The sequence below is a fragment of the Pezoporus occidentalis genome, unplaced genomic scaffold, assembly GCF_034315485.1.
Source record: "Pezoporus occidentalis ecotype Australia unplaced genomic scaffold, CSIRO_AGI_Poc_V1 ctg24, whole genome shotgun sequence".
NCBI lineage: Eukaryota > Metazoa > Chordata > Aves > Psittaciformes > Psittacidae > Pezoporus > Pezoporus occidentalis.
In genome coordinates, this window is record NW_026914285.1 from 594,582 (window position 1) to 648,428 (window position 53,847).

General features: G+C 39.3%; 1 long non-coding RNA gene across 1 annotated transcript; it reads right to left on the reverse strand.

Annotated features, from left to right (window-relative positions):
• Positions 1 to 897: 897 nt before the first annotated feature.
• On the reverse strand, positions 898 to 43,755 carry LOC134165483 (uncharacterized). The gene is made up of 4 exons (XR_009965553.1): positions 43,493 to 43,755; positions 13,771 to 13,880; positions 8,442 to 8,606; positions 898 to 1,008 (listed from the first exon to the last, which is right to left on the reverse strand). It is a non-coding gene; the product is annotated as an uncharacterized LOC134165483 (long non-coding RNA).
• Between the last annotated feature and the right edge of the window lie 10,092 nt (positions 43,756 to 53,847).

The following is a 53,847-nucleotide window of genomic DNA, read 5'->3' on the forward strand; positions in this document are numbered from 1 at the left end:
ACTGATTAAAATGTTAGATGCTTCACTTGCTCTGCATTAGTAATTTCCATTTTCTCTGCCTCTTTGATTTGTGAAGAATGAATGTGTATGCACACATGAACTCAAGACCTGAAAAAATGATGAAGGTAAAAAAAATAAAGGCACATTGTGGGTTCAGGACATCTATAATAAACCTGAGCTTCATCAGCATTTCTAAGTTTTTTAACCAAGAAATATTGATTCATGTTTATTATATTTTATGGCACTTTACAACAATTTATAACACTTACATTAAGGAATAGATGGGCTGGGATAAAAGCCAATATGGGTATGAAAAAGATGAAGTGCTGTCAGGAATAGCAACTTTCAAGTGTCAGGTACAGCCCTTGTTTTTACACTTTATCTCACCTCTTTAATATATGATGGAAGGGTTCCATGATAAATTTTAACATACAAATTCTAGGAAAAGATATCATGTAGAATGGCCACGTGAAGAACATCTTAGCAATTGTTTCAATATAAAGCTAAATGTAAAATGCTGTCAAGGCATCTGTAACTAAAGAAGGAAGCCATAATAATTATTGAGCAGAACCACTACTGAAAATGTTCAAGAAAAATGAGCTTAGGTTTCAAAGATGAACTAACCACTTTTTTTCTTTTGTTTTCTACCAAAGCTGATCATCTTAGAAATCGAGAGAAATCAGTTAGAAAACCAGTTTTGTGCACAAGGTCCTTGTTGCTATGTTACCATAGATATTTGTACAAGAGAGAATCTCCCAGTGTGAGCCAAAATCTGTTCATGTAAATATTCATAAGCAGGTAAAAGAAAGAAGTAACTAGAAATATATGGAGTCTACACCACATGTTTCCTTTGCTCTGAGCATTTACCTTGTCCAGCTGCTCTAGGATCAGCAGTCAGGCACATTCAGTTTTGAGCTAAATGATGAGGATTTTTTCCTCTACAGTTCCAGCTGGTGGGCATGGTGCAGGTTCTCAGCAGTTCTGGAAGTGCTGAAGGATCCTGTGAGACTGAAATACATATTGGGGCTGCTTTGTGAGTCTGCCTATGGCACAGTGAATTGAAGAAATTGCAAGGTATAGGCAGTGCTTTAAAAATGGATGTAGTACATCACTGTCTAATTTCATGTGCTTCTGCTATCTCCCATTCTTAATGGGGAATGAAGTCTGTGAGAGAGGCACTGTGGTAATCCCCAGGTAATTAGACAGCAAAGAAATATATTTGCTGTTGCAGTTTGGAATAGTAGGTTGGTTACTGCAGATGTTAGAAAAAACTTACAAATGATGAGAGCCCCAATCTGTAGCATATGAATGATGTCTGTTCCTCATTGCTAAATTCATTCTTTGACATTCCTTGATTTTCTCTCTCTAAGGACATTGGATTTTGCCTTTGAGCTTTGCCCATCTATTTGTCCCTTTTCTGTTGGCCACGTTGTGCCCTCTTGTCACCCTTGCACACCTTCCTGGAGGTCCACAGAGAAAAAGATATGAATGTCAGGCATTTTGCAATTTGGAAAATGCTAAACAAACTGAAGCCTCATAGATTTGTTACCCTATGAAGACAGCCTATGCTTTAAGTATGTAAATGTGCAACAAAATGATAAAGAAACTGTGTACATTTGGCTCACTTGATTCATTAGTTTGGTGGCATATATTCTGGGATCATGCTGTATTTTCAGTATCTTCAGACATGAAATGACAGTGTGAGCAGCATCTAAATACCAGCCTATAAATTCTAGCTCATATGCTTGAGTGTATTCCAAAAGCTGGCTTTAAAATTATTATTGCAGTGCAAGTTTGGGTTCTAGTCTTACAGCCTGATCATAGTACTCAGGAGTCTTGCATCTGCACGGTTGTATCCTTTTTTCTGTCACAGCAGTTCAGGGGTCCACCTACACGGAGCAGAATGTAAGACTAGGGCCCGAATTTATGCACCATCTGCCCTTGGGCATGCATGCCAACTTTTATAAAAATCAATCACTGTATCTCTCTGAAGAGCACCCACATGAAAAAATCCCCCATGTAAGGCTGGAACTTACAATGAAGCATTCTTTATTTTTTAAATTGTCTGATACTGGATATGTTTTTTTTTCTTGTACTAATATTCAACATGACATTATTTTGGGTGGAAGATGGCAACTCAGCCTGAGGCATGACAAAATAGCCTGAAACACACCACCTGCCGTGCCCCGTTGCTTTAATATTGTACTCTTTAATAAGAAAATGACCCCAAGTGCTTGGATGACAACTCCAAAATGGACAATAAATATCCTGTACATAAGGAAAAGCTGAAAGCTAAAGTACACTGCATAATATTGATATGGTGCAGAAGGGAATAGGAATACATTCAATTTGCCTAAGTATCTAGTAGTGACAGCCACTAACATTTGTTTAGGAAAAACACCAAGTGGATGTCTGTTTGTTAATAAATGAATGAAAAGAAATATGGGTTGCTGTGCAAATGGACATTAGAGGAGCACAGATCTTGGTTTGATGTATAAGACACAGAAAGAACCCAATCCTGGGCACTGCTAAGTGATTCTTGCAAAATGCTGAGCCCCTGCTAATTTCAGTAGGAGTTAAGCAAACTCAGCACCTGGCAAGGATGAGTCTATCTATATTTAAATATGGCACGAACACTCATCCAAGTGGATTCACTTATGATAAACTGATGCAGCCTAGAAATTACATGTTTGGTTAAATTGGGGTAATCACAAAGAGGGAGACGCTCAAATAAGCAGTCATAATTGGTACAACAGTGTCTGTTTCCTCCTTCTGATCTCGGGTCCTCCCTGAGGATTCTCTCCTAGCCTGCATCAATGAAGAGAAAGCATGTTGCATTTTTTGCAGCTTTTGACACCAAGATGACCTTTCCCTAGTTTGCTCATGAACTCCTGCTGACATTAAGCCTGCCTTTTACTGTACAGGATCCTTTATCCACCAGACATTCATAAACAATATTGAATAATATTCCTGACCAACTATTAGAATGCACACAAAAAAAAGTTATGCTGTTATGACAAATGACCGAATAGTTCATAGGGAATAATTTATTGGACAAACAGGAGCTTTTATTTTGGTGATCTAAGCACTTTTCAAAAAATGCATTCCTCGCTTGAAATCATGCATTCATTTGCTGCAAATATGTACTGGTTGTTAGATTGTTCTCAAGACATCTGTCATGAGTATGTGGCATTTAAACCTGCTGGACAGAAGGGCCAGAGGTCTGTGTTTTGCTTCCCAAGTGCATATGTATTACTTTTGAATCTAGCTCAATACGTAAAAGTAGGTTCAGTACACTGTTCCTTCATACTTTCTGATTTTTTGCAAAAACATTAACAGTAGCAATTCTAGGTCTTGCTAAGCTGTTAGGGAACTTGTTTCCTACAACATTCAGGGCAATTAAATGCAGAAAGAGCACAGATGTAGTCAAGACAGATGGAACATTTATCTTTTTTCCCAAATATCTACAGAGCAGTTTCTGACGTGTTCACCTCTGTTTAATCAGTCGTGTTCTCAATATTTTATCACTCAGAGAGTTTGAAACAGCATGGTGTTGCACACTGGGAGATATTCCCAGAACTTTAAACTCCAACCAGAATTACAAGTGGGATTTCCATTACTTCATTAAAAAATATAAAAAAGATTTTAAAAGCAGCTGAGCAAAAGCAAATATGTATGTAACTGCATACTTAAGTACTCCCTCGGAGTATCGGTGTAGCCAGCAAATTCAAGGCGCCAACATCTGCTGTGGGAACATGAGGCCTTAGCGTGGGCAAACTGGAAGGGGCCATGTCAGGCCAAAGTTCATGTTGCTTTTGCTGGTGACTCTCTGTTAGATACCTTGACTCTAGGTCATCTGTGAAAGGTACACATGCTGTTTGGCACGTGTCCACAGTATGACAGAGATTAAAAAATAAGGTGTGGCGAGTGATGCATGAGAGAGGCAGTATTAGGCTACCCTGAAGTATATCTTCTTTGCAAATATATGTCTTCTGGCTTTATGCAGAAAGTGTCCTGCCCAGTAATGGGTGGCATCACAGAGAGGAGCAACACTAAGTACTTGTTGAGGAAACAGGAATAAAAGCAGACAGTTAAGACATTGCCACTTCTGCTTGAGTTTGCTTTTCATTCTGTACATGCTGGGCCCTGCAACAAACAGCTTCCCACAAACTATAGTTATCCTGATGAAACTCCTCCCTACAGCAATTTGCAGTGTATTTACAGTGTGATTATCCTTCCCTGCCATTCACTTTTGTTCTAGCTAAGTGTGTCAAGTCAGCTTAAAAATCATAGAATCAGAATAGTTAGGGTTGGAAAGGACCTTAAGATCATCTAGTTCCAACTCCCCTGCCATGGGCAGGGACACCTCCCACTAAATCATGCCACCTAAGGCTCTGTCTACTTTTTTAAAGTAAAGCCAGAGAGAAACATGGCTAAGGCTGTGGTCAGTTCCAGTTTCTAAGGATTTTGCCCGTATCTTCTAAGCTCTGCTGTGGAGTCACCCCCAGAGCAAAAGGGTGGCACAGAGCCTCATTGTAAGAAAACTTAATGGCATGCCATTGCCAGGAGGAGTAAGTACTTTGCGCAAATATGCAGGTGTAGGAATGTCCTACCGCTGAAGGACAGAGGTCCCCACTGCAACATGAGGTAGCCCTAGGTTACCATCTGGACTCACCCTCACAAGCAGTGGTGCTGAGGAAGCCACATGAGTCTGTGAAGCTGTGACGCCCCAGTTAGAGCAACAGCATCCAGAGAACCTAGACAAAACATCCCCTGCAATCATTTCTCAGTGTGTTTGTTTGGATTTTGTTCCTTGTCAGTATCTTTCCTAAAATCATTTCCCTATCTCATTCTCTGATGTTGGATTTTACATTGCTGGTATTTTAAAAACTTCTGGCATTTCAGTTAGGCTGTTTGGATGAGTCACTGTAAGAAAATGGTTACGTGACAGGGAACTGCTGTCCTTCTTGCAGTGTATTGCTGTTCCAGTGAATGCACCAGCAGGAGAAATTTGTGTGGGTGATATCTGCATCACCCTTTAACCTCTATTTTCTCCTCTGTGGTCTCCACTCCTAATCCATGGCATTCCAGTTGTAGGCATCATTCTTCCTCATTGCATGTCTGCTTGCTTGAATGTAGACTATTTATTTTAGCGTCATTTATATGTACTCTCACTTGCTTCCCATTCAGCTTGCCTCTTCCCTTTAACAGCTCCAGTACATACAGACTCTTCTGTGTCGGTGTTTTTTATCCCAGGCACCACCTTCTTGGTTGTTGCTTTTTTTTTCCCTCTTAGTAGGACATGACAGATCACTTGTGTTAGGAGAGAACTCCTCTCCTTCCATTACTATGTGGTACAAAACCTGTTCAACAAGACCTTTCTAGATTTGAATATAGATAGCTGGTATCTCCATCTTTGATGGAAATCAACTGACACAAACAAATTCTCAAAGGAAGTTGTTAATGAGATTTGAGCTGAAAGGCTCTTCTTTGGACTTATGTAGGTTTCTCAGTATGGATTGTCACAACAGCTGTATGGTCACAAAGAGCCATTGATAAGCCTGGTACAGGCACTTGATCAGCTATTTTACTATTATCTTCATTCTCAGGGATTAAAAAACTATTGGCTTGACCATTTTAAAATTACACAAGTTCAAAAAAGTATATGCTGCATGATTTAACAGATTTCTTTTTAAATCATATATAAATTAAAAGCTTCTTAATTTAAAAATGTATCTTTGGCTGAGGTACTTAATGTTGAAAAGTGGTTACTCAGCATGTAAAGTACCATAAGTACTTTTCATAAGAATTTTTATGGTGTAACAAATTTTTTAAATGGTTATTTACACAATAGCTCCTGATGGCTTGCCATTATAGTTTATCAAATCAATAATCAATGTTCTTAAAAATCACTTAATTAAAATTTATGTAATCCACATTATAGGAAAGATCAGGTAATGCATAGTTACATCGAAAGCTTAATAGCTCCTTTAAACTGTTAAGGTCCTCTACTTGTAGTCTTGTGTACTTCTATGATGGACTTTTCCATTACTTAAATCCCTTAAAACCCAAAGAAATTAATGCCACCAAACATCACTAAATTGCTGACAAGTCACCTCTAATGACAAGTTTTTGAATGGCAAGTGGGGCAGAGTATGACACAGATTTACCTTTAAAAATATGTCAGATTGAAATATGTGGCTCTATAGGTTTTTTCGTTTCCTCTAACTCCACTTCACTGGAATGCTGGGTCACAACTGCTGGCTTCTCAGTTGTATGGTTTCGTGGTCTGTGCTTGGTCCAATCAACTGTATTTTAATTAACGACAAGAATGCCTACTGCCCAAGTAGGTATTCTTTGAAGTTTTAAATTGAAACACCTTAGATATTTGGCTTAATAATAGTTTAGTGCCTTAACATTACAGGCTTAATGTTTATACTACAAGCTCTGTCATGCTACAATTGAATATGCCCATTAGCGTTGAGTGGAGCAGGAGCTTACTTCAAGAGAGATTCTTTCCCACTGAGGATTAGATCTTGAAATCTGCAGTCATGAGAGAGCAATCTCATTTGATTTTAGTGGGTTTGAGTAGGTAACTAACGATACTTGTGGGGACACCTCAGGGTCAGGTCTTGTTTTGGCTGTTGTTTAAATGTCAGCACTTGTCAACACTTATCACATCAGTATTAGGGACTTGTACTTGTTTTTCCTTACAGTAAGGATACCATATATTACACATGATGATTGTTAGCAAATGTTGACTTCTGCTATATCCTTTGAAATGTTTGTTGAGGCATCCAACAGTTCTTTCAGAAGAGCAGCAGTCACAGCTGTGCCAATTTGATGTTTGCTAACATCATGCTGTTGAACTTTCAAATGTACAAAAATGAAGATGGAAAAGCAGAAAAAAAAGCATGATTTTTCTTCTCCCCACCCCCAATAGCAACTGCAATTGCCACTGTGGAAAAGTCTATAGCAAAGATGCTCAGACATATATCGGGAAGAAGAGTCTTATACAGCCTCAGCGTGATCTTCTGTTCAATTTAAGCTGCAGCCAGCCATGCAGAAAGAGTTGTCTTGCCTCAGCCTAGGCCCCATGTCCTCATGTGGCTCTAGGAACACTTTGTCCACAAAATTAGTTTGGTCAGCTGATGTGAATGCAAACTGATTAGGGAAAGAGATGTGTGCAGATGGCAAGAGGAGACAGAAGTGGGAAATGCATTTGTAACAGAGATGCCCTTTTGGGAGACTGCTGAGAAAATGGAAGCAAGTTGTAAACGCAGGGAGGCTAGAAGAGAAAGCCCAGGGAACAGACACTGATTGACTTCTAGGGGAAGCCACAGGTAAGAGAGAGACCTTAATTTGCTGTCAATTCAGATTCAGGTATTACTTCAGAGATGTTAGGAAATTTAATCAATAATGTGTGCAAGTGCCATATTTTATGTGTTTGTATGGTTCTTGAGTCAATTAAGGCAAGCTGATGTAAGATACAACTGGAGTTTAGAACCCTTCAAAGGTCATATTTTTGTTTGTTTCTGTTGCCACATGTCCCAGAAGAATGAACTATAATCCTAGTTTACTCTGGGTAAGTAGGGTTGTGGAGCCTAAAAATATAGAAACCCTTTAGTTCTGTTCTTCTGCAGGTATTATGGGTTCATACTAAGAATCACACCAATGAAGTGAGGGATAAAGAGAGTGAGGATGTACAGAGAGGGTGAATCAGGTTAAGGCTAGAGAATATCTGAATCCCTTGCTCTGAGAATACATGTGGGGTGGAAATCTTCCCAGAGAAGTGACTGGAACTTTAAGAAACACACACACACAAAAAAAAAAAAAAACACAAAAAAAAAACCCAACCCACAAACCCCCAAAACCTCCAAATCCTTGGCTTCAGGAAACCTGTCTCCAAGAAGTATTCGAGACTAGTTGGATCCCACACTCTATACAGAGCAACAGTTTCACCCATAGTCATTTATATAATTATAACCTTGCTTCTCCTTTCACCTTCAGAGTGGGAGGTTTTGTAATTCTTGCTAATTTCAGACAGATCTCCCACTGTTTCATGATGAACACTTTATATAACACAAGTATTTCTGTGTGGCTAATGTTTTTAAAGCTGTGCTTGAATTTTTCATGGATGATAGGTCATTTTCTCTCCTTCAGCAGTTGAAAGAAACCAAAGACTCTGTGCTGCTCACAGTTTAAAAGTTTGGCCATTTCTGGCATCAAATAGGGCAGGGCCTGGACCTCTGAGACCTTTAATGGTGGCTTTGTTTAAGTTGATGTGGTCTGGATGGTCAGTGCTTGAACTAATGAATTATAAAGGAGACCTCAGACAAAGACAGCAGGAACTGAGAGACAGTTGCAGAGTGTGTAGTGGTATGCAGCAGTTTAATACAGAGTTATCCAGGCTAGCTCATTTATCAGGGAATTACAAGTACATCAGCATGCTCTCCTGATATTTCTGGGATATCACTCAGCTAAGACGCATGAGATGTCTCCAGTAATACAGGTATGTCTACGTACTGTGTCGTATAAACTTATCCTCAGGTTGAAGTAGGACACGCTCAGCAAATTCAGGTTATATGTATGTGTATATATTTCCCCTGTAAAAACAAAGCATAAGTGCTGACAGTCATCCGGTTTTACTTCATTACAATCAGGCTGCAGTTTCTTGACTCGTTCTTTCCCTCCCAGCAATGCTTTTGTCTCCCCTGCTTTGTGTGCTTTATCGGTGTTTGGAAGAATATGACATCCATGAAATCCTTCTCTTGTGCTACCAGTTTGACAGGATCTGAAACCAGCTTTCTCAGATGATATCAATAAAACCAGTAACTGGAGAAAAGGTACCCAAAATGATAGGTTTTTTTAATTTTGTGAACAAAAAAAGACATGAAGAGGTAGCCAGAAAACAGTCAAGTGCACTATGAATCACTGCAGGGATACAAACAAAATTTCTTAATGATAGAGTTCTCACTGATAAATTCTGTTTGTCTTTGCCTCTAGAGTTGCCTCTGCTAATGACAAGCAACTCTGCTTGGAACTTATTTGCATAAGTTCCACTCGTCCACACTATGTATGAGTGGATGAGAGAAAGAAAGTGAGGCTGCCCTGAGACTGTATCCCCATGACAACCCCATTTAATGGATTACTAAGAGCCAAGAGAATATTGAACAATAAGTCTCTTCCAGTGTGGCTAGTGGAGCACCAGTGCAGACATTGTCACATAAGGCTACTACAGTCAGCAGGGAAGAAAGATTTGAAAAGAGACCAATGGATGGGGTTAGTCTTATTAAATGTATATCTCTACATATGAGTTAAGCAACCTTGGTTTCATTTAGTAGTGGGAAAAACATGAGTCTTCATTTGTCCAGATTAATTTCCCATTAAATAAGTCTAATGGGAGCCTTTAGTGATTCATTCAGATTTGAACATTTAAACTAGAGATACCTAAAGTAAGATGAGATAAATACCATCTTAGTCCCCACTGTTGATACTTTACTACACTGGAAAGTAACAACTCAAAAATTCAGAGACACAAAAGCTGTTCTGTATGAAAACACAAAAAAGTGTCATATCATGTCAAGAGAATTGCTACATTAAGTCAAATCCTCCTTTCCCTCAGACTGCTGAAAACATAAGTGAGAAAAGTTCCACCAATGTAAAAGAATGCAGGTGAAGGCCCAGAAATTGAGTTGTCTATTACTTTTTGATTAATTGGCCTTCCTGATTCACAACCAGCTGTGAATTGAGACATATTTATTTAATGGAATAATCATTTTAATAATTAATTTTACATTAGATTAGAACTACAATTCGATGTCTATGATGTTACACTTCAAACTCAGAAGTAACTGGTTGCAAGGTTTTGTTCTAACACTAGTCAGGTCAGATTCCCTATGTCTGTACAAGTAGCTCTGTTGAGGCAGGTAGGACTGCTGAAAATATGAGAAGCAAAGTAGGGCTTGGTATGTAGTTAGTTAAATGACACTCAGTTGTTTAGTGGATTGATAAGCTATGCCTAAACTGTAGGACATGGAGCTGGAATCTTGCCGTGTCTGGGCTTCACATCAGAACGAAAACCAGGCATGTACCTTTCTGTGTCAGTCTGAATGGCACCCTGGTATCATGGAAAAGGAGAGAAGTTGGAAGCTGTCATACTTTCTGACAAGTCCCCAGTGTAAATGACTTGGGATGTGGACAGAAAGGTGCACCACATTGCAGATCTCATATGGTCATAGGAATCATGCCTGTTGTGTTCAGCATCTGTTCATGGTCATGTGGTAATGATTAAGTTGTTTTCATTTAATATCTGGATATGTAAAAGTGGTTATATTTAAAGTGTTTTTTTTTTTCTCAGGTTGGTTAGTATCTGTAGCACATACATACACAAACCACTGCAACAACAGTGTCTGAGAAGAGATGCAAGTATTTAATGTGTAGTGGGTATTAACTTCTCTCACAGGCGTGCCCTGTTTGGTCTGGAGAAGGCTTAGAGTGCAGGAGGTGAGAAATTAAAGAAAAGTTTGTGCTGCTTGTGGGTTGCATGGTTAAAGGAAGCATCTTAGTATTCAGCATTCAGGCTGCCATTTTCCTTAAATGCTCAGTTAATAAGAAAAGGGTTTGACTTTCTTTTTTTGAAGATAATATAAGCCAGCAGATCAGAGGGCCACAGTCAGTCTGTAATCAGCAGGATTTTTCAGCTGTACTAAATCTCTATCAGCATAAATCAAAGCAAGTAACCATAAGTATAATGTGAAGATTCCTGTATCTGGAGTTCATCCAGCACCTGCAAATGATGTTCTGCATTTCCAACCTTCCTGTTCCTTCAGTCAATCCAGTACCCCGCCTTACAAAACAGCTTCTCCCCTAAGCACCCGTGTTGAGAGAGGGGAAGATGAAACTGGTATTAACCCCTCATATTCCTAGGATTAGCCAGTTTGTTCCTGTACAACTATTCTGGAAGCTATCATGCTGCAATACTTTTTATGAACTCTAAAGGAACTTATTTCAGTTGAATAATGGTTAATTTACAGCCAGAGCTTAAAAGGGCAGAAAAAGATAGCAGCACAATTGGGTTCAGTGCATGATGGGGAAAAATAAATATCTCACAGAAAGAGACATCTGAAATTCAGATCACATTGAGATGCAAAGAAAGCTGTGAAAAGCAGTGGGAGGGTGATTGTATTCCAATTAGATTTCTTCTGCTCATATAAAACAGTCTTGAACTGAAAGTTAATCATCTGATTTATGGATCTTGGGAGGAGTGAAACCCTATGAGCTCCTGAACAATGAGAGGCAAATGAGATGGAGGGGAAGAAAAACAGAGTATTTCTGAGACTGTGCTTCTGAGGAAGAAACAAAGATAATAAAGTCTAAACATGCTATTGGTTTAAAAATTTACCTTAGTGCTATCCTCCTCTTAAACTCATGTTTTTGCCATACAAAAAAGTTGCCTTTCTTGGCCAAAGCTGTCAAAAGCAGCTTATGATTTCATGCGTCACAATCTTTTGGGCACTTGATAAAAATATTTCTACAAGGTTTCTGCAAGACCTTCCAGAATTATGTTGCCATGGTGGGTTTATATTTATTTGATTGGTCATAAGCAATCTGACATCTGATCTGGGCTTAGGTCACGTGTAAAAGCATGTGTATTCTTCATCTGAATCCTTTTAAAAGCATTCCATGGACAAATTATATGAAGATTACTGTCAGCCAAAAGGGAACAACAAGATTCTTGTAAAAGCCCTGCTCAGCGACAGGGTTTGGGGCACTGTCAGGTCAGTGATAGGAGGACTGCCTGGCACCAGCAAGGATCCATTTATATGCTCTTATTTTTCCTTCAATTAATCCATCAGTAGCTAGCCCTCAGAAATGAAATACCAGGGGCATTTGTGAAATGAGCAATAGAATAGATGTGACATATCATAGATGCCATTTCTTTCTTTCACTCTTGGGTCTCAGCCTTCTGCCCAGATCTGCTGCTGGGACTGATGCAGCAAAGCTGAGTCCAAGCAGGACAAAAATGATATTGGTAGATAGAGAACAATACTCTCAAAATTTTTCAGTTATGCTGTCTTCAGATGAAGACATATACCTATGACTGGTAAGCCATTACCATAGTTAGGCTGCTTATGTAGAAGTATTTATAGACAGTATTTTCTACCAAGATAGATAAAATACTTTTCTTCATTGGATAATACTAACTCTTCCATTTCAACCCAAAACCACACTATCTCAAATTTGAACCTAGAGTCTTGTTTCCACTACACTGCAGTACTTTAAGTGTCAACCTGAATGTTTAATGGGTTATTTAACTGGATTACATTTCAGGATGCATGTTTGACCTGAAGGTCCAGGTCAAACCTACAAGTTTGCAAGTTGAGGTCTGGGTATCAGTTATTAGTACTTTTTGCACATTTAGTGGACATGTTTTGACCTGAAGTTCTTTAGCACCTGCAGGTGGGGAGGGGGGGGAATAATCTCTTTTTATCAGTAAAGTTGGCTGCTACTATGACTTTTCCCCTAGTTTCTCTATTAGTTTGCACAGAGTGATGAGGCAAAGTCAAAATCTTGCTCCTGATTTTCAATACATTTCCTGGGCTGCATACTGAATACCTAGAACCTTTTCCAAAGAGCTGCTGATAATCTTCCATCTTAACCTTCAGACCCACCTTTCAGTGGGAAAGAGGTGCAGCTTCCCACCCTTCAGTGGGAAAGAGCCTGTTATCTCTTTCTCAGCCAGAAGCATACACTGACATACGTGTTAACATTTTCTTCTGTTGTTCCACTCCTGTGCATCAGGAAGCAGAGCTAAGTCCCTAATTGATTATTTCTATTTTCTTAATAGAAACTATTTATAGTCAGAAATTGTCTTTAGCAGCCATCTGTTCCTTATGCTACTCCATACATGCCCTCATCCCTGACCTGAAGTAACCATCTTTTCTTCAAGGAAAGGGGTTTTAAATATTCATGCTGGCTAGATCTTCAATAAACTCTTAATTGGTATCACAATCTCCCACACAAAAGTGGTTAGTTCCTTCTTTAGACTTTCAGCATTTGAAATATTTACTATAGTCAATGAGGGCACGTTTCACCTCACAGGACAGAAAATCTACTTGAAAAAAATTTCATGTGTTCAGGCTTGCATTTCTGAAGAACACTGAAACTTCCACCATTTGAAATGCAAAAATGAACTTACCTGAGAAAGCACTGTTAGCATGTTAGACTAATACTGTATTTCTTGTAACTGTGACTGTTTCCATTGTGGTCACAACAGGGAAGGTGTAGAAATCTTGATGACGGGTAAGCTATAGTCTCTCGTGTTTTGAATTCTAAGGTTGTTTAGTCATCCATTCTTTCATATGACTGAGAACTGAGGACTTGAATCAGTAGCTCATGCACAGGCATCCTGTACCATTTAAAATGCCCTAAGGTAGATATCCAGCCTGGGACTCAACTAATGCTCCATACAGCCACAAGCCTTTGGCTGCACCAGCCAGCCTTGTGAAGATGCTCCCAACACCTAAACTGAACTGAACCGCTAACCCTGAACCATCTTTCCCCAGCTGAACCACCTCATCTCCTGCTCCTCAAATGGAGCAACAGACACAAAGAGCTAAAATGTTGATGCAATTCATGAGCTTCCTTCTTCAAAAGAAATTGTACACCCCACCACCTAGTCATAGCAATCTGCTGAACAAGCACCAAGTGTAGACCAATAAACGAAAGGAAACTGAGAGGTCAGTACAGGTCATTATTTTCACATACCTTTGAATAATGAGGGCATCACATGTCAGCCAGAGGAGAACAAAATGTCACATTCTCCAGCTAAAGGTCATCATCGGTCATAGGTCACAGAAGGGAGGCCAGGAAATAACCTATGAGGTTAGGATGAGTGCACAAAGAAAGGGCAACAAATGTCAATGAAAGCATGCAGCTGTTGTGAGATGAAACAACTGAGGCACCCTTTTGTGCTGACACAGGCTTAAAAAATGTCTTTGCTGACAATTTTTTTTTTAACTGGCACTTTTATAGGACATTGACATTAACGTACCCAACCCTGAATTAGCCTTTTCTGAAAGCAACAGTTTGGAAGTTCAGTGCTGCATTTTCCAAAGAATCATAAGCAAGACATTATTATTTCAAGTGACTGATGTTACAGTGGGCTTCTAGCACCAAATTCAAGTTTCATTCTCAATCCTTGCATCTGGACAATGTGACAGCAATCAGAAACAAATGGAGGTGGCAGTCTGCATTGCAGTAAGATCTTTTGAAAACTTTTTGCCTTTACCAACAGTCAGATGTGTCATTCCATATTTAATACATCGCATTGCATTTATCTGATTGTTTTAATTCATGGGTTTCAGAAAGGTTGATTTCAGGGTTGCCCCTGAAGTGATGACAAGCATTTGAGGGGCAATGATACAGTAAAACGATAATGAATAGTTTAGGAATATGTGGAAACATATCCAAAATGAGAGATGCCCACAATTTCTGATGAGTGAGCTGCGTACTTGACTCATCTGTCTTTTGCTTTTTCCCCTGAGCAGCAGCACAATACTATTTTCTCTTGTCATTGTGAGTGTAAACCTGACAGTCTTACCATCATGAAATAACATGATAATACCAGGAATGCATATTAGATGAAGGACTGCTACATCTCCCATACCTATCATACTGGACAACACATGCAAAGAGACTGTCAAAACCAAAAAAAAACTCAAAAAATCTTTGCAGTGATATGTCCATTGTGGTTGGGCAACTTTGCAGGATTAATGCTATCAAAAATGGCTTAACTCATGATGAAATGCCCGTTGTCCAAGTATTGTATATTTACATTACTTTACATTACATTACATTAAACAGAAAGAACACGATCCAGAGATAAGAAAATGGTAAACTGGAAATACAGGATTGTTGCCTTTTGTTTTAAGCTTTTGCAGTTGGTTAGCATATGACATAAGACTGAAATAAAGACCCTCTCTCTGCTTTGGTTCTGCTTCTGGATCAAAGAACCCTGATATCTGGTATGATCTGGTTAGAAATTCTCGGGGGATGCGCTAACTTTAAAATTACTCCTGTTGCTGATGGAGCAGTCAAGGTTTTTTTCAAAACACCTGAATAACTGGTTTCTCAGTTCACTTTGCATTTAAGATTATTTTTTTTTAAATAAAACAAGAAAGCAACCAAACTCAAGAGTTCCAAGAAAGAACTAAGTTTCTTCTTTTTATTCATCATTGGCTACATACTTCTAATCTGAATTCCACCCCACACCCCTTTTTTTTCTGATAAATTTTGAACAGCTGTGGGGTTTTACTGCTTTTCTTGAGGTTGGCTTTAGCTTTGCAAAGATGCAAACATTTTTCTTTTTAACTGGCACTGCCCAGATTTGCATATCCCCAGTAGTCCTAGTGAAGTCACAGATCTAACTCATTGCACTCCCTCCAAAATCTTGAGGTCAGTGCTTTTGTCTTTGTCTGTAACAAGACAGGATTTTTCCCTGTAAATTTCAGCAGAAGTAGAGTGCAGAAGAACTAAGCATCTATGCAAATCGGAACATGGGACACAGGCTGAATAATCATTCCATTAGATTGTATTCTGACAGGGCTTATTTACAAGCTCTATTTAGTTTAATTATGTTTTATACCTGTATACTCTTCCTTATTTTGGGTGTGTAATTGTCCACCTAAGAAACATGCCATTATTTCGGCTGCCAGGTTGACTGTCTGAATTATAAGTAGAGAACAGTTTTCAGGCAGGTTTGAGTGAAATCTGTTTGTATTTGAGTTTAGAATACTCTTTCTCCAACATGCCTTTAAATAAAAGCCACTCTGATTAATGTTAGTGGAAGAGAGGCTGAAACCTGCTCAACTGTGGCTGAATTGGAGTTTGCAGACACTCCCACAAAGCATTTCCCATTGCTCATTCTATCTATGTGTAATTCTACTCTCAGTAAACTCAGAGGTTCTAGGGATTTTTTATTCTGAGTATGTGCAAAGCTATGTCCAAGAAATCTCCTTTCCATTACAGTTCTATGTTTTTCCTACTCCTTTCAAACAGGTCAGAATTACAAGAAAAATGAATTAACTTTAGGGTTTCTGAAGTTAATAGTATCAGAGATTCGCATTTTTTATTACTTAAGACCAAAATATGATAGTTTTGGTTAGAAATGTTTTAAGAAAAATACTCTCTAAATCCAAGACTGTTCTTGATTTTTTTTTCTTTTTTTTTTCTTTCTCAAGAATAATCTTTGCCAAGCCTAATTCTGATTCAGCAGAATCAACAAATAAATAAGATTGTCTTTAAGTTGCAGAAAACTGCAATCAGTATGCTGCTGTGACCCATTGAACAACCAAAGGGCACTGGCCAATTCAGCCCCATCTCATTGTCATTACTGATACTGTGGTGACTCTGGGCTACACCCAAGTAAGGTGAGTCAGAACTCTACAATAAATATTGTAGGTCAAATGCTGAAGAGGCTTTGCCCTTACAAGCACATTATATAATACTAAATATATATATGCAAGTGCTGAGTTAAAAAGTGACTTTAACATGTCTTATCTATATGGAGGTCATTGAACCCTCTTTGAAAAGTCTTTTTTTTCTGATGCCATCTGCTTTTCTCATGATTTTTGCTCCCCTCAACCCATTTAAAATGGATGTGTACTCAATCTTGAGCTAAGCATTCTTGCAATGATTGAGAAATGTCTAAGGTCAGAGCTTACAAAGAATTCATAAGGGAAGCAGTAGGCATAAAAGAGAGGTGCTTTTTTATGGAGAGTTCATGAGCCTCTGTATGAATTGAGCATGACATATTCATGTTAGTGACTTCATTTATTTTATGTGGCTCCAAATAATTGATACCGGTACAGTGATAAAAGTACAGAGACTTCACTGCCAGAATTGCGATAATGAAGAGCCTCCCTGCTGATTCCATTCATGGGACTGCTAGTCTGCTGGGAAAGACCTCTAATGAAAACTGGGATGCAGCAAATGCCATAAAATAATCAAAGGCACAAAGACTTTTACCTGAGGGGTGCTTGGTCAGGGAGTGATTCAGGGTGGCAGAGGGAAAAGAGGGAAAACTGCATTAGCTGACAAACCAGGTACAGATTGTAAAAAAATCTGACCCCAAAAGTGAGGACCATGTTATATGCAGAAATCTTCTGTATCTTTGGAACAGAGTCCAATTATGTGGCTTCAACAGCTAGTTAACTAATATATCAACAGTGCTTCTTACCTTGCTGAATGAAGTTCAGACTTACTTCCTCATCTACCAGCCATTTGTTCTCTCTGCCTTAGATTGTGAGCTTTCAGAAACAGCAGCTGTCTCTTTATTATATGCTTAGCACAATGGGCTCCCCGTTTGGGCAATAGAAAATAATCATCTAGACTCAAGACAGCCGTACAAGTGCCAAAACACAGTTGATCTCAGGAGTCCTAGAGAGGAACTGAATATTAATATGAATCTAAAATCCTTTCTAAGCAAAAATCTCATTTGTCAAAGCTGCTCATTTGTTTCACTTCATGTAAGTGTGTCAACGGCTGATTAAAATTCATAAATGTGCAGCAGAGTTACTGGATAAATGTTGAGTTATTGTTTACATATCAGAGTGCACTGAAGGCAGGAGCCTAGATGTGAAAAATTGTGTCGAGAGGAAAGGACCACAGTATAAGTCACTGTTAAGACACACACACCAAACAATCCACAATGTCTCTGTGTAAACTCTGCTAGTGATTAATGATCTGTTACAATATAATAAAATAAATAAAATGCCTCTTATTTACAGCCCTTGTTTACATAGCTTCAGTTTCCAGTGACTGCATGTCTTGATGATTTTTTCCTACTAGATAAAAGTTTCTGCTATCAGAAATCATTTCCTCATGTCAGTTATTATGAGCTATGATCAAATTTCCTTAATTCTACTTGCTGTGCTTTCTCTTCATTACATCCATGTTACTTAGCTGTCTTTATGTCTTGGGTACTTGTAATTCAAAATTTGGATCATAGCACGTTGTGTCCTTTTTCCAGTCTTGAAGCTACCATGCAGTGTTTAAGGAGAAATCCATCCCATGTCTTCAGCTGCTTTTCCAAAGCTGCTACTTCAGCAGCTGTAGTGAAAACTTCTTATGAATAATGCCTTATTCATCCTAAAACAAAATAGCTTCAGGTGAGTTCACAGGCACCTACAACTCCTGCAAATTGCAGTTGTTAAGATGTGCCTGCAGAAGGCAAGGTCACAGCTGTAGCATAGAGCTATGAGTCACGCATATTTTAAGTGGACAAAGAATTAGAAAAAGCATTCTACCAGTGGAGTTTAACTTGATTTTTTAATCAGGTACATTTGGTATGCAACATTATTTAAATTGGACAGATGAACAATTGCTGAATAGTGCTATATCTATGCTTGCAAAAGAGTCTGGAAATAGTGTGAAAAGGAATAGCTGCAGGGATGAAAAAGATCGAGCTACTGCAAACGTGGCTCAGAAATGCCACTGTACTTTGAGAAAATGGTGAAGAATGAGCTGTTTACAGCACTGAATATGAAAATATCTTAGTATGGGACAGAAGAAGTGCAGCAAACATGGAGACATCTTCCCACAGCTGAGTGAGAACAAAAACATCAACACAAATATGCAACAGTGAACATTGTGTGCCAAACAAATATTGCCACTAAGACTGTGCTGGCTGCCTTTCTGTTGACAGAGCTTTCTAATACAGGTGAAGTAAATTTGGGGAATAAAGGCACAGTGTGGTGTGCATGTAGTTATACAGCTGCCCTCGTCTCTATTCTTTAAGAGAAAAGGAACAAATTCACACTCATTCCCATTAATTAAATTATCACACTTCCCAACCCCTGTGTCTTGCCCGGCTAACAGGATTTATATTGTGGTGTAAAGGAGGGCCAGAGAGCAGCTAAGCACAAGCCTCCAGACTGGTGACACTGCTAAACTGTTGGTTTGGGACCTTTCCAATGAGCTCTGCCCAGGAACAGTTTGGATTTTCTATGGGAGATAGCTCACACCAGAGATCTCAGCTAACAGACCACACTGCACTGGGTCTGACTTCTTCCATTCTGCACAGTCCTCTTCTGCACCTTTACATACTTCTCTTGCACGATAACTATGTGGCATGCAAAGCACCCTCCTAGCTCCAAGCTAAAGACAGTACCCTGGTAGTCTGCAGCACCATTTAATATGTTTTGAACTAGTGTCCTCAGCCCCAAATAGAAATAGGTATGAGAGGTGCCCCACAGGGCAGGAGACAGAAGACCAAGTACTGTGTAATGTTGGAGCAAGTCTGCTCTGGCATGCCAATAGCCCTAATGAGCTTAGAAGTGAGCTAGTTGGTGCGACACAGCCCTTTGTGCCAGGTACTGTCCGCTGGCTCTCCTTTACTTGGGTGTGCAGAAGCATCCAAACTGTTCAAAGGCCAAACTCAGAAGTCCACTGCTATTCAGTGAGAAGACCTGTGTTAAATGAGTACATCTGGGGTTAGAGCCGCCAGAGAGCAAAAATGTTGTAATACTTATGTCTGTTACTAATCCAGACAGTAGAACTGCAATGGAGAATTTAAAGGGATGTTAGATTAGGTTAAAAGTTTTCATTGAAGCTATTTTACAGTGGCAAATTTAATTATGACAAATTATTTGAATAGATAATAAAAATACATTGTTATCTGAATAAATAAAAATTATATAATGGTAACAATTAAAATTGAAAAGAAAAAGAACACCATAGCAAAACAATGCTTTGTGTTTGACATATTATTCATCAAAAGTATTGCTTTATTTAAAATACAGCTGCTCTTTGAAATAGAAAATAAAAGGATCCAAGGAGAGATTCAAATGTCCACAACATATTTGGATTTAAACATTTTCGGCAAGCTAATTTTTCCAGAATTTAATTTTGCACAATGTTTGGATTATTTTTTGAGTTTGCTCCCACTTAATTTAATGTGAATATTTAATATGATCTTTTGTGTGTCAAAATTTTTCAATCCTGACATTTTTAATGGAATGGAAAATCCATTTGACAATCGACTTTAATTTCTATGCTTTTGAATTGTTGTATCAGCTTTTGGCTTCTTGCTCATAATGTCACTTAGCGGTGGCACTCTTCGTTCTTAAAAGAACTATTACGAATACACAGTACTTTTAAAATACCAAAGGGTAGGTAAGCACTGTCTGTGTTCCCTTACATAAACCATCTGCAGAAATAGGATACAGGGAAGAAGAAAAACACCAACTAGAAGGCTTCTCCACAGCAAGCTTTTGTATATTTGCACTTGCTCTGCTCCCTTCTTGAGTAGTATCAGTCCACAGATGTCAGCCTCCTAGGAAATCACTATCAGTATCAGTCTGGCGAACATCAAACCGGTACAATACAGATTAAGAACCTGATGCAATTTCATCCTGAAAATGACTAAGTCAGGACTTGGAGTGATTGCTCTGGAAAGCAAAGGTTCAGCTAAAACTAGCTACAGCTGCCAGTAATTTATTGATTTAGTATGCCAGCTATAGCATCGATTATCTTCTGTCTGATATAGCCCTCTGATTTCTATCTACTGGAAGCACAGAAAAGCCTCTCTCATGAAAAATATTTCAGCTCTTGTGCATCCTCCCACCAAATAAACTCCCTATGAGTTTAAGGAATGCTTTGCCATAGTCAGAGCCACTTCAAACAACCGGAGCTTAGTGTTTTAGAAATAAGGTTTTCCAGCAAGGGTTGCACATATTAAAAAGGTCAATTGAGGGCACACCTGCAAATGCAAGGGTATTGACTACAGACAAGTTAACCTCTCTGGGCATGATCTAACCTGCCTAATCCACTGCCCTTTCCCCCTTAGTAATAAGGCAGCTGGTCTCCTAAAGGCATTGTTTTAATTTCTTTTGCATTATGGACTTTTACCTCCTGATGCTACTATATGTTAGATTTGCTAAACATGAGCTTAGTAGTTAGATCATTTTTAAAAGCTAATTGTATTTCTTCTGCTAATGAATTATTCATAGTGTAATCATATAAATCCACTCTCTACATGGATGTTTTATTTTGCATACTAATCCGAACATTTTGCATTTTCCAGATTTTGATCTACAAGATGATCTTTGATATTGACCTATTAATGAATGTAGGGTTTATGTTCCCCTCAGTGGTCTGGGATTTTTTTGTTTGGTTATTTTGGATTGTTTGGGGTTCTTTTTCATGCAGCTAGGTAGTGCATACATTTCATTAATATATAAGGGACAGGCTTTATTTCATGACTTTTTCCCCCACAAACCCTTCAGTTGTTATTTATCAAGGTGTCCAAGAGATTTTCTAAGAACTGGTGTAGATATCTCTGTAGGCTAGCTACAATAGCTGTGTCCCCAAATTTTACACCATTAAGTCCTCTTCTGCAGTTATCTCTACTAATTTCAGTTGCTATTTTTGCTTCAAGAGCCAGAGTAATGCATCCAGAAGTCCCAGGAAAGTAATAGAAAAGGAAGGATGTTACCTTGATCTAAAGAATAAAGCATTGGCAGTTCTGTAATGCTAGGAGAATACTGAACATCATCATACAATTGAGGCAATGCATGTAACAATTATGTCCAAGGTCTGGTCCCATCTTTGCTAGAAGTGGTCTATATTTTCAAGGTTCTCATCAGCTTCAACCAGCACAGTGGTTTAAAATTCAAATGGTGAACAATCTCTGTTATTTGAGTATATATTTTTAGGATTTAGTGTTGTATAAGAGCAAGTTAAAGTTGTGTTGAGAGTGAAAGAAGGAAGCAATTCTGAAGAAATTTGGAAGGTAAGACTGTTTTTTGAAGTGGTTTTGTTATTTACAATCTTAGTCACAGCCATTTTTTTCACATCCATGAGGATTACTGCTGGAACTATTCAGTAATATCAAGCTGATAGTTAAAAGGTACTCACAAAATTTCACCATAGCTTATACATTTGCCTCATGATATGATACCTTGTTGAAAGAGTATTTTTCAGTAATATAGGAATAAAAGTTGGGTTTTTTTTTATAAAAAAAAGTTAATCTTGAAGAATAGTGAGACCATAGCCCAACAAGGCCTTACTGAAGCAAGGAGATTTCTTAAAGGAAATATTCTATCAGCCTAAGAAGCTGAAATGCATATTGTCAATGAGATGAAGAAACAGAAGGTGAGCTTTCCCTGAAGCAATGTGTGAAATCCTCACCTGGTGGTGTTGATAGGAGGTTGTTTCTGACTTCTGAAAATGAAAACTTGACTCTACAGAATGACAGCTTTGCTTCTTATGAAACCATAATGCCCAGAAGGGATAAATTCTTATGTGAATGGAAAGATTTGACAGGCTTTCAGCTCAGTCATTTGAGATCTGACCATTCTCATGTTCAGCACCAAAGTCTCCTGCCTCTCAGAGACATCAGAAAAGATTGTGCAGAGGTAGAAAATCATTCCTACACAGCTGGCTGGGTGAACAGTATCTGATGCAACTTCTGCTAACATGCACAGATTTTACGATTGTACCTGTAACCAGGAGGCTGAGGAGAAACATTAATTAATCTGAAGGAAAAAAGTATTGCCGGAGGCCAGGTGCTGTCTGAATTGATAGAGTAGCTCCAACACTGTAATTTCCACACTAAAGATCCAGCAAGACTACTCTTTGCAGTTTTATCTCCTGCATGCCCCAGGAGTGCTTTAACTGTGATCAGGGAAAAGTTCAATTCTAATAATAACTTTCTCAGTTAAGAGGCTGGCTAGATCAAGGGTCTCTGTGCAATGTGGTTGTAAACTAGCTTGGGATGTAGGGTTTGTGTCAGTGAAGCTATGAACTGTGGGCTATTATTCGCAAATACCTGATGGATTTATATTCGAGTTTGGAATTCAGTCCCAAACTTCCTCTTATTCATCATCCCCAGAATTAACAGGTGTTAAAAAGAAAAGAGGGGATGCAGTAATGATAATTAGGCCACACCTCTGTAATGTAGATATCTGTTTTGATTCAAGAACTTCCTCTGCAGAAGGTGATGTCTAAGAGCCTAGCTTGACTTTCAGGTCCCTTAGGAGTATTGCAGCAGAGATATAACTTGTCAGTGGAGTTTTCATCATCCAGATTGTAAATAGAATTTTTTGGTTGAAAATTTGAGTATTTTCTCTGACCAGAAAGTTCAGTTCTAATTCCTAAACTTTTCATCATTAATTCTGCCCTTTGAGCAGTTTTGTCATAAGCAGCACTAAACTATTGACTATTTTAATAGTATGGTCTCTCTAATCACTGAAACAAACAAATTGATTTGCACTTTAATTTTGATCCTTATCTTTCAATTTGCTTAAACTTTCTAAGACATAGAGCTATTCCAACATTGCTCTATGCCTGAAGGAAATACAATTCATAGACATATCTGGACTGGAGGAGCTTATCTCCTTAACATACTACCTGTCATATTAATAAGCATAAAGTTATATATACTTAGATAAGTATACATTATATAGACAAATTTTCAAACATTTGAAACTTAATCGAATAATGTATTTTCCCAACAATTTGTCCCCGAATCTTATATGATGAACTGTTGGAAAGAGCTAATTATGTGGTAATTAGTCTAATATCTAATCTAATATTACATCATTATTTTAATATGTGATGAAAGTTGCATGTTAAATGTTCTTCTGGCATTTCACAGGGACTTGTTTATGGGATTTACAGAAGGAGGATGAAGGGCCATGCAATCAATGGCTTTGTAGCTAAGAGAGAGTCACCAAGAGGTCACTGTTCCACAGATAAATGATGATTTTTTAAGGGTGATGCTTTATTCTGTAACCTTTTGACTTTTAGAATTGCCCTTGTAACAGCCAGCCTTGAGCTTCAGCAAGCAAGTGAAATGTGAAAATCAGAAAACGAGGCTTATTATTTGACCTGCTTGTTAGGAAAAGCTTCTTTTGTGTGCAGACAAGTAAATACATTAATTTGGACTGTTGTTTCCTAACTAGCGTCAGAAAATAAAGCTCACAACATATTAAACTCATCCTAATGACTAGGATTCTTCATGTTCGTGAAAAAGATGCAGTTTGACCAGGATCATGAGGTAATGTACAGTAAATAGAGGATGATGTTAGAGAAGAGATCTTGCTGATAGGAATAATGTGATTCAGCCTCTAATGACTCAGGGTTTTAAGAAGTGTTTTGGAGTAGACTTTAATTTAGAATTCTCCTTTGAATTGCACTTGCTTAACATTAACCCCACCCAGCTGAAAGGCTCTCACATCTCAGAAAAGGATAGCATCTTGCCAGGAAGAAATGTGGATGTTTTGCTCAGGGTAATAAATACTCACATATATTATAATAAAGCTCCAAATGCCAGAGATGGCCTCTCTTTTGTAGTGCCTGAAGCAACCCCAGGCCACCCAAGGTGATGGTCAGCCTCTCCTTCTATAGTCCTACCAGGCCCTGCAACCCTCACCACCCTGGAACCAGCATCTATCTGGCTGTTTCTTTTGGCACTTGTAAACTTCGAGCATTTTCAAAAAGAGTCCTTGGTTTCAGCATGTCCCCATTTTTTCCTGCCTAAATCTGAGGATTACTCCATGAGTCTCTCTTCTAGAAACTGGGAAGGCTGATGGCTGCTGGGGAGGTTAACAGGGCTTCGCTGCTGTTCTCTTCAATTCTCCCAGTCTCAGCACTTGTAGTCCCAGTGCAACCCTGGGTTCTCTCTGACATCCCAGCCTTGTCTTTCATTCCAGTGCCCATCTCTGAGAGGTGAAATAGGACCTCTTAGTGATTTCACTTGCTATTTTTTGTGTCCAGAATTTTCACTGTCCTTTATTTTCAAAAGTCTGTCACTGCATAGAGAAAGAAAGCAGGGAGCCAAGATCTCCACAAAAGCTGAGCAGCAACAGGGAATAGAATACTGAAATGGAACATTTCTGTTCTGCAAAGCAATTCTGATATTTCAATATTCTTTGTCCGTGCCTGGTAAAAATCCCCACACATACTGAACTCCCCTGCAGAAAATGTATTTCCATCCCCTGCATATAATTAAGAAAAAATAAACTGCATGTTTCCTAACTGGATAACCAATTATTTCCTAACACCTATTTTCATTGCATCTTATGGAGCTGCTCCTAAAAGACCAAAAGCCTTTCAAGTTTAAGCTGAGTCTTTTTATTCGTCTAGATATTAGGTATACCTCTTCAAGCTTGTGGAAAAGTGGAGAATTGAAATATTGAAAGACTTCTGCTACAGCCTGAGTTTCTGTGCTCCCAGCCATGCTGCAGGAACCTTAAAACATTGTGACCTGCTAAGTCTGTGGTACAGAGGGACCACCCAAGAAATCTTCAGCCTAGAAAACTGGATTACTTAGGCAGAAAACAAAGTGGTTTCCAGTGTCCACCTTTTCTAGCAGAGGTTCATCTAAATTCACATATTTCTGCAAAACATTCTGCTATTGACAGTTTCACATGCTTAACAGAAAAAGAAACCAAACCCAATTTTGTTTTGAGACTCACAGATATCTTTATACATTTCCTGGCTCAGGATGGAAAACAACTACCAATGACTGCAAAATCAGAGATGAATTTTTGAAAACTTGCTCATGATAATAATGCCTCAATTTACCTACATGTAAATTGTGAGTAAATTTTCTTAGATGAACATTGCATCTCTCAATCTCATTAATGTCTGAGGAGCACTTGAGAGTCACTAGATCTACAAAGACTGTCTCTTCTAATGTCTGCGATAGGAGATGCATTTTTTGTGATGCTCTGTGAATCTCCAAACCTCACTGGTCTGACTTAAGACTGTAGTTGGGCTGTTCTGATGTCTTTGGGAGATATCTTAAAATCCCCAGAGTAGAAAATCAAGTTGAAACTTATTTCTTTCATGTGGTGTCTTATGAATAGGTGCTATGGGTGTTGCATTTAAGTATACAAGGCTTGTACTTTTGAAAAATACCTTTAACACAGTCTGTGTGGGTGTGAATGATTTCCTTGTAGTCTTTGATTCTCTTCTTTTTCTCAGCCAGTTATGTTCTAAGATAGGACTGTGTCAACGGGCATTTGGGAAAGCTGGGAAAGTTAATGTTCTGTGCTGAAGAGGGATGTGATTCCTTCTTTTCCGTCCTTAAGGGTTAAGTAGTTTCTCAAATCACTCAGATTCTGCAGGGAAAAAACTGAATTACAATCAATTTTCCCTCCATCAAATAGTAAAATTTGCTAATTTGTCAGCTGTGTTTATTCAAAGATCATATATGCTTTACTCCTACACAGTGTTAAGACAAAGAAAGAGAAAAAGCAATATTCCTGTAATACTTCCAGTTACCAAACTCTTTGCAAATCCTCCAAAGTGCTCATTTCTTTAAATGGGATAGGAACAAGTTTTTCTTCTTTGCCGGTCTCTATCTTCAGGTTGTAAGTGCAAGAGAAGGATTGTACCTTCTTTTCTGCAAACTCAGCTGCCTCTCTCTGTCCCTCTGATGGAGGTCTTTGGGCAATATGATGTATAAATATTTATTGCTCTGCCATAGAAAAGAGTTTATTTCTCTTCCCAGGGGCATTGGCCCCATGAAACATTATGAGTTCTGAATATTTTACTGCACAGTAACTCCACTACCAGTTTCACCTCTCTTCATTATACAGTATCTGAACACTATATTCCTCCTCAGGGATGCAAAATTTTTCTCATATTTTCCTAGGGCATGTTTTTCTGGAGTCACACAAACTTTTTTACTAACTAACTAGAGGGTATAAACATCAAAGTTAATATCCTTTACAGACTAAATGGCAAGTATCTAAATTTGACCAAAGTGAGCAAACCATCTTAAAAATCTATTGTAATGAAGTTTGTAGTTATATAGAGCTCTGTTTCACTACTGTCAACCAAGTCAAGCAGACTTACAACAGAAAGACTTTTGCTTTGAAAACGAAAGGCTGTCTAGTGACTAAAGAGCTTTCATATAGATGTTGGAGCCTTCGAGACTATTGAATAGCTCCAATTTCTTCTGGATAGAAAGCAGTGGTGCTACACTCACCTTTGTAAGCTTGAGACAATTTTACTGCAAGGAGAGCAATGAATGCTTTAGTCCTTGCTGCAGACTTGCTCAGAAATCTATGGCTTTAAATAAACTCATAGGGCCACTCTTTTCTGGCATGCCTCATAAATCTGCCTATATAAGTCTCAGTACATTCTGCCATCTATTACTCATGTCCATATCAGAGATAAAGTAATTCTCTTTGAACTTCCACTGCTGCCAGAAAAGCAGCACACCATAATGAAGGAACAAATACTTCTTCATGTTATATCCTCTTTATTTTTGTATCTGACCCTTTTGTTATGTGGTGGGGAAAAGTCTGCAACTTCTTATCTTGTTTTTGGGATGGCTTCTGCAAACATTTTGAGTCCAGGTGGAAAGGCAAGAATCTGAGTTTGCAACACTTCCTGAAGTGAGTAATACCTTTAGCAAACTGTTTCGGAACAAGTCTTCCTCTTCTATTATATATGCTGGAGCAAAGGCGTGTTCAATTAAAATCAATTAGCTGCATTCATGGGTGAATTTAAAAACTTCTGTTGCATACACTATCATCTTTAAATGAGGCTCCGAGTCTTTGATACAAAAACTGCACTTCTCTAGAGACTTTGGAATAATCTTCACATGAAAGTTCTTGTCTGGAAAGTTTCTTACTCAATTTCAGGTTTCTTTTATTCCTCACAGTTTAAGGACACCTATCCTTTTCTCCAAATTCAGCAGTCTCCAGACAGAAGCTGCAAATGCACATAAGAAAAGCAGGTAGTGCTGTTCAGGTACTGAAAATTTAATCTATTCACTTTTGGGATCCATTTTAGACGACTAGGCAAAACTTCAGACATTTCTCTTGCTTGGGCCAGTGTGCTTTCTCTGATTAGAGAGGTAGGTTAAGTTATCTTCTCATTGCAGCAATTGACACTTGCAGTGACTGCCAGACAATTTTGTAATGACTCAGGAAGAGCATCCAACTTCAGAGAAAGCTGTAGTGTTCCAGTACTTCGTTGTCACAGATGAAAGTTCACATTTCAGCTAGGAACAAGCTGCTCCAGAACACCATTAGATGATCCTTGCACATAGTGCATAGTGTGCTGTATATCAATATTCTTGCTATAAATAAAATATTAAGTTTATCTCATACATCTGATTTTCACATCTAAGTATACCCTATACAGCCTTGGGTTACAGTTGGGTATGTAGACAAAAAAACCTCATAGCAAAAGACTACTCCACTTAATTCAGTGCAAATGCATCTTTCCTGTAGCAGTTTGCTGCAGTGAAATTCACTCATTTGGCTGTCCTATAAACACTGAGACTGCATGTAACAATGGTAATGAATAGTTTCAAGTACTTATTTACAGAACCTAACCAAAAAAATAAAAAGTTTGCACCATTGTTGTTCTGTTGTATTTTAATGCTAAACTGCTTACTGTCTCCTGTAGTCTCAGGATGACTCTTAGTCAAGTAATAGAAGTAGAGATGCATTGCTTCAACACTCTGGTATGCACATGGTTGAGAATCCACTTGGTATTCCAAGTTACTTTTCCTTTAAAGAGATTTCATGGGGAATCATTTCAGATACAGACAACAGTAGTTCTTTTTCTCCATGGACTACCTTTTCTTTTTTCAGCTTTTACCTCTACTCGCTATATGTCAGAGCATACTTCACCTCAAGTGCTTCACTTTTCAAAAGTAGTATGAACAATAATTAGGTGTATGTGGCAGTAGCCTGCTGTTAAGCTCTGTTTACCCACCAAACTTTCAAAAATGCAAATATATAGTGTGATTTTTGTACCAAGCCAATAGTTTGCATCATTTTTTATTTTCATTTGTTTCAGTGTGCCTCAAGACCACCAGGAATCAGCACAAAATAAAAAAAGTTAAACAAATTTTAAACTTAAATAACTGCTTACATACGTACTTGTATTGGTTTATTATCTGGATTGTTTAAGAGTCTTACAATTCCCCATCATGGTCAAGGCTTTTGCTAATCCTGTACAATCCCACTGGACTCTGTAGAGATAAGTGAGAGCAGAATGTGGCCTATGACATTGTGTTGGTGAAAACGTCTATTTGAGAAAAGGATTGTTTGAAATAAATTCTGCTGAAACTGAAGCAAGTCACTCTTTAGCAGACACTGGTCTGGAAAACATTAACTCCCAAAATGACAACTAAGTAAAGATAGGATTGTAATGGAAACATAACCAATGCTCCTGCAACTTGCCAAGTATATAGTGTTTATTAATCTGAGGTGACAGCAATCTTGAAATTCTAATGATTTAAGGCCACCCACATTCAGAAACAAGTTAAAAAATAACACTGTGAATTGATATGATTCATGTAAAATTCTACTGGTCTGTCTGGAAAGAATATCCTGTTAAATGAAACATCATTAAAAGCTCCCAGCTAAGAAGAAGCTAAAAGACACCCAGCGTCTAGCCGCATTTTAAAAATACATCCTCTACTTTGAATGGAAGTCAATGAGCATTGTTAATTCACTGCATATTCCTAAACAGCTACATTGTGTCCCTAATGCAAACAACAGAGGACATATGGAAGAGCTGCAGTAGTCAAGTCAGACAAACAAAATATGGATTAAAGTTTTAGCAAGTAGGCTAGAAAGAGCACAGGTCTCAGCCCAGCTAGATTCCAAAGACAGTAGTAAGACACTTTAATTACATGATTGATGTGGGCTTCAAAAGAAAACACTGAATCCACAATGACCCCAAGGTCACAAGCATTATCTGAAGGATAAAAGAACTACCACAAATGGAAACTACCACAGATGACACCTGAGACCTCTGCGCCAGTGAACTAATCAATAGCAACTCAGTTTTGTCTGTGTTAAGTTTAACAAAATTTGAAGTTACCCGTGATTAAATATCACAGAGGCAATTACGAAAAACATCAAACTTCTTTGTAGGCTCTGCAGGGACTAAGAGGATATTCGAATATCGTCTGCATACAAATGACACAGCAAACAGGGCAGCTGAATAATGTTAACTAAGGAAAGTGCATAAATAGGAATCAAAATTGAAACCATAAGAGAATCAGAGCTTTCCTAAAGAATGAATTCCCTTCAGCAGAAGTGAATTTTGTCAATACATATAAAACAGCACAGACAAACTAGTCCAAGCTCCCAAATGGTACCAAAGAAAGGCCTGATAGTCACTGGAAAGTCAACACCTAGTAAAATATATGAGTTGTTAAGTAATTTAAGTATTTTATTCACCTTCATTAATACTTCTGGAAGCATGAAGTCCCAGTGAAGTTAGTGGCTATATTTCAGTTAAAAGGAATAATTTAAGCTATGTAATAATTTAATAATTTAAGCTCAGCCTTTCTCCTCAGACATCAGTAGTATTGTTGAATTAATGCACTAGTATGGGAAGACAATTGACAATCAATGTGTCTTGAAAGACAGTGCTGCAATGACTTTCAACATCTCATCTACCTTTGGAAAGAGAAAAAGGCCAGGCACAGGCAGAAGCGGAGTTAGGTCATTGTTAAAGAAGTAAGAGTAACCTTGTGCGTCATGCAAACCAGATGCAAGCTGAATTTAATGGAGAAAACATCAGGACTGAAGCAAAAACAAGCTTAGGTCCACAAGTAGGAGAATTTCCAGGCAAACTGTAGCAATGGCCATAAAATCTAGGCCATTTCTAAAATTCGTGTGGGAATTAATAATGATTTATGACTGTAAAGCTGACATTAATTAAAGCAAGTTTAGCAGTATCCTTATCACTTAGATTTGATGCTATTACAGCTAGCTGGAAAGAGCATACAAATTACCCAGAAAAGGTCTTTTAGCTCACCTATGGAGGTTTTTGCCCTATCATGTTTGCATTTCTTGACCGTATTAGTGCAGGATCTGAGCCAAAAGCAGTCACAATGGAATATGGCTAGAGGATGAAAACTTACTAAATCCTAGAGGGATTGCAAGGGAGGACAGTAGCAGAGTTCAACAGAAGGCAGTGTCAGTGTCAGAGACTACGGCTTAAAATGCTTTCTCAAGTGAAAAAAGAGCAGAATATCACCTACCTAAATAGAATCCTGCATATAAAGTTTTAATGTTTGGGGTTTTGTAATTGCTTTTACTTTTTGGTTTGGATTTTTAAGAGATCTAACTGATCCCAAATACCAAACACAGAGACAATAAATGCGAAGACAGTTGCTCCCAAAAATCTATTCTTGGTTTCTAATAAAACAGGACAGGGAGGAGGGATCAGCCATGGACCATATGTTTCTTCTGCTACCTTGATTTAGTAGCAAAAATTGACCTTTGCTCTTCAGTTCAAAAGTCCAGGCCTTCTGTGAGCTTACATAATTAGATGTCAGCTGTAAGGCAATAATGTGATGAAACTCAGGTGTGGATTTAGCAGGACAGTCGAGGGGGATGTGACCTCCCTCTCTCCCCTCTGTGCCTTCTCTCCCCTGCTCGACTTCATGCATGCTGCCTGCCAGTGCTCTGAGGCCTGCTGCCCAGTCCCTGTGGTCCTGACATGGGTCCCATAGGGAGGCAAGACTGGTTTTGCAGGAGAAGCCACGACTGAGTGTATCTCTCCTGTTTAGGTCAGGTAGTGTCTGCCTTTGAAATAGTGCTATCAATCAGCTCCACCTGTCTGCAGGGTTCAGGACTCAGTGCAGGAATGGGCTTGGAGTGGCTGGTGAGACTCAGAAATACTTCCCAGCTCCAGGCATGGATCATATATTGCTAGTATTGTGTGAAACATTAAGTGTTTGCTTCTCATCTCTGCCCCCATGGCCTGATGCCCATAGGAAAGAAACTCCAGAAGGTGCACAGGCTACAGAGGGGCTCAGCTTGTTCAGGTCAGGTCCCAGATATGAACAACTGGTGTTTGCGGAGGAGGTTCAGTCATGGTGGGCTAAAACTTCAGTGTGTGATCCCACTTGAGGAACATTAAAACCAAGATAAATAATGAGTAACTTGGCAAAAAAAACAGTATTTTCACTTGAGTTTTAAAAAAAAGGTACAATTTGACTGTAAATTAATAATTTTAGACCTACAAATACTTAAAAGGAAAGGACCATGAAGCAACCAAAACCTATCAATGATGGAAGCAGTTCTGAGCACAAGCACAAAAAAGAAATTCACCTATCCACCTTGCCAGGGATTTTCTTAACACTTCAGAAAAAATTACTCCCTTTTTTTCAGTCCCCTTCTGGCTATGTGACATACAAAAATAGCTCTTAACTCTTTCCTGAAAGCTTTGTCAGGTCACTAACTCTTTCATAACATCTCAGGCTTTCTACAAGGCATATAAACATATAAAGCAGAGGTTAGTGTTTCACATCATCTCCTTACTGCCAGTATTACAAGGACAAAATCTATCATGGCCCCAAAATGACCTTCTTGCTAGTCTTACTTGGTGTTGACAAGTAGGTTAAATATCATTTAGATCAGAAATAACACATACAAATGTCAATATTCATACAAGACTTTTTTTGCACACTGCTTTTACATCTTTTATTTTGGAATTTCCAGGCATTTAGGCTTCAGAAAGTTGATAACTAAGCTGCTCTGCTTTGTAAATCTGGGAGAAATATTTTCTGCTTGTTTTCATCAATATTAATATACTTATACCCCTTTTAGTAGTCTACATGTGTATCTTCGATCCTATTGTCAGTATTGGTGAGTTGATTACTCTTCAGTGAGAGCAGTTGATTTGAAGCAGTTCTTATTTCTCTTTTTTTCTAGGTTTTCTTACTTACGGGAACAAATCCACATAAGACATTCCTTAAAAAATTGTATTGCTTGATCAGAAGTCATACAAGTGACCTCTATCAGGTCTAACTGCAGTGGTCTGAGACAAGAGCAGCCCAGCTGTACCCCCAGACTGCAAACAACTTACCACTTATAGCAAAGGATGCAAAAGCAAATATTTACAAGTTCTCCACTGGCACCAGCTCACAGCCCAGCATAAAGAAGGCAAGCATTGGCAGCTCAGTGGCACCTATGGTTCCCGTAAGGTTCTCATCTGTTTTTAGGTTTTCTGCTACTGTATCAAAAATACTATAGAAAAAACGATTTATCTAGTACAAACTCATCCTGGCAGGTTTGGTGTGCTGAAAAGACACTGGCATGTTACCTTTATCAGCACAGCCACAACAAGGTTACAAGCTTTTCTGCTCCTCTATCCTTATACAGTTTTCACCCAAAGTTCTTGCCTACCTTCCAGAGCCAGCATCTCCTTCTTTTTGGACACTCGCATCAGACCTTGGCCATTATGTCTACATGCAGTAATTACTGCAGATGCCACTGCAGTCTAGCCAAAACCAAGCCCCAGACCAAAACCAGCTGTATTGGACACCCATATATATCAGCCTTACTGGGAAAAGCTTAACATTTCCCTTCTGTGCCTTGGAGAAGTTCCTGCGGAACACACCTGGGTGTGCTGCTATTCCGCGCTTCCCAATTTTCTGCCTCTTGCCTCCTGCCTCCTCTACGTGGCCCCGGTGAACAGAAAGCTGATGCCAACCCTTGATGCAGCCGCATCATTTGCCCGGTCCTACAGGCATGGATACACACTGTTGCTATTTCTGTTGCTCAAGGGAGAGGCAAAAATAGCACATGGTACTTGTAATGCCAAGATTCCTGGGGCATTTTGGCCTGCCAGTGGCATGGTACTTTATATGAAGCTATTTCCTGGGTCACCAGTTGACCTTGGAAATGGAAAGCTGTTCCTGTCTAAGTGAACTGCTCCAAAATATTCTTGCTTTGCAGTAGGGCTAGTGCCCTGATATGCACAGGGCAGACAAGCAGGGAGCTGTCTAGGATACCAGTGACACGTGCTGGCAGAAAATCACCACTGCATGCTTTTGCTAATTTGGCTATACCTCACACTGATTTCTAAACTGGCTTATATCTGCTTTGCCTGGTGATCCAGCAGGCTAAGACTGATACCCATATCATAGAACCATGGCTGGTAAGCGATGCTGTGAGAGCTTCTGGGTGTTTCTCCTCCGAACAGAACTGACACCCAGACTTTTAGAAGCTTTCAGTCTTTTTACCATTACTGCAAAACATGGACTAGGCTGATACTATTTCTTCAAGTAACACAAGTATCTTTCACACTAATATTATAGATAAACTGGTATCCTCCCTAGTAGTTGGCTAGTTAATGCTTTCCATGATAAAAGAGTCCTGTGATTCTTCCGTTACGAACCTCTCACAACTTCACTGTTTGCTGTAAGGTTTTGACATACCACAAAAGAAACACCCTTAAGATTCAGAAGTGTTGTGGTTTTTTTTCTCTAAAACTCTCCTCTGCTACAGCTGAGCAAAAACTATTTAAAAATCTAACCCATTTTCTTTTCCTGCACATGTACATCACATATACAAATTATAATTAATTTTAACCTTACTTTAAAATAGTCCTAAGAAATAACACATTCAAATTATATAATTTCATTATAATTAAAATTGAAGCCGCAAAGTGAGATATTCAAAAATTGGAAAATGACACAATCAAGGTTGGATGTGCAATCATAGTTTGTCTCAAGTGCATTTGCATTCTGGTTCTATTTGAGATAAAAAATATTTAAAATTGTTGATCTTTCTTCTGACAGAAGGATCCCCTGCACCAGGTAGCTCACAGATCAAAATAGAATTTGCTTGGGAAATAGTGATTCTATCATCTCACAATCTTTAAGTCTGGCTCCGTAGGACAGGGAGTTGGGGAACATCACACATTAAGAGAAGTAGGCTTTGAATTTGTGCTTGTTTTACACATATTAATTACTCTGCTGGGGGAGAGAATAATATTGCTTTCAAACATGACAGTGTTATGGACCAACAGGTTCCAATCTCAGCCATATTGACTTGTTTACCCGCAGACTGTAAACTCTGTCTTGACAGCTGCATACCCATCCTTTAGGCAAAATTTTAACATCCCCAAACCCAAATTCTAACCCCCTAGCTCTGTTTCCCACCTATCTTAGAAACCACATAGCACTTCATCAGAAATTTTCCTGTGATCAGTGGCCAAAGCATATCATCTTTATTCAATATTTTTCTACCACTGACAACATGTATTGGTTATTTTCACTTAAAAGATTTGTGCGCATCTACCATCATGGAATTTGGATTTATGACAGTACTATTCTCAGCTAGAAAGGAATCCAAATACAACTAAAGGGAATATGATGGAGCAGCCAAGACAAATTTGTGTCTTTTAAATTTGTTACATTTGTAGATTTTTTATTAGGGTGATGGTCTCCTAAGCCAGGCTTGCTGGCAAAATGTATGATAGCCATACAAATTCTAAAGCCTGGAAAAAATGCTTCCAAATAAAAGAATTTGAAATCAACAGAAAATAAATGTAGATCACATTCATATCCTTAAACCAGCTGCAGTTGCAGAAACAAACCTGAGCATACCTTAAATCTAAGTCTTTCATTTCTCATTAAACATTAAGGACTACGATTGCTCATTAGAAAATAACAGTATACTGAATGTGTTCTGAATGGCTTGGGTGCTTACACCCACCAAGTCAATGTGAGAAACCTTTCAGGAGCATGACAAGGATTTTTCAGAATAGAGAAAACAGGTACCCCTGTGTTGACAGTTTCAGGCATATGAAAATGAACCCACAAATGACAGCTTTTCAAAAAAACAGTGACAATGAGGAATGTCTGAAGCCATTAACTTGGGACCTGACAGCAACATGTGCATGTTTCTCAGTGTGAATTATTTGTACTTTCTGCACTCAACTGGATACACTTGTGCCATGAATTTGAGGCACCCAAAGGCTTTGATTCCCGTGACCTTCTAACAGTCATGCAAAGCAAAGAACTTGTACAGCACAACAAATTCCTGTCTTTTTATCTCCCCCCGCACAACAGGGCCAAGGAGTTAGAGCTCTTGTGCTGCTTCCAGGCCTTTTCACGCAGGATTTATTCTCAAGAGGCTGTTTCCATACAGTTTAAGACCCTTTTAGATAGAAGAGTGGTTGGGAAAGAACAAAAAAAAAGCCTTAGCATACTTGAGAATCAGGTTTGTTGTGTACTTTGCAGAATATTAAGACACCCAAATATTTAAGAATTGAAGATGGGAACTAGTTTGTGTATTAAATTTTGAGCAATGTTCCAGCAATGAAAAACTATACTGTCAGAGTGAAAATAAAGTGATGACCAATGAATAAAAAAGACCAGGATGTCTCAGAAATTGTTAGCCAAGTACAATGTAATAAGGATGGCTTTGTTATGAAAGATGATATGCAACAATGCTGGGTAAATCTGCTTGTTAGTCCAAAGAGAAAAATTTTTAGTGTTCCATAACTGATATCAAGTGTTACTTAGCATGTGAACCTCTTCACTTGAGTTTCCAAAAGGCACCAAGAGAGTTTAATATTAACCATATAAGTTGGTCTCAGCTACTTTTTTGTAACTAAAAAATAGAACTGGTGCTGATGTTGTAACTAAATTTGATATTTCTGTGGGTATGAAAAAGGATTCTCCTAGGTTTACATGCCAAAAAAAAAAAAAGTATGCCAAATTTTACTCTACGATGTAAACAGCTTATGTCAAGTATCTGACAACAGATAATGTATAGAAGCAAGAGAGAAATCATGCTCTCAAGGAAAATCATGCTAAGCAATGGTCACAGCATGTTAATAAACTAATGACTATCAACATAACATTAATGGCAAGAGAGATCTTAGATATGACATGAAACATAACACTAGATATTAACTAGACAAGAGTTATAGAAGAAGTGTGGCTGTATTGGGAATATATTTGCTGGAGTAATTAAGAATTCCTAACAAAGTATCTCATGTTGGCATGAAGTGTGATCATACGCAGAAAAATCTGGCAGAAGGAAAATTAAGTGGTAAATAACTGTAGTCACAAAGATTCTGAGCAAAGAGGTTACCAGTTTTGATCAGCTAGATCAACTAGGCCTACTAGTAATGAAGAGGTCAGAAGCACAACCCTCTAATTCTTGCAAGACCACTCTTGAGGTTTGGCTTTCCATCCTGCACACAGGCACATCTGAGGTGGTCTGGCATCATCTGGGCCTGTGTGAAGCTGCTTTGTAAAGTGAACCCTCTGGTTAACTCTGGCAAGCAAATGGCCCTTGGTCAGCACTGGATTTGAAAAGTTGGAAATGCACATCTATAAAATATCAGCAGGAAAACAGATGCATGTGATTGAAGACTCCCAGAAAGCAATCTTCTCAGAGAGAACTGGAAAGAACAATGTGGGACAAGCTTATTTTTCAGTATGTCTTCAATAAGCTTAAGGGTTTAAAAAGTTGCTAATTAGAAACTTACTCAAAATTCTAAATGGGGCCATAGCAAGTTCCAGTTTTTGAGTACCACTTTTACAACACTGACTGGCCTATAGGTCCTGGCCTTTTTTTTTTTTTTTTGCTTCTGAGTGTATTAGGGCCAGCAACCACTTGCATGTGAGTGGATTTGATTGTATCTCAGCCACTCTGATCATCCATTTAGTTTCATTATGGACTCCAATTAGTAGGCATAGGGTAAAGCAGCTTAGTGGTAGGGTTGTCCACATGCAGCCTGTGAACCCAGACATATAAGGTCCACCCAAAGAAAAGGCTATTAATGGTGAATAACCAAATAATTCTCACTCAGTTTGGACAAGGCCAGTTACAGAAGGCAAGAAAGAAGATATGTTGCTTTAACCATGCCAAGTGCAAGGTCCTGCACCTGGGTAGGAGCAATCCCAGGCACAGCTACAGGTTGGGCAGAGAAGAGATTCAGAGCAGCCCTGCGGAGAAGGACTTGGGGGTGCTGGTTGATGAGAAAATGAACATGAGCAGGCTTCAGTGTGCGCTTGCAGCCCAGAAAGCCAACCGCATCCTGGGCTGCATTAAAAGGCGCGTGACCAGCAGGTCAAAGGAGGTGATCCTGCCCCTCTACTCTGCTCTCGTGAGACCTCACCTGGAGTATTGCGCGCAGTTCTGTGTCCTCAACATAAAAAGGACATGGAACTATTGGAAAAAGTCCAGAGAAGGGCCACGAGGATGATCAGGGGACTGGAGCACCTCCCGTATGAAGACAGGCTGAGGAAGTTGGGGCTGTTCAGCCTGGAGAAGAGAAAGCTGCGTGGAGACCTCATAGCAGCCTTCCAGTATCTGAAGGGGGCCTATAGGGATGCTGGAGAGGGACTCTTCATTAGTGACTGTAGTGACAGGACAAGGGGTAACGGGTTCAAACTTAAACAGGGGAAATTTAGGTTGGATATAAGGAGGAAATTCTTTCCTGTTAGGGTGGTGAGGCACTGGAATGGGTTGCCCAAGGAAGCTGTGAATGCTCCATCCCTGGCAGTGTTCAAGACCAGTTTGGACGAGGCCTTGGGTGATATGATTTAGTGTGAGGTGTCGCTGCCCACAGCAGGGGGGTTGGAACTAGATGATCTTAAGGTCCTTTCCAACCCTAACAATTCTATGATTATATGATTCTATGATTCTATGTCTGTGTTGTAGTTTCACATGTTGGACTGATGCATTTCACAGCTGTCTTTGATTTGGGTGAAGTCCAGCCCACTCTTTCCTTGACTTCTCCAATGTGCAGCTTCTTGGTACAGGCATCCTGCATGAGTACAGCCTCATGAAGTAGTCCTAAACCTACGGCGTCCCTTTCCTAAATCTTCAGCCACAGGAATAATTTGAGTTTGCTCTAGTCTTTCTGTGGCTACATAGCACTTAAAGCTTGCAACACAAAGGCCTTACAAAAGGGATTCCACATTGATTCTTCTTTCTTTTACTACCAGAAAAATAAAGTACTCCTCTTTACATAACAATAACTAGATAAAATAATGCAGGTCCTCGGCGTATTCCCATGCCTCCATTTCCTCAGTTTCTGGAGAACAATTTAGGTTGAGGCCCAGATTTTCCAGATTCTTTTCTTCTCTCCCTCTTGCGTATGTCTCTCCTCCAGTCTGTGGAATCTCTTGTTCGGAAAACTATCTTGTTATTTGTTTCAGCTCTCTAAAATGGCTTCTTAGACTTTCTCTGATGGCTGCCTGCCTCTTTTTCGTATTGGTAGGTTGACTCCTGATCACTTTTGTCATATAGAGACATAGCTCCCTGGAAACTGATCCACAGTCTAGTAGCAAGCTCTGAGTTATTTTTATGGGCTAACATTTTTTACAATAGTATTTCATACAAAATGGGTATCTTTGAAAGAGAAAAGGTAGAGGAAAGAGATGAAAGAATATGGGAGTAGGGATGGAATAGGGAGCAGCTGGTGAGAAGTAATAAGAAAGCAAGAAAACCAAGAGAAAATAAATGCTGCTTTCTGCTTATTGCATTGCATTTATTTAAAGTTTATGTTCTTACACTGTTATTTTGAAGGAGAACGGATCTATGTGTTGTGATTAAGAGCACATTGAGCTAAAGAATTCCCACTAAGCAGCATCCTGTTGTGAAGGCATAAACATGATGATGACAATGCATTGTACCATACCACAGCCTGGGGCTCCCCGAATGCTCCTGGGACCAGGGTACATGGGGTTGAGAGAGGAGTGGCTCTGTGACAGAGTACATGGGGTTACCAGCAGCAGGTTGTGACATATTTATTGCAAGGGGATTGATGTACATTGAATGTCAGAAACTTTTTACTGCAGAATGTTCGTGGTTGTGACTAGCCACTGAAGCTCTAGATTCAGAGCCTGTTTGGATGAAAAGCACTTGTGGAAAAGAGGGCAGAGAAGAATCAGAAAGGAGACTGCATTAATCAGTATTTCTGTTTGCACTCAGGGTGATACAGGCTAGAAAGCCTAGTCCTCTGCACTGCCTTCTTTGAGGCTCCATATTCCTATTCATCATGAATTACTCATGCTACTAGAGAGAATGAAGATATCCTTCCAAGTATGATTAGAAAATCGTGCTTGGGAGCTAACTCAACGGACCTGCAATGACTTCTCTGACTTCCTAGTAGGAAATTAGATATCCCTTGTCACTATTTAATGGTGTGCTTCTTAGGAATTTGTGGAAGATAAAATAGAATAAAATAATAGTCTTACAGAGAAAAAATATTAGGGTTAAGCAATCAAAAGAAAAATATGTATAAACTGCCTGCTTTTATGTGGAAGCTTATTTCTAGAACACGTATTCATCTAGAGGTTCTAACTGCAATGCTTTCGGTTTGCTATATAAATCCTAAATAATATTTACTTGTTCCTTCTCTAAATGCAAGGATGTAACAGAAAGCTAAGAAAAATATTCAGAAAACACATCACTTCAGGAAATGTAGCTGCGACTTTTACACTATGTTTACTGTTTTCAGTTATCACAGCCACTTTCTTGCCCATGTTAAGGGATTAACTGCTTGCCCAGTGTTTCTTCTGTAAGTCAACATTCGTTATCTAGGGATTTTCAAAGAACTGAGAATCTGGACTAGATCCCAATGAAAAGATTTATGCACACTGGTTGAGTTTCTAAATTTCTTCTGTGATGTTTTGGATATTAAGTGATAGATTTTGTTGTTTGGTCTTTGAAAGTAACTGCAGCAGAAGTCATTGACAGAAAAAAGCCCTCTATAATAAAGTCTGCCGTTTTGCATGTAGTAAGCACACTCACTTTCATCCAGGTATGTTTCATAGAATCATAGAATAGTCTGGGTTGGAAGGGACCTTCAAAGGTCGTCTAGTCCAACCCCCCTACAATGAGCAGGGACATCTCCAACTAGATCAGGTTGCCCAGAATCACATCCAGCCTGGCCTTGAATGTCTCCAGGGGTGGTGCACCCACCACCTCTCTGGGCAGCCTGTGCCAGTATTTCACCACCCTCATTGTAAAGATTTTTTTCCTCAAATCCATCCTGAATCTCCCCTCTTTAAGTTCAAAACTATTACCTCTTGTCCTATCACAACAGGCCCTGCTAAAAAGTTTCTCCCCATCTTTTGTATAGGCCCCTTTTAAGAACTGAAAGGCCACAATAAGGTCTCCCTGGAGTCTTCTCCAGGCTAAACAACACCAACTGTCTCAGCCGTTCCTCATAGGAGAGGTGCTCCATCCCTCTGATCATTTTTGTGGCCCTCCTCCGGACCCTCTCCAACAGGTCCATGTCTTTCCTGTACTGAGGACACAGTACTGCAAGTGGGGTCTGGCCATGGCCTTTGTCAGGCTAGTAGCACCTGGTGCAATTCTGGCCAGAGAAGGGAAGCAGAGGGAATTCTAACTCATCACATTGCTCGATCTGATGCCCATGAAGAAAGGACAACATCAGAAATGGTGAGACACTTGGTTTTAATGCTTGGCTATGAGCCACTCTTTAGTTGTTGAGATATTTTTGTCATCTTTTTCTCCCTTCTGCTGCTTTTTTTTCTGTTAAGGCTCTTAGATCATAGCTCTGAGACACAGACAATCAGTTACAGTATATCTCTACAATGCTTAATACAATGATATTCTGAATATAGCCTAATATTTCATTTACTAAAGTATAAATTATACTACTGTAACAAATATTGTGACTATAAACATCCATTATTTCTATGTTATCTCAGCTAAAATTCTTGTGCTGCATTATAGCACATTTCTCATCATTGTTATTTAAAACAATCTACAAGAAATGTGATGTGAAACTTCAGAGAAATCCCAAGCAATATGTTTTATGTTGGTTGACAGCAAAGAGAAGAACTGCATTAATTTTAACACCCAAATAACATAATCTGCTCCTAGTGCATATAAAGCTCAAACAAATGCTCCTGTTGATACAATAAAAAAGAAAAAAAAAAAGAAAAAAAAAGGTGGCTAGACCTTTAACATGAAGGAGGGCCTACAATCCTAAAAGACTTCAGTCTTAGCGTGGCCATGCTGACCACTTGCCCTTCCTATAGAAGCAGTTTTGCTTAGCCTTCAGCAACATGCAAAGAGACAAGCCATCAGTGTCTCAGTACACTGCAACACGGAGATGCCCTCCGGACAGCTCTCAGCACAGACTAGAAGGTACGACCATGGTGATTAGCTCAGCAGTCAATGGAAACATTCTCACATCTCAGCAAAGGTCTCAGAGAGCTGGACTGCCTTATCTATCCCTCTACTGTGTGTGTTGGCCATGTGGACATTATTTGAAGAACTCAAGCTCACCTTCAGCCCATTCAATTACAAAAGGAAATAAGAAAATCATGTGTGTGGATCATCTTTTGCATTTTTATACTACTTACAAATAGACACAATGGAGTAATCCTGTCAAAACTAGGTATCGTCAATGCAGGAAGAACAAATAACTAGAACTACAGAAGAGTTAAGATTGTTCCTGTGTTTTGTTGATGTAGATGAAGCGTGGGTTTCTCATAAAATATGCTCCTGTACATTTATTTTTTCATCCTGCACTCACTCCTTCCCAATCTGCTTACTGTGACAAAAGTCACCAGAGACGCAAAGTGCTGTGATAATGAGAGAACTGTAGGTAACTTCCAATCAGTCCCCTGGGGTGTATTTGGAGTTTACTAGCCATAGGATATAATGTTTTCTCCATGCAATTGCAGCTGACTCCACATTTCTCCTTCAGTAAATATATGCATCCATTTTAAAATAAAATTCAGGTTTACCTTAAGAGAGCGCTGAACACATCTCTCTTTCTATGCCTTATGTTTATCCATCTACAGTCTTGCAATCTTCGGAAATCAGAGTACTGGTTTTTGTTAAAGTAATCTCAGTTGGAAGCAACCATCATTTGGCTTGCTTCATGTAATTTGGCTAAGCTTCATGTAATTAGTAATTTATGGCCAGATATGGCCAGCTGAAGCAGCAAATTACATTCTGCCAAATATTAAACCTCTGGAGGCAGTATATGTAGCCTTTCAAGGACCTACATTATACCTCTTTAGGAGGCTTACTCACCTAACAAATGTTTATTTAGAAACATTTCTTTGTATGTAAAGTGCTGGAATAAATTAAAATATAGGAAAGTTAATAATTAATGATTTTTTTTTATTATATTCTTTTGATCACCACTGCATTTTCACCAATAATGAAAGTGTTACTGAAGTAACTTTAAACCTCCTAAGGTATGCACCTAAAATGACTTCACAGGGTAAAGTACACAGGAAACTCCTTTCGAAAGCTGTTACATGTTTCTTTTTTTCAGTTGCCCAGTTTACCTCCAGTAACACTCTGTGCAAGACATAGAGACACAAAACCCTTTTACCCATCTCATGACATTAGCATTAAATTATCGTTCCAGTTTTCAAGAGAAAGAGGAATGTGTTTAACATTTCCTTTCACTTTGTTCTGCTTTTAAATACCCCTAACACTGTGCCAGAATTAAAGTCAAAAGTTAACACCATACTAATGGGGTTAATGTGTGGTCAAAGTCTTCATTTTTTAGTGCCAGAAGAGCATTTGACATTATTCTTGTTGAATAAAGGCAGTCAGCAGCGACACGTTACATGCACGCAGCTCTGGAAAGTAAAACCAGGCTGTTTACACAAAATTGGATTGATGCATTTTTTTGTTCTAAGCAGGTCATGCTGTGCAAAGAGGTGTGTTTTATCAGTATTTACAAGTGGGATGCTGTGGCTTTGCAGTGCAAGGAATGCTTTCAATGCACAAGGGCATCGAGTGTAAATACAATGGTGTGAATGCTTGTTCTCTATGTTGATCTATTGTAGCTTCATCCCAGCTTCATCCCAGCTGATTTCCATGGTGTTATATTGCCCTCAGCCCAGCAGCAGCACAGTGATGAATCAGGCATTCTTTTCTCCAGTTTCCAGTGCACAACAGTGAATTTTCTAGGTAGCCTGTTCAGAGATCTCTGCATTCCCTCATGCTGTAAGACAGATGAGGATGAATAGGTGCTAAAAGACAAGGTATAGTCTCAAAGACATCATCTGCCCTCTTTTCATCTCCCCAAAATGTCTCCTCGCAGCAATATGGTGTGCTCTGGGCCTGGCTGGAAAGGGTTAGCTGAGTTTAAGAAAGAAACATTTTGCAATGAACGGCTCCCTGTTAGAAACCCAGTAGAAAAGGAAATCAACATTAATACTGTTCCTCTAGTTTACTTTCTGTCCTGGCTACTGCCCAGAGGGAGAGGTGAAGGTGCAGCTGTGTCACTGGGAATAAAGGAGAGGAATGATGTCCGTAGCCTCTAGTACATGAGGATGGGGAGTCATGGTACCCATGCAGCTCCTAGGAAATTCCCATGACTCAGAAAGTCCTAGGGCCATATGCTTTGATTTTTGTTGCCTTCCAAGGGCTGGCAAGCGTCACCTACAAAACTGACACCTGCTCACTGTTTTCAGCATGTCCTGTGACTCCTTCACAAGTCCTAAAGTCACACTCTTCCAGCTCTGTGCCCATTTTTATGGAAAACATCGCTCACAGGAAATATTAGCTGTATTTAGAATGGGTTTTGAGAAGCTCATGTTGTGCACATCTTTAGAGCTTCAGCCTCAGCTTGTCTTTAAAGCAAAATTGACTAGTTTGTTAATGTAATCAGACATGATAAGGCTCAGTCTGTGGAAGGCCCTGCTGTGGGACTATGGAGCTGGACGAGGAGGCAGCATCAGGGCTCCTGGGCAAGGCAGAGGGCCACAGGGTTGCCAGGGCAGTGTAGTGCTTCCCTCCCTCGCCAGCCACATCCTATGGACCCCAGCAAGGTGAGCTGGGATGTGCTGGGGATGGCAACCAGGGTCAGCCACAGCCTGGCCATCCCCAGGCACCATGGGGCCTGCCAGGTAGGCATCCCCTGGGATGGGGACAGGATGAGGATGGGATCAGGGCAGTGCCCAGCTCAGCGGAACCCAGGGCCAGGCAAGGACAGGGCTGCAGCACTCAATCTGCATATCAAAGAAGTTCTCGTTACTAAATGAAACAGTATGTTTTGGTTAATCCAGTGGAGAAGGGGTACTTAATTAATTTCTACAAAGGTCTACTGGGAAATTTTTCTAAGGTCTGTTAATTCTTACTGAGATCTGATCAGAAGGAAGTAATATACAGGTTTCACTTTGCCTTCATGATTCGCAGCCGCTTTCTGAGAGAGCATGGTAATGGTAAGCGGTACTGGATTGCCTGAAGATAAGGTAAGGTTTAGGTAAAATGTGCTTATGAGCTAGATGAGAGACTGCTGCTTGAGTAATAGCACTGTACTGTATCTTCGGAGATGTAAATTAAAGTTACAGGTGAGAGCCCAAGTAAAAATGAATGGCCTGTTCCACATTATAATTTTTTCAATGGAAAAGGCAGCTTAACAGGTTCCTGATCTCTCCTTTGTCCCACACCTGCTATGTCAATGACCACTACAATTTACCAGCCCCTCAGGCAAGCTCCTGCAACTCTTTCTGGGGACACTCTGAATCTAATCAGAGACATCAAAATAAATCAGGGAAACAATGAACAATTTCAAGCATAGTCACATATGGAACACAACTGAGAACTTCAAAAACTGCCGCTCAGGGGAAGCAGAAGAGAGCAAACAGCTGGAAAACCCTTCCAAGAGCCACACTCTTGGAGCAATCTGGCACAGAAACACCCAAATGACCACAGCTACTGACAGAAATTCCTCCAGGCCATTGTATCACCATGGGTGCCACTTTCCATTATCATTCCCAATGTTGTGTTTTTCAAGATTGCCAGGCTTCCACTAAGCAGGACCAGAACTCTGGATGCTGGAAGTGTGTCTCTTCCAAAACAATTCATCTACAGTAAGGCAGGCATCTCCACACACAAGGGCACAGGGGGATAACAATGCTTTTTTTTAATCCTGTAAAACTGTCCTAGCAACCCTTTATCTGAGAAAGGTTTTAAAATCAAAATTCCCCTGTCTTTCACAACCTTGATTCACAGCCCACACAGGTACCAGAGGCCATGGAATTCAGGCATCCATGCATATATATATATATATAAGGCTATATTAGGGTGACATGGACAACATTAATTCTGGTATTATGTAGCTTTTCCATGTTTGCCTGAGCGAATGTGATTTGCTCTCATGTGGGCTGCTGAAGGGTTTTTCTGTAACCAGTTTTAAGTTACCTGGTCTGTTTTGTGCTCATGTATCTTTAATAGTTATGCATGCCTGTTATAGAAATTTCTAAACTAAGGCTGTTTATGTGAAGAGAAAGCAATCACTTTAACTGAAAGTAAACTTTCTGCAGTCACATACAAGTTTTTTTACACATACAAGGTTTTTAAAGCAATCACTTTAACTGAAAGTAAACTTTCTGCAGTCACATACAAGGTTTTTTTTTTGGATGAGAACTGCAGTTATCAATACAGCTGGTGATAACTGATTACACTGCCAGTTTGGTTTGGTTGCTTTGCTACAGGAGACAGCCAGGAGCTAAACTAATCCAGCCAATTGTGCTTGTACTTTTAATCTAATGCAAAAGCTGAATTTCAGACTTTTAGAAGTGAAAGGGTAGCATATATCTACCAATGATACCACCTAACTGCACATACTTGATAACTGTGGAAATAATAGCAGACAATGCATTTAATTTCTAAGGCTGAACCATCAAGAACCATTACAGGAATATGGAAGACACAAGTAAAGCAATTAAGATAAGTGGAATGTCTTTCATTGCTTGTATCAAACACGTGAACTATACAGGAAGATGGGCCAAGTTGGCAAACTTGCTCATAATAAATGACCGATGCAACTTTTCATGTGTGCTTACTGTAACTCATACACTATCTTGGCTGGGTTGGCTAATTGTCAATTACTGAGGTGGCACACTCTCAGTTGGTTGTTTTGAGTGAAATTTAAACTGACTGTTACAAATGAAAAGTAAATGACTAAATTTTGTTGCTAGAGAAAGCTGAGTACTTACATGACCTGAGTTTGCAAACATAGAAGGAAGAAGTGACTTCTGTTCAGTGGGACTGCTCAAATGTGAGAAGTTACTCATTTGCTTGAGTGTTCACAAGATCAGCACAGAGCATCCAGAAACTCAGCTGCTACACCCAAACATTTTTCCCACAGCACCCAGTACTTAGTCACTGCTCTCCAGGGAGAGCAGACAGCAGAGAGCAAAAGTCACTGTGGTCAGCATGTGGCATATTCAGTAAAAGAATTAATCTTACTCATTTTCCATGGTTCATATTTCAAGACTGCATCATTAATTTCTGACAGTCATAGGCACTAGACTTACACTAAATGAAAAGCTAAAGAAAGGCTTGTCACTTGTTCTTAAGTCTAGTGTGAGAACCCTGACCTCACTGATACACAGGGTAACACTTAATTTGGGACCAACAGCGTTAAGTTTGTTAATAATCAGTGTTTTCAAACATTACAAGTGATCTGGGATAGCTCCATCATAGAGATTCCTTCAGGCAGTGTGATATTCAAACAGCTGATGTTCTGGCATTTTGAAAAGCCAGTGCCTCCTCGAGACCCCTCAGAAGGGTTGCCTAAGACCCCACAGCACTTTGGAAAATCTCTGCCAGTCATTTCACTTGTCCTGCAAAGAAAAGGACCTGTCAGACCTGCTGCTGTTTGCTGCTGCCCCTATGGAGTGCTGTAGTCCCTTCAGAAGTATGTAAATAATTATATTATTAGCTGTCATAATGTTTATTTAACTGGTAGTTAACCTACTGGTTGTCGACATTATTAAGACTCAATTCATGAGCCTGAAAAAGAATTAAAAGGTAGCTCTGGAAAACCTGCATATCCATTCCCAGTAGATGACTTCAGAGTGAGAGGTATCTCTGCCTGCTTATCATGGCCCACAGACCTTTCTGAACCCCCAGGCTCCCAGTAACAAATGAGGGGAGAAGCAGTTCCTGCAGTATACAGCAGCCACTGGCTTTGCAGAAAGTCATGAGATGACTTCATTAAACGATACAAAATTTACACTAAAAAACACACCAGGAAGGCTATGGAAATGGTGCAGTAACGTTTTTAAAAGACCTTAGTCAGTTCATTCAAAAACTATACATTGGCAGGCGGAAGGTAAGTAGTTTAATAATTTTAATGGCCAACATTTAAGAAAAGATTAAAGGCCTAATACATTAAAAGGGAAACTCTGCTGATGGTAATCAGTTTTGCTGCTTTTATGCATCATTTTGTTCCATGTTTGTGTATAAAATGAGGTGGCTAGGGGTGGGGGGAATGTGAAGATTTATGGACATTACTACTTTCATGAGAGTATTTTATTGCACTTCTGCAGTTATAGAATCATAGAATCATAGAAGCATAGAATCATAGAATGGTTTGGCTTAGAAAAGACCTTAAGACCATCTAGTTTCAACCCCCCCTGCTATGGGCAGGGATGCCTCACACTAGACCATGTCACCCAAGGCTCTGTCCAGCCTGGCCTTAAACAATGCCAGGGATTTGCCACTTCTTTGGGCAGCCTGTTCCAGTGCTTCACCACCTTCACGGTAAAGAATTTCTTCCTTATATCTAACCTGAACTTTCCCTGTTGAAGTTTAAAACCATTGCCCCTTGTCCTATTTCTATAGTCCCTAATGAAGAGTCCCTCTTCAGCACCCTTGTAGTCTCCCTTCACATACTGGAAGGTTGCTATGAGGTCTTCACGCAGTCTTCTCTTCTCCAGGCTGAACAGTCCCAGCTTCCTCAGCCTGTCTTCATACGGGAGGTGCTCCAGTCCCCTGATCATCCTCATGGCCCTCCTCTGGACTTGCTCCATGTCCTTATGTTAGGGACACCAGGACTGTACACAGTACTTCAAGTGGGGTCTCAAGAGAGCAGAATAGAGGGGCAGGATCACCTCCTTCAACCTGCTGGTCACGCTCCTTTTGGCGCAGTCTGGTATACAGCTTTCTGGGCTGTGAGCAAACACTGAAGCCAGCTCATGTTCAGTTTCTTGTTGACCAACACCCCCAAGTCCTTCTCCTCAGGGCTGCTCTGAATCTCTTCTCCGTCCAACCTGTAGCTGTGCCTGGAATTGCTCTGACCCAGGGCAGTTCTGGATCTAATTTAAGAAAAAACAATTGTGGAAAAGGGATGAAACAATCTGGTTTTCCTGTCATCAATCACAAGGTTGCAGGACACATTAAAATAAATTTGTGACTGCCATTCTTCTTCATTCCCAATGCTGTCATAGCAAATGATGATCCAGAAGCTGACTGACACTTCACGTATCAGCTCTGATGCCTGCTGCCCTTCTCCTTTTACCAGTTCTTATGATTACAAACAAATAACTTCAGAGCTGTTATAAGAACATGGAGAAAAGCCTTGTGGTAGATGAAGCATTTTAATAGGTGATAACCCTGAAAGATTGGCAAAATTACAGTCACATGAAATAGAATGCAAAGAATCAAGTAAGGGATATTTTACCATAAAGTATTAATCTAATTTTTGCCTACAGTTGCCTGTTATTCCTAACCCAGTTGTTACCTCAGATGTAGCAGGTAGTAACCCAAACTGAAAGCAGTGTTTTCAAATCAATACAGATTGCAGAATCATGCCCTGACATTGCAAGAAATAGTAGTGGCTTAAGCCACCATACTCCTTTGCAATGTCTCAATCCAAGGTAAGCAAAATTTTACACCTCTAAATGTTCAAATGCAGAACATCAGAAATGTGTATCACACATACATACTGGTACTCCTCGTGGTACCCAAGCAAGCTTGCTTTTGTGACTGCCATTTAAATATACACCAATGCTGGGATACAGTTCACCTTATCTTCTTAAAGGTAAGCATCTAGCTTATAAGTATATATAAGGCCTATAAGTATATATAAGGCTATAAGGGGGTGTTACAGGCACTATGTCAATAAGATGTATAATTGCTGAGAAACTTATCTTTCTGTTAAGTCCAGGCACAGAACAGACAGTTGATTTGTAGGCAGTTAAATTTAGATTTATTCCCTCCAACATTGACTTTCAGGAGAAGGATTTAGCTACTACTGTGTAACCAATACAAGACCTTTGTAAGTATGGAAGATGGCAGACTCTTGTTTTAGTTAAGGTAATTAACACCATCTTTGGACTGTAATTTACCTTATTTTCCTAATTCCTACAAACCAGTCTCCCCTGCCCACCACAGGCAGATAGATCCTGAACCCATTCATGGGAGCAAAAGAAGTGTCCTCCTTTATTTTCTGCTGGGAACTGTTCCCTGATTTTGCCAAAGCTGGAGGACTTGAACTCACTGCAGAATCACAGCCCAAATACAACACCTGCATCTGTGCTGGAGAGCTGTGACATGAATGAAACAAAATGCCTTGGAGGATCCCAGTTGTAAATAAATCCAGCAAGGCATATAAACAGCACCCATAGCCAAAGTCTCCACCTGACGGCCTTTTGTTGTGCAAGAAGTCACTAGGATTTGTGAGGGCAGTTGTTTACAGCAGTTTAAGCAGAAGAAAAAAAAAAATCTTTCCTTTCCAGCATGGAAATAAGATGATCAAATATAAGAATATAGTTAAGCAAAATACTATGGTCTATCACTCTACAAAATAAAAGGAGCAATGGTCAGGAAGAGTAGCATTTTAGTGAAGGGAGGAAGAGAAACTGAAAAAGAAGCAGCAGAAAATACAGAGACAGCTTAAAGCCTTGGGAACATGGCTGTGGGAAAAGTCTTCAGAGAGATTTCTGGGCTGTGAGCTAAGTAGCAGAGGGCTGAGACCATGAAGAAATGTCACCTGTTTGAATCTTCCTGTGTGCAAATGCATGGATTTGGTGCATTCTTTGTGTAAAATACACAAATAATCAGCAAAGATAACAACTCTACTGTTCATTTCCAGTTCTAGCTAAACAAAGACACTGAAAATTACCTAAACTTTCAGACAAAAGAGGTAAGAGCATACTGTTACCTTCTAAAAAATGCACCTTTATATGGGACAATTTTTTTCTATTTTTCATTCACTACAATCTTATGCTTGTTTGAATTGTGCATAAAAATAACGAAGATCATATACCAAATTTGGATCACATGGATATATATGGTGAATATATGTTACTTCTAAAGTGCTGACCACATAAATATTTATCATACACATTTTTTCTGCACAAGAACTGCATTTAACTTCATCAATTCAATTTCATTTAAAAAAGACTAAGCCAGCATGTTGAACTGATTTCTGGCACAATGGTAAGACTTTTTTTCTTTACTGTGATTTTAATTCATTACATTACTGTGCTATTTTTAAAAGGCCCCATTTATATTGTACATTGCAGTTCCATAGATTAACAGTTGGAAACTAAAGATTAATTTACAGGAAATGCAAAGAAGGTATCAAAGCATAGTGACAGGAGTAATCTTAAGTGTTATTTCAGATAATATACCACAAGGTCTTCACCATGGCATATACTACACAGTTTAGATTTTAAACTTCTAAAGACAAGGGCTAACGATTCTTGATGATTCTGTGAAACAATATAGTTATACAATGTCACATGCTAAATTACATCTTTATTCTATTTTAACAAACATATAGCATGTAAATGATGCTTACAGTTTAAAAGGGGAAAATGAACTGTTATGAAATATCAATAATAAAGCTCAGTGTAGAACACTACAATATCTCAGTTACAATTACGAAAGTGAACCCAGTGCAGGTGAGCAGCAGCTTGAAATTTATCACCACCTGATGGCTGTTCAGTGGACCATGTGAAGGGAATTAACTGTCTGTCCAGTTTGGAGCTGAGAACTCTCCATATTACAGAAACTGCAACCAAACCTGGCACGTTCATTGGCAAAGGCCAAGGGTTAGGTGGGTGTTGAAGAAACAAGCATTGCTGTGCTATTTTAACTGCTGACAGTCTAAGTGCAGGACTTAATTTGTCAGAGGCGATGGCAAAACCTTCCAGTAGTTTTAAGAAAGCCCAGAAAAAATCCAAAACCACCCCCCCCCCACCACTAGACAATTACAGACTGCACAAAATTGCCCAGTTCTTGTTACCTGCAGTCATGGGACTGGGCACTGAAAAATATCTGCGTCTGAAAGAATTGTGTTCACACAAGCAGGAGTTATGGTCTTGGAGAAGAAATTAGTGGGTGAGGTTTTCTGGCCTGTGTGATACAAGAGGTCAGACAGAACAACCATGATGGTCCCTCTGGCCTTTTAAATCTATGAATCTGTGATCAGTAAATGGAAGTCAAATTGTCTGCAAAATCAGGCAATGTCTCTTTTCATTTGGTCTACATAGTGGCATCTGCATTTGACAATTTATTCTGTAAAATATAGACAGGTTAATATGAAATTCTGCACACGTGTGGGCATTATCCGTTCCTACAGAAAGCTTTCTACATCACAGGCTGCCTCACATAAACCATTTTAGATACCTTTCCACTGTCAGGAGGGCATAGTGCACTTTATCACCTGGGTAATGCAAGCGCTAGAGAAAGCAAAATAGATCCATCAGTGCTCTTTGGATTCTATGCTTGCACTTGAGTAGTACATAAATAATGAGAAGGTAGTTCAGCTCACGCACAGCACTCTTATGTAAGCATGATCAGGATCTTTGCATCTCCAAAATAAATGATAAGCAATTTTTCCACCAGGACTACATGTGTTCATGACACGTGCTCAGAACTAGCAATTCTCTAGCCATTCTCAACAACGTTCTGTTAAGTTTTCCAGTCCTCCTGACTGTTCTGCTGGCCATGGTGGAGTGGCATCAAAAAGTAAATGACAGATTTAATTTGGGGGGGCTAGACTTTTTTTTTGCTAAGGCTTTATTTTTTTCAGATAAGAAAACTCCATAAAAAGGCCATAATGCTGTCAGTTGGATATAAGATGGCACTGCAAACACAAAGTGATAGGGACTGGTTCCCCAAGTAAAGCATGCAATTAATTCTGAATACCTTTCTTTCAAAATTATACTGATAACTGGCAATCTTATTCACCTGAGTTTGCATTTGGCTAAATGACAGAGAATTCTATTAACAGATGCAGGTTTTTTAAAAAGTTAATTTTCAAATAGCTGGATTTAGTATTTGTGAAATTCCAGTTTCCTTTCTATTAAAAAAAAATATTTACAGCAGTTCTAAAAGTCTGATTCCTATTCCCAGAACACAGCATTTATCACCAGATTTAGGAGTCACCACAGAAGCAACATGACAGCAATACCTCCCTGTATTTTCTTAACCATTTTTTTTCTCATAGCTCCTGCTCATTTCTGCCTTGTGCCATGGTATTCTGTTTCCTCCCTGTGTGCTGGCACCACCATGCATCTGGCCATGTTGTGAAGCAGCCTGAGAACTAAAAAACCCCACAAAGACCAAACCCTACAAAAGAAGGAAAGTTCTTTTCAAAACTCATTTTCCAGGATCTGGTTACTGGTGGGGGCAATGAATGAAGCCATTCTGCCACAGCAGGGTTAGGCACTGTGTAGCACACGGTGGGCAGGACTCCTGTGAGCTGCTCCAAGCACCACCTCCACCTGGAAACAGGGTGGCTGGGCTCTCTTTAGGTTTGGTGAGTGACATCTGTAAGGAGATAATTTCAGCCTCTCTAGTTTTGCATGCCAGGTATTCACCCTTCTCCACACCTCAGTAACTGTGCCATTTTCCATTCACCCTAGCTATCCCCATGACAGTTTGCTACAAATAGATCCAGAAACTGACTGTCAAGCTATTCTTTGTAATGTAATTTATTGCCATACATGAAAACTGCATTGACTTTCCTCCAAAACAGGAGGAAAGATCTGCCCTGTGTGCTTGATGCTACCTGCAGTGGAGAATAAAATCCCCAGTACAGGGAAAACCTGGCTATTATCTCTTCAAGCTCAGCTCAATGTCCTATGTTAGTCTGGAAGGGAATGGGATAATAGAAAATTTTGGTCTCCATAGGATAACATCACTGAGAAACACTTTTCAGTGTCAGAAGCTTGGCTTCTTTTTCCCCTCTTAGAACACATAGCCACATAATAACCTATGCCAGGTACTTTCTGGGGAGATGAGGGGAAAAGTTTTAAAACCTATTTTAAGCCTTCCCCTTGTAGAT